The sequence below is a fragment of the Colossoma macropomum genome, unplaced genomic scaffold, assembly GCF_904425465.1.
Source record: "Colossoma macropomum unplaced genomic scaffold, Colossoma_macropomum, whole genome shotgun sequence".
Classification (NCBI taxonomy): Eukaryota; Metazoa; Chordata; class Actinopteri; order Characiformes; family Serrasalmidae; genus Colossoma; species Colossoma macropomum.
Genome location: NW_023494786.1, coordinates 21353529 through 21406746, shown reverse-complemented (window position 1 = coordinate 21406746; position 53218 = coordinate 21353529). Strand labels below are relative to the sequence as shown.

Sequence of the window (53218 nt, the reverse complement as noted above, 5' to 3'; positions counted from 1 at the left end):
GTCGTCCTCCTTTGCCGTTTTGGCGCAGTTTGTTCGTTACTGATTCTGGGTGTGTCTCTCTGCAGCACTGGGCCCACAGCCTGTCTGCCTATCTCTCTCACTCTCCCTCTCTCTTTCCACCCCTCCCTTGGCTGTGTCTGACTGCGCAGCTCTGTTTGACATGCAGAGTGTCTGCAGGGGCCGCCACACGGCTAAAGGGCACCGCGCCCAAACACACACTCACTGGCCAGACCTCGCATTCCCAGCAGTACCTGACCAGAGTTCATAAATGCAGAGGGTCTACAGCTGGATCCCCCTTAAAACCCCAACCATGTCTCAAGAGTCCATTCAGACCTCTCTCTGAAGCTTTGAGAACTCATCATGACACAGAAGCCCCAACCCATATTCACCTTCCTGATCAAGACAACTGTAGATCGTCATGCTCATTTCTGAGGACCGTGTGAGGCTTTTCTGAAGGAGAGGCCTTTAGGTCACTTCCACCATCTATCCATTATTGCCTGCACACACAGGCACGCGCCGTTCGCCTTTTTCTCCCCAACAACTCCAGCTCTTTAGTATGCAATTCCTCCAGTCGTCAAGAGGGAATGATCCTCACACTAATGAACTGGGGCCTGCCACTTGAATGTAAAACAGGACTTAACCCGTCTTCAATGTCAGAGCCCCTCCCTGGGGTTCCTTGAAACAACACAACACCGCTTGCCATGGCTTGCGCGCCTCGCGTTTCAATCACCCCGTCCGCCTTTTGTCTCAAGCCTGCAGCCCCTGCACGGCTATAACCGCGCGAGCTTCAAAGCCAAAGGGTGAGTTAGGAATCTGCATGCAGATTATGGCAGGAGCTCCTCAGATCGCTTTGGAGGAAGAGCTGACAAAGTAGACTGAGCTAGTTTATCACTTTAGTCAGTCCATACTAGATCACTTCCCTTTGCTATTTGGTTTGTTTTTGAAGAGGTTGTGGGAATTTCACTATCAGCACAAAACACACCACAATCCATCGCAAGAGAGGTATCCAAACCTACATTTTCACTCTACTAGAACTGTACATCCAAGCCAAGAACCATTTAGGAACCATTATTTTAAGAGCAGGAGCCTAATTTATAAAACATTTGCACTCACAGATTCTATCTTAACATTTTTGTATTCAAAAACTCACGTTCAAGTAGTGATTTCTAAAAAGCAAATTTGGCATGAAAATGCTCATAGACCTGGCGTATGAACGCCGGTCTGAGTGTGCTATGGGCATTAGGATACGTGGTTCATGAACAAATCAGTCGCATGCAAATGCTAAGAGCTTATCCTAAAAACAAATTTAAAATAAAATTTAAGTATATTTTATAAATGAGAACTTTTATAAGTGTCAGACTGAATTCCCTTCTGGTCACAGCTCTGCAGAGTTTAATGTTCTGCCTCACTAAACACATCAACTCATTGACTAATTAACAAGGCCTGAATTGTTAAAAGAGGGAAACTGCTCTGCAGAGCTGTGGCCTGGGAGAAGCCCAGTTAGATACCCCTGCTCTGGATGTATTGTAGTTGCAAAGTACTTTAATTTTTGATGATATGTAATACTTTGAAGGACTGTGCAGTGAAAGTTTCTTCAGGGAAACCAAAATGGTTCTTCTATGGCATCACTCCAAAGAACCTTTTTGGTTCCATTCAGAGCATTTATTTTAAAGAATGTATGAGTCATGCATGTACAAAAAAGTTGGTCCAGTAAGGATTTTAAGGACTCTTGAGGCACTGTGGGATGTTGTGCCATCATACACATTTTTTGTCCTCTAGTAGGGTCTGTCTACTCCTGATAGAAAGCTGTGGTGGTTCAGGTTTGCCAGAATATTGCAAAAGGTTCAAGTGTTGTGTAACATGTTTTTAACAATGTAATATTTTAAGCAACTGAAAAACATAGGTGTGATGTCTGCATCACCATTCCAACATGGAGAGGACAAAAAAGACACTCCACTACAGGAATAGAGTTTATTATCTCATCTGTATTATCGTTATAATAATCTTTGCAGATTTTAATTTTCATTTACCGTGATTGATGCCATTGTATTTTCACAAACATTTCAACATAAAAAGGTTAGATTCACAGTGATGGCGAAGGTTAAGAGACCACATCAATCTCATGAGTCATATTACACACTTGTGTGTATGCCCTCCCCCAGCCCCACCCCCCCAACACACACGCACACACACTCGCGCACACTCATTTGAACACATCACTCACATGTGCACTTAAAAGTAAAATACAAAGGGCTTAGCCTTTAGTCAGTGAAAACTGTTACGATCATTCACATTTTGAAATTCTTTTTTGGCATGGCCTACAGTTGTGCAGAGAGACTGCTATATTCAGTTCGTTTTGGAATACCATTATCTGAACAGTGTTCAATAACTTGCTTTTGTAACAACTTTCAATGTCCACTGAACTGTATGAAGACCAGTTCTGACCACTACAATGCTTTTAGCCACCATATCCTCACTGACTCCTTCAAGTTTTATGTACTGACTAGAGTTTATTAAGCCTTATTTCCCTTCACATTTTTCAAGTCATCAAAAAAAAAGGTTTTTTTTTGTTTTTTTTTTGTTTTTTTTTGACCAGTGCCATTCCACTACAGAATGTATTATACAGTGGAGCAAAACATTGTGTGGTCATGAAAGAAGTGCTATATGTTCAAAACCAAATGCCTTAAGTGCTTGGACATGAAGAACAATGAAAGACACACTTACCCACCCTCCCACCCAACTGACCCTAAATACCAATAAGAAAGTTAGTTCATGACATTATTTTGTTCACACGATCTGTATAGGGCTTTGGAGCCTTGCATGGAAGCAATCTTTAAATCCCAAATTTCTTAAATATGGCTGCATTTTCTGAACGGATCACTTCAGTGACTCTTTTTTTTAACCATAAGCTCAAAGACACGAGAATAAGAGACAAATATTGTATGTCTTTCTGTACAAAATAAAAAATACTACATTGTTTAAAGGATTTAAACCCGCGAAAGGGGCTTAACCGTGATCACTCCATGAAGGGACTGTGCTTTCTTATTATCTCAGACTAGAAACGTCTTTTTTTTGGCACTCAGCAAATGTCCAGAGCGTGATCGTGTCCTGATATGCCTTTGTCCCTTTCATTCCATTAATGGATGTATTCCCTTCTGGAGTTTTCCCCCCATGTACCAGTATATGTGGTTGCATGATGACCTCTGTTTATTCAGTATGGCTTTTCCTGCTTGTCCAGAGAGAGGAAGACCCATGCACACTCATGAGCTAGCCAGAGAGGATGCTGGGAAGACTGAGTGACGAACCTGCACTGCTTTCACATTTGCCTCACTCCTAGCAGTCTTTTTCAATATTGTGCCATCTTTGCTGTCAACTGACCTACCCATGCTCTGCCCACAAATGTGTTCTTTTTTAGCAAGTGTTGTCAAGTATTTGGGACAAGCTTTACAGAACGCTGGGAAAAATTCCATAATGAGAAACTAGCACACAAATTTATTTCAAATTCATTCCAAAATATATTTATTTTTATGGTATAGTTTTATGTGTGTGTGTTAGGATGTCTTGATTACTTGATTTAAAAAAATTCTTAAATTTAAAGTTCTTTATGAATTGGCTAAATAATTAGTTTGCAATTTGAATGACAAACAGTATAGGCTGGTCATAGCAACGCTATTTGGCAGGCTGAGGCGTCTCCACAAGGGGGAGCACTCAAACTTCTTTTGTAAGCATCACTGAAAAAGAGGAAACCCACACAGCAGGGTCTCACTAATGCATGCATGTTTGCAATTACAAATTGTATGACCGTGAAGTAAGATTAAATGTTTGCAGTTACAATTTGTATGTAAATTAAATAAAAATTTTCATTTTACTAGTTCTAGGCTGAATAGTGTGTCAGACAGCTAACAGTCTACTCCAATAATATTCAGTTAGGCTGTACCTACAAGTATAAAGTAAAGAATATGCTTGCATGACTGTTACAAGCTTTAAATGAATGTGTTTAAGCAGAGCTAAAGGGCCTATATACTACATTTTTCTTGTATTTTCCTCTTAGAGCATGTGGTTTTATGTACCACGAATGTTCATAATAAATTTTACATGACCATTTACCAACCTCTCTTTATCCTTCAGAATTAAATAGACTGTTTTTGTCACTGTGCCTTTAAGATCGATATATGTAAATGAACTCTGTTCTGATTGGCTGCCTCATTCAAAAAGCACTCTGAAACACTCCTTAGAACTTCAGTATGAATGTGCAGGGTTAAACTACTGTAGACTGATTAGGTGGATAAATGTAAATGAGTCAGTTCTCGTACAATCACAGAAACAATTAATACAAAACGGGCTGTTTTGGCAGCATAGTTTCCATGTATGGACTGTATGGACTGGGTAGTGAATGGCATGTTTTGAAACATTAGCATTGTTGTCATAGCACTTCCAACTAAGAGAAGATTTAGTTTTCCATTATATGGGCTTTTTAAACCCTGCTTGGTATGTGAACAACACCATTAGTTATTTGTATCATATTAAACTGGACATTTAACATTACGTAGTGATCCTAAAATAAAAAATAGCATTCCAACGTGAATAATTCGTCCTACAATTTCTCAATGGGCTGAACATTTCACCAGCATTCTGTAAAGCTTGTACAACCTCAAAACAGTAGTTAAAAAAGAATGCACCTGTGGGTGGAGCATGGATAAATCAATTCCTCTCATCTCTCTCTCTCCACCTCTCTATATCTGACCTCTCTTTCTCAGTCCTCCTCCGTTCCTGCTGCCCCTCTCAGTCCGTTCATGCAGAAGGGCAGCGATGGGGGAAATGGCGGTTCTGAGGGTGAGAAGCCGCTGAAGGGTGGCAGCCCAGCAATCCTCTGCAGGTGAGGGAAGAAAGCGGGCGATTTGGGGGTGTGATCAGTGCGGTGGCTGTCAGTGTGCGTCGTGGGCAGCTCAGGCGGTGCGTAGCGAATAGTGCTCGGGGCGTAAAGGCTCTGAGGCCCCTGAGGGCCGAGGGCCAATGGGTGGAAGAGGACTCGGCCAGCTGCCCCACCTGCAGCCAGTCTCTGGAGGAGCTCATAATCTGGGCCGCGAGCACTGTGAATTGGGCGCTCTTCTCTGGGCAGTGGCGAAGCCGGGATGGGTGAGGACAGGGTAGGAGACGGGGGACTGAAAAGGCCCTTGGCCGGAGCTTCTGTAGCGATCGGGTCTGGAGCTTGAGAAGGGGGGCTGCAGCCATTTATGCCACTGGTGGCATGGGCACTGGGGTGAGGGTGACCCCATCGCCCTCCGGTGGTTGAACGCTCAGTTTTAATGTTTGATCCAGCCGTGCTGGTCACTACGCTTTTCAGTTGCTGAATCACAGCGCGGCCATTATGGGCTTTATCCAGACCACTGACCCTGCCGGCCTGCTTGGGCACGCCCTCCTCACTCTTCACTCTCTTGCTGTTGCCATTATGGTCCCACTCACTCTCCTTGTCCTCCTCTTCTTCCTCCTCATCTGCATCACTGTCGCTGCCTGGATCTGAAGACCCAGAAGGACTGTCTTCTCTTTGCCGAAATGCTTCCATACGCCTCCTCGTTTCTGGGGGACCGTTTTCAGGGCTGGACCGATGAGGCCTCTTTCTCCTATCGTCTGACTGGTTAACAGTTGGGTGAGCGTATGATTCTCTTCCTTTACGCTCAGGTTCGTTCCGGCTTCCTCCACCCTTTCCTGGCTGAGTTCCGGTGGGGCCTGAAGAGCAGAAAGAAATGGGGTGTTTAAAACTACTAAATTACTTGCACAACAAATGCAATGTGTGTGTGTACCACTGGTCAAAAGTTCGTAATCAATGTTTTCAGTAATACAAAACCAGTCTGGTTACAGTTTTGGGGTTTGGTTACAGATTACACTACACTAGCACTCAAAAGTTTGTAATCACTGTTTTCAATAATATAAAACCAATTTGGTTACAGATACAGATGTATAAATTGATTCTAATACATTGCTAATGGTTTATAGGTTTCTGTGAAAAGCCTGGCTGCAAGCTTTTGAGCTGTGTAACAAGTATTTGAACCACCAAGAATGAAGTTAAAATAAAATGACCATCCAAAACTGTATATAGATACTTTTGTCTTGTATTGAATTATATGTCTCTAATGTGATCAAGAAGGTAGACCAAATGCTAGCTTACAAAAATGGTAAAATAATATCTGTATACCAAAATACTCTCTGGTGGGTCGCCTTCAAGCAAAAATCTAAAAAGGAGTGAAATATGTGCTGATTGCAATACATGTGTGCAGATTTCTCTCTTTCCTTAATTCTTCTAAAAAAACAACTAAAACACCATTTGGTTTTTAGTTTTGTATTTAAATCTATTGTAAAAATTATTATTGTATTTAAAATTAAATAAACTAACTAAAATCATTAATTCGACAGTTGTTTCAAATGTTTGAGCAGTGGCAAATTTGAATGCATGTGCTGATTCCAGGCCATACCATGTGCCTTTGGAGAGATGTCCCGAGGAGAGGAGTTTGCCCGTAGACGCTCGGCTCTCAGAGTTTCTGGGAGTTGTAGTAAATCCAGCGGTGTGTCTGGCAGTTCCGTCCGACTGAGAGAGCAATATGAAGACAGAGGTTATAATGATGTTTCAGTGATGATACCAGCTGAATGCTTTTAACCGGGGCTGAATGATAAATCGTTTTTACATCGAATTGCTATTTAAAACAGTGGAATTTTCAAATTGCAAGAGCTGCAATTTTATTTATGTGCTACGTTATTCAGTTTTGTCTTAAAATTATTAAGGTAGGATAACACAGAGTTTGTGAACTGGCAGTCTGGCCCAACACTTTCAGCATTAAGGCCAAATTATACCTCTGCATGTACACGCACATGAGGATGAACAGTTTTCAAACCAGAATGTACAGTCTTGCATTTTCTCTCTTTCTCTTTGTCCAAGAAACAATACTCACTTTATTGTTTTCACTGTATAATTTTATACGGCCCATCTTCAAAAATTTGCCATTTTCTCTGCCAACCAATCCATTTAGATTTTGTGCAAGGTCAGGTTTGGCTTATTTAGTGATGCCTGATAGCCAATCAACATTTGCTCAGATACAGACAGCAGTCTGTATAGAGTTGTGCCTGTGGGGCCTCTGCCCATGAATCGCTTTGCAAATGCGTTTACATCTTCGCATAAGTTTAAATCATCCTTAAAAAGTTGCAAGCCTGTAAACATGTGAACATGCTGGTCTTACACATTTAAATTGCAATACTAACCAGACAAAATTGTTCAGCTCTATTTGCACCCACTGGCAGTCAGTTTTGTATTCTCACTCTGTTAGAAGTTAATGCTTGTTCCACTGAGCTGACTTTGACACAGACTGGTCACACCATTTAAAGGTGCTGTTTAGTTCCCACTTGACTGAATGGGCTTAAATGACTCAACATGGCCAAGATCACTTTATTAGAAACATGTATTTTTCTCCCCAGTACAAGGGAGCGAGAGAGAAGGGTGACTCGTGTTATCCCCTACTTCTGTCTCTTTCATCCACAACACACACATACTGTACATGCACACACACCTCCTCTCCACACAGAAACACACTCAAAGCCCTTCTGTTAAGAGCGCTGCTCCAGCAGGGTGCTATAGAAGTTAATTAGCTCTCATAATTACAGCGTTAATTAACTAAAACACCATTCAGCCAGAAAATTTTGACATCCATTTGCTGTAATTATATATCACCAGTCCAATTATCATTGTAATTCAGCCTGCTCGTCTTGTTTTTGTCTGACTTTTCTTTATGCGTGTGTCTGTCTGTGTTTGTCTATCTCTGTCACACAAAGACACAAACACACACACACACACAGAGGGGGAATGACTAAGAGTTGTTGAGTGAGGTGGTTGAGCTTATTACCATAATTTTTACACATTCATGCATTCAAACACACACGCATACACATACACCCACAACGCAGAGAGGGCACTTGGTGACCCTCTCCTTAAATAAAATGAACACAGAGGCAGACGCAAATCACACAGCCATTAGAGAGCTGACCTCAGTATATAGTTGACCCAGATGACGTTGCGTTCGTGGGGGGCTTTGTGGTTGATAGACACAGTGGCGCATGACTGGACCCAGACGTAACCTCCTCTCCTCTGCAGCCAGCGATAGTAACCAGTCACAACTTGCCCTTTCCGCAGCACTGAGGAGAGATTAGGGATTAGATAGAGTTAGTCTCGATACGACACACACCAGCCCTCTCAAACAAGCCCCCTGTAGTGAACAGCATTAGCTTTAGTTATGATGTACACTTTGTGCTAATGGGATAATTTAACTTCCATTTCTTACTGCAAATGCAGTCAATCAGACACGACATGCTGCAGCTTTGCACAGGAGTTACAAGGTTAATCCAACATCTTTGCTTATGGTTACTGATTTCCACACAGGATATACAGTGAATATTGCTTACATACTTTGAATGTTCATATTTATGTTTGAAATCGCACCCTTTGTGGCTGTGATTTCCTAAAAAATACAGACACCCCTCAAAACTAGGCTTATTCTACAGCAGTAGTTGTATTTATGGATTTTGAGGTTAAGGTGATGTATATGAATTTGAAAACAGTCATATTGTACACCAAAAAAATGGTAAAAATTCTTTTGTATGTTTGTTTACCTTGCCAGTGTTAAAGCCAACAAAAACTGGAACTGGAATGCATTACATGATATTATTGGTTAATATTATTTTCCCCACCCACAGGTACATGGCAACATAATCAAAACTTAGAAGACATTTCAGAAGCGTGCAAAAGTCATTACACTTCGCAGGATGACAAGAATGTAAGTGGTATGGTATGATGACTAAAAATGTTAAAAATGTCCATTTTAATAACAGGTCAAATTTAACCTTTTCAATTAAGTATTTAACTCATTCTAACCCCAACTTTAACCTGAACCTACAACCTAAAACTAACCCTAAATATGATTCTAACTCTAACACTGTAGAGAAGCAATTGAGTTTCACCAGACAGCTTGTTAACAAGTATCTGTAGATAATCTATATTGGACTATCCAAATAAAGTGGAACCAGAGCTGAATTCATTGCTAAATACAGTTCCATCCAGCTTATCGTGGCTAGGGGGCGCTGTTGGCAAAAATAGCTGTTCTAGGCTTTTGAGCTTCTCTATCACATGGGCTGCACATGATGAGTGAGAGCATCTGTCCTTTTTATATCAAAACATCAGAGTTGTTTTTTCTTCTTCTGTTATCTGTCTTTACAGCTTTTCTGACCAGCTGTAATCACTTTCTTTTCCCATCTGTCAAATCCCTGCATTAAACCCCACAAAGGCTCTCACTGATCTCTGTGTGTTTTTACTTCTTACCCTTTATTTTCTCTGAAATATATTAGTTTCTTAAGAGAAAACAAGATGACTAGAAGACTGAGATGGACACTGCTGTGAGGAGAGAGAAAAAGAAAAGAGCAGAGAGAGAGAGAGGAGAGAGAGAGAGAGAGAGAGAGAAAAGTGGAGGAAATATAGAGACTGGCACACTGGCAGACAGAAAGAAAGAGAGTAAAAGATGTACAGTATACAGCAAGTAAAGAGAAAGAAAGACTCACAGTCTTCGTGGCTCTGACGGATCATGTCCAAATCCTCCACATGGATGAAGTGATAGCAAGTATGTCCCACCACTTCAGCTGGGCTCAGATCCATATACTCAGAGATCCTGCATCAAACACATTCATTAAATGGCCCACAATGAACACTTCACTTTATTTTATTTCTGTGGTTTTAAGTACCTGAAACAGTCATAATTTATTTTACATGACTATTTTTCAGCCTCTCTTTATTTATTCTTTATTTCAGAGACAAAAAAGCTGTCTGTGCTAAAAACACTCCTTATAACTTTAACATGAATGGGCAGAGTTAAACAGCTCTAAGCTGAGTATATGTACATGTGTAAATGTGTTTTAGTGACACCACGACCTCAGGCTGTTTTTGCAGTTTAGTTTCCATATTTGGACTGTATGAACTGGAGAGTGAACAGTACATTTTGAAACAAGGTTTACAAATTACATCATGCTCTTCTATTTCAAAACAGTTAGGAAAATTTGGTTTTCTATGACTGGTACCCTTTAAAACCCCATACGAGGAAAAATGCGAATCTGCAGTAATGCAATTTAGTTCTTACCCACAAAGCAAATTCTGGTCAGACCCATGCTGATTCACTGTTACTCAAGCATATATTATGGCATGATAAATGCATGTTGTGTTGCAAAACTAACTCTATAAATTTAATTTAGGCAGAAATAAAAAATTAGACATAAGTTAGAGTGAAGTATGAGAAAGTAGAAATAGAAGGTATTGCTCTAAGTGGTATGAGGTAGTTTACAACACAATGAGTATAAACTATAACTAAGAATAGCAGCATTTTTTGTCTGCCTAATTTATGTAAATTAATGTGCAGTTACATATCTTGCTACTGTAACACTACAACTTTCCAATGGGATCAATAAAGTTCTATCTATCTATCTATCTATCTATCTGTCTATCTATCTATCTATCTATCTATCTATCTATCTATCTATCTATCTATCTATCTATCTAATTTTCAAGACACTCTAGGCAAAGTAATTAGTTGAAGCTTGTGCAGAAATCAAAATATTCTATAAATATTTAACAAGTTTCCAATCAATAAGGAAATGCTACATTACATTACCTTCCATTAAAAGTTAGGAATGTAAACTTACTACTTGGAAGGTGACTAAATATAAGTATGGACATGATCTCAGGTAAACATACATTTTATAATACATCTGTATGCAGTATCTATAATGGAGACAGCAAGGAAAATTCAAACATCAGAGACAACATGTCCATTTATTATAAAATTGTATAAACAGTGAGAGGCTCTAGAGGCCTGTGGCTGTTCCACAGTGCTATGAAACAGTACCTGTTCTCACAGTAGGTGACCTGGAGGTCCATGTTAACACGGAAGACGAACATGTGACTCTCCATGCGCACTTCATTAAGAGTGGAGGGTGGGAGCGTGTGAGCAAGTGCGACCAGTCCCATTGGCCGATGGAGCGAGCGGGAGGAGCCTGGCACAAGGGCGGGGCGACAGCGAATCCGGCCAGTTACATGGATCACCTGACAGGAAGTTGGATAAACACCACCAAAGTTAATTATCAGGGTGAGATTAAAGAAGATAATACATAATCATTAGAAGTTGCAGTTATTGCCAATTAACAATAGCATGGTGTATTCAACATTAATGATTTCTTACTCATGGCTTGTTAAAACAAACCAAGACTTTCAATCAAAAGAACAGATTCTAAATTTTCAATTCACACCAAATTTTTGTTTGTAAGTAGAAGCGATATTGTGGAATGAAGAACCATCTTTTATATTTTTGCCATTTGCCAGACTCAAACCTGCTGATGTAGAGTGTAAATGGAATATAAATGTGATTCATTGCATGACTCACTATGTAAATAAAAATGTAATTATATCATTTGAATAATACACCAAAACAAAAGTAATGTCTGTCAAATTGTAATAACTCATTCTTTACCAGGTTAAGTGGAACAGTCATTGCTTGACTTTAAAACAAACAGAAAAAAAAATCAGAAGTATTGAAATCTGTTGATACAGAAGTTACATTCAGTGTAAATGTAGTTATTATGTAACTCACTATGTAATAAGCATGTAATTGTGTGATTACTTTTGAATAGTATAGCAAAAGGAAAAGTAATAACTCTCAGCTTCTAAGGGTTCATTAGCTTTCAAATAAAGCATTCACAAAGATCCCACAGCATGACATCCCCACTAACACAGAGTACATTTTCAAGTCCTTTGGCCTGTTAGTGTGGTTCTCCTACTCTCTTGCACACATCTAGTTTCTACCTACGATGTAAACTCTGGTTAGATCCATGCAGATTCAATGCTGCTCAAGCATATATTATAGCATGATAAATGCGTGTTGTGTGGCACATATCGATTAAAGTAATGACTGAAGTGAATTTGTAAAAATACAAACTCTATATATAATTTTCAGGACACTCTTATCAGAGTTTCACTAGAATAATTAGTTGAAAGTTGGGCAGAAATCTAAATGTTGTGTAATTATTTAACAAGATCCCAGTTCCAAGAGGGAAATTTCAATGCATTTTGGTCTAAATCATTTTCAGATTAGAGTATTTTGCATACAGTCACTGCTGGATCAAAATCTTGTATCTCCATTTTTTCACATTTGAAGACACCAGCTGCGCTTTACATGTTATGTAAATTTCAAGATGAATGGACCAATAGAATGGTCCAAAATTACTTAGAGTAAAAGCTCGTTACATTTCCTTCCATTAAAAGTAAGGAATGTTTCCTTCCCCTGTAAAGTTACCATTTTAGAGATACAAGGTTTTGTTCCAACAGCAACTATTTAAAACTTAGCACATGCTCTCAGGTTAATATATGACACTGGCGCAGTAGTTTGATTCTCCTGCTCTATTACACTCGACTCAGCTGAAGGAGGAACGGATGATTACCTGAGTCAGATCAGTTGTCTTAGGACCCTACAAACATGCACAATGTGCGGTGTTCCCAGTACTTTAATAACCATTGTGGTAGGGAGAGTAAAGTTGCGATGATCTTAACACTGCACGCCTTTGGATAACTGGGCCCTGAGCATTAATTGCCTGTATGAGGGCTTAGACTCACCTTATAACCGGAAGATTTGACATGGAGTCCGCGCTTAGTGAGGGTGGATTTCATCCGGATAAAGAAACCTCGCTCTGCCAGCTCATCCCCGGATGAGAGAGGACTAGAAGGGGCTACAGGCAGAGTGGCAGATGAGCACACACACACACATACACACACATGTAAATTTGTGCACACTGAGCCAGTGTCAGTAATTATTCTACATAACTCACAGTGTGACTGAGATAGTGACTACAATAATCTACTCGTAAATGCACAATATAATGTAAGAACATGCAAACAAACTGCAAGAGAAACAACAAAAGGACAACACACATGGAGAAAAGATTCAGCTAGAGAGGAAAATCAGTAAAGAACATGAAGGAAGGAACTATGCAGGATGGTGTTATAACAAAACCTCATACCTCCAAAATGGAAACTTTAGAGGAAAGGAAGATTTTGTTAAAGGGCCGGTATCATGCAAAACTGAATTTTCCCTTTTCTTTTAAAGTTTGACGTAGTATGTAAACATTGTTAAAGTTTCAAAATATGTGTGTCGGTACAATCCATATTTGGAAACTAAGCTGCAAAAACAGCCTGTTTTAAATTATTTGTTGTTGTGATGTCACAAAACTCATGTTAACATATATCTGCCCAATCAGCCTAAAACAGTTTAGCTCTGCTCATTCATGCCATAGTTATAAGAAGCATCTTAGCCTGGGCTGCTTTTTGAATGAGGCACAATACAGGGCAGCCAGTCAGATAAGAGCTCATTTTCATGCATCAGTCTTAAAGGCACAGTAACAAAAACAGCCTGTTTAATTCTGAATTGAATAGAAAAGAAGTAGAAAAGATTAGAGTAGAAATTATTTATGACTCTTTCTGTTTTTTCTTTTATTTCTATTGGTAAGGATAAGCGGTTTAGATGATGTGTGTTTGTGTATGTGTGTGTGTGTGTGTGTGTGTGTGTGTGTGTGTGTGTGTGTATGTGTGTGTGTGTGTGTGTGTGTTTATTTCTATTGGTCCATCATCATGAAAAATTCACACAATGTAATGGACAGCTGGGATTTTTGAATAAAAACAAAAAAAAAAGTAGTGTAAAAAAAAAAAGAAACAAAAAAGTAATTATGAGGTTTTGAAATTACATGACAACTGACAAACAGCTGAGCTGAACCCTACTGATATGTGTTTACCTGGTTCAGGTGTGCCAGCCAGAGAGGATGTGGAGGCGGAGCTTGAGATGCTTTCTTGAGCCACCTGACAGCCCGCCTCTGCGCGGAGGTGTGGCTTAATTCCAAGACGCTCTGCCATCTCCACATGGTCTGCAGGATGGATGTAGTCAAACACACTACTGCCAGTCAGCTCCACCTGAAAACACACACACACCCACCCACACACACAATTCAAACATCAAAACTTTAGACACTACTTTCTAAGATTTTTGTTGTAAGTTAAAAACTAAATGTAGATTTAGCTGTATCAGTCTGATTTCACCTCGTCCACCCATGAGCGTTTTTTTGGTGTGCTATAGCAGTAGCAGTGGTTTCTTAAACTGATCCTCAGGCCCCAGATGGTCCACATTTGTGTTCGATCCAAACTAGGCTTGGGCGATATCTCCAAATAATTAGTATCATGTTTTCTTGTTAAAAATTATTATTTTTTTTTTATTTGTAATAATCCATTGTTTTGACTGTTAATGAAATAACAAGTCACTGCTGTCCAAAAAATCCATTTTAGTTTTTGTTATCATTTAAACACAGCAGCTGTCATTCACTTTGTATTAAAAAATCCATGATGAATGAAACAATAGAAACGATTAAAGAATTAAGAATGTTTTTGTCTTTTCCTGTAAATTTACTATTTTGCAGAAACATGCTTTTTTGTTTATTTGTTTTTTTGGACAGCAATGATGTGTTCTCTGTCAGTTCTCTTTCCCAAAACGGCAATTATCCACTATTGAAACATCAATACTTGTCAATCATCGTTGATATCCGATTATATCTCCCTGTCGCCCAGGCCTCCAAACGCATAGGGACAGAGCAATCTTGGAGGGCCTGAGAACTTGTTTGAGAACCACTGTCTTATAGGCTGTGAACCATTATATTTACTTCTACAGAACACTGCAGAGGTTGAAATATCCAGCAGATTTGCAGATTTTGACTCCCTCAAGTGCTCACCTGACCAACACATGTGAAACCTATCATCATAGCCCATTCATAAGCACTTCAGTTTGTTCTCTTGCCCATCCTTCTTCATATGCACAATGTCTCAAGCCTAAAATATACTATAGCCTGTGTCCTTTTCATTCACACTGATTGAAGTGGATTTAACAGGTGAAATCAATAAGCCTATACTGTAACTTTCACTTCATTTTGCATGACCAGTGTACACATGCAGAAACAGAGTGCAGACCTGGGCATACTGTACAGTAAAATAAACAGTAATACATCACTACATCAGCCAGAGACCTTGGAAAACACTCACATTCACACACTCAGCACTCTCTCAAGCCGGCACACTCATACACACAAACACAAAAGTGCACATTTATGCTGGAGTTGCAACAAACATCAGAGAGAGATAAAAGCAAACTCGCACATAAAACATTAACTGTACCATAGCATGACCTCCATGTAATATTCTATTTGCTACATATTACAAATACAAAATGTATCAGAGAAAGTCAAGGCACAAAACATCTCAGAGTTATGATACACATCTGCCCTACATCTACAGCTTTACCCGAACAGTGCAGAACCTAAATCAATGGCATGGATACAAAAGTGGCACATAAAAATCTGCATTACCTCATTTTATCACACATTGTTTCAGTAGTTCAAGGGAGAATCCCAAAGAATTTTTTTTTTAATTCTGCATAATTCAATCATTGAGATGTAAACAAAGTTATTCAGAGTGGTTGGATGTGAAATGTTTTATTGAAGAGAAACTTACTGACTCAGATTTCTTTACAGTGGTTGTGATAAGAACCAGAGCTCAGAAAGTCTACAAATCAAATAGCCTTTGTATTTGCTATACAAAATCTTCAGTGAAACTACATGAGTCTGAGATTTTATACACAATGTTGATGATGGTAAAATAATGGCGAATCTATAAAAATAATTTTTCTTTTGAAACTTTTTTGCCTTATAATATCCTATATTTCATGTACCACTCTGTCATGAATGAATTAAAAAAATTTTTTTTAGACCAAAGGTAATGTCCCAGAGGTGTAAAAAGTTAAACAAGGTGGCTTTTACAAGTAATAAACACTCCAGATGACTGGTTCTTATCACCACCACTGTGAACAATTCTGACTAGAGTGGCACATTTTACATCAAACCACTCTGAATGACTTTGTTTACATATTAACAACTGAATTATGCAGAAATTTAGAAGAAAAAATTGGTGTTCCAGTTGCAAACACTGAGATGAAAAAAAAAAACCCATAACAGTAGTAATATCTCCAAACTCTTCATGTCTATTGCAAATTGCATTGTCACAGTAGTTTAAGACTAAGAAAAAAGTAGCGCTGTATGCCCCCCTCCTTTCCAGATCTATAAAAACCTAATCTGTGCGGGTCAGATTTCATTCCATCTTGATAAAAAGCCAGTTTCTCCCTCACACCCTTGTCTGCGGGACATACCCATTTATTATAGGATTAGATCCATTTACTGAAGGATTTTATAGGATTTTCCGCCGGCCTTCAAGGACACTAATGCGTACAAAAAAAGAAGCAGGTTGGGTGAAATCGGTCGGGGGAACAAAAAAAAAAAGAATGAGCGAGAGAGGTAGAGAGAATAAGAAAGAGAGAGACAGAGAGACAGACAGAGGTAGAGGAGGAGTCGGAACAGGAGAGGAACAGCGGTTGGGGAGTTTGGGGCCTATAAACACATGTTGGCTAATTGAGAGGTAAAATGTGGAGGTGCTTGGAGACAAAGACAGTTTCGATGGGGGACTTCAGCTTGGAGAACTTAATCTGGCCCCATAATACTTCAGAGGTGGATGTTTATGTTCTGAAAGGTTTTTTAGGCCATTTAATGAGATGGAGCACATGTGAAATGGAGTGATGGAGAATGGAAGAGAGAAAGAGGAAGATGGTGCCAACGGACACAGTAAGAAATAGAGGATGAGGGAAAAGTCTTTAGGTTAGTGTTAGAGGAATAAGAAGAGAAAAGGAAGAAAGTGGTGGGTTGGGGTGGGGGGTGAGGGGGGCGGGCAGAGACATGATATAAATAATAGCAGTGCCTTTAATATGTATGAGGCATCCGGGCAGTCGTCCACAACACACTCTCAGTCTGCCGCTGACTGATGGAGGAGAGAGGGAGAGCGAGAGAGATAGAGAGAGTGAGAGAGGAAAAGGAGAGGAGAGAAGGGGGAAGGTGCCGCATACTAACCAGGCTGGGATCAATTCCCCACCCTGTCCAGCCTGCCCCACCTCCTTGGCAGGCCTGTGAGGAGAAAAGAGCAGAGCACAGGCTCAGGCCCTGGACCTCCACCTCCACACCTCCTTCTCTGAGCTCCTCAGGGCCAGAGGAGCAGCCAAATTATCTCTGCAGGCAGCAGAGGACAAGGCCTGCAGCCGAAGGTGCCTGACCTGGCCTAATCCGCCTAAAGAACCCCACTGACCAGGGAAAAGCCAAGGAGGATTAGCCATGAGTAGGGTCAGTCTATAGGGACAGGCTATTCGGATTGGAGGGGGGAATGATCTCAGTAACAAGTAAAGTCTCCTGCTTACTGATGATCAATTTCAGTCTGTCTCCAACAGGGGTGGTCTACAAGATATACTAGATAGATAGATAGATAGATAGATAGATAGATAGATAGAACTTTGTTAAAATATGTAAGCAAAAAGGGATGATATATAAGGAAAAAAAACATTAACACAGTTCATGGAATTTGCAAAACTTACAATAAGCTCAACACCATCAGTAGATCTACAAATGTGTGCTCAAATGGAGGTGAATATTTATCAGCGTGGGACCCTCAGGGCCACCTGTGTCTTCAGAGAAAGCCTAATGATTTCTGTGAGCTAAAAAATATATATCTATAATTTTTAATTACTTTTTGTTACATAGAATCATCATGTTTGTTGTATTTAAACTCTGCAAGTGTAGTAACCCATTCCATTGTTAGGTTTTAGTTGGAAACAAAAGGGTTAAAATAGCAAAATGGAAAGTTATCCAAGCTGAATGTTTTTCTCTGCAGTATCTAGGTAAATTTAGCCAAGTGAGCTCTTCCATTGGGCAGAACTTTAGGAGCTGAACTGACACCCTTAGAGGTTAGATTACCTACCAACGTAATTAGGAACAGACAATGGAAATGTTCATGCTATGATTCTATTGAGTGGGACCAATTTTGTAACAAACAGCATCACTCTATGGCTTCTGAAAGCCTTAAACACATCACTCACTGTGAACACGAGGCATAGTCTAACCAGGTTTCAGTCAGTTGTAGAAAAGGAAAACAGTGTGGCAGCTCTATGTCAGGGCATGTTAATGTATAAAACATGGAATGTATTTTACAAGCTTCAGATATCTGTACTGACTTGAGAACAGCCTAAAAATGTTTATGTACACCAGTGTTAATTCACTGCTACCATATTATTAGAAATAATAAATTTAATAATAAAAATAACAAATAATAATGAAATAGTAGAAATTAGTTTTTATCACAGATTTGTTTTATTCATTAAGTCATTCTTAAGTTATTTTCAAGTTACAGAAGTATATAATTAATGTTTTGACCTATCGGTTGGTCCTGGTCACATGAGGAGTCAATAGATATTTTTATGGATTCAACCTATTTGTTTTGCCAATATTGATGTTATTATACCACCAAAGCAAACCTTATCCCCCCTCCACTTTTCTACTGTTCCCCTGCTGTGTCACCACTGCTGTTGAAATCAGACCCTAAACAGAATGGTCTGATCTCCCAGACTCCATCAAGATCTTGTTGTCTTTCATTTTGCTTCAACAAGAAATATCCTAATGTGTGAAGGCAAACAAATCAGTGAGGGTTCTTCATGTTTGTCAAGATTACTGCCATCATTTCAAGCCATCTGCACGTTTAATAGCGAAAAAAGCAAATTTATTCTGTGCATCCTGCTCTTGCAGATGTCCTGATCCACTGTGCTGAAAGAAGCAAACTACAGTGAAGTAAAGCGCTGAAACATCCGCCATGGAGCTAAAACACATTTGAGTGATGTCCTATAAACTGGGTGACCCACACACATTACTAAATCGAGAGCAGAACTCCAGCAAGGACAAAAGCCCAATCATCCAGCCATTCTTTCTTTACACCCACTCGATAAGTTCTCTCCGAGCAATCCCTTATTTTCTTTCTCCTCTTCTCTATTCAATCCCTCTTCCTAAACATATCTGTTTTCCTGCACTCGCTCCCCCTCCATTTCTCACTATCTGTCTCCTCATCCCCCTTGCAGACCATGTGTGTGTGTTTTTCATCACACAATCAATGCAGCTTTTAAGATGCCTATCGATTTGCTCCCGAGACAGACCCCAGCACGCTAGGGCGACACTTTGATTGCTGTGCGAGTAATTACTGTTATTATTTATGCATCTGGGCGAAATGGCAGGACTTAACATTCTCTGTACAAGAGGCCACAGGCAATCAACGGAGGTGAGCACCTGGTGAGAGAGCTGAGAGAGAGAGAGAGAGAGAAAAGGAAAGAGGCTGAGACAGAGAGATGGGAGAGAAAGAAAGAAGGAGAGTAGAACAGAAAAAGAGAGAGAGAGGAAAGACAGAAAGAAGAGAGAAAGAAAAGGAATGATGCTGAGACAGAGAGATGGGAAAGAGAGAGAAAGAAGGACAGAGAGAGAGAAAAAAGAAAGACAGGAGCTGAGAGAGAGAAAAAGAGGGGGGAGAAGTTGAGACAGAGAGATTGGAGAGAGAAATAAGGACAGAGAGAGAGAAATGTAGGAAGGTATGTGAGAAAGTAAGGAGAGTAAGAGTGGGAAGGTCAGAAAGAGAGAGAAAAGGGAGAAGAGTACGAAAAAAGAGTAAAAGGGAGAAGATAGAGAAAGAAAAAGAGAAAACAGAAAGAAAAAACTGAGTAGGAGAGTGAGAAAGAAAGAGGAGAGAGAGAAGGAAAGTGGAGACATGGAGAGAGAGAAAGGAAAGAGAAAGAGAGAGAGGCAGCAGATACATGGATATTCTCACTGGTTGTGTTAAAAAGTGTATGAGTCTGACCTGTGAGAGGCCCAGATAGATGGACACAGTCTCAGAGATGTACAGGAATCGGCCCTCTTGACTGACCACGAACACAAACCCATCCAGAGACTGTAAAAAGAATTAAAAACATACACAAAAGATTACAACATTGTAAGATTGTGTATTTGTCATAAATTCAGCTGATTTTCTCTTGTGAACTGAGCTTTAGAATTCAGTACAAAAACAGTTCTTTAGACACTTTTTTACTGCAACATTCAGTTTAATACCTGTCTGATCCAGCAGCTGTGCATTGACTTCTATTATAAGTGCATTTTGTCTAAACCTTTTCTCTGTTATTGACTAAATATTGGTAAATTATTATCTGTGGTAATTGACCACACACTACAGATGTGGCAGATCAAGGTTAGAGGTATCCCTTTAAGTCCAAAACTAAACTAAATATGTAGTGGAATCTGGACACTGGACACTGCAATCTATGTTAGGTCTAGGCTTTATCTGTGTTGAAAATGCCAGACCAAACCAGATGAGCGCACCTGAATTTTTACATCAAATAAATCTCTAGTTGTGCTGGATTCGAAAATGCTCCAAATGAAAAAATAAGACAATAATCAAAAACAGCAGAGGCGAAAACGTTGAGTCTATTTAACAGAAACAAAGACCCCCACCCCCCTGCAATCTGCTTTGTGAGTTGACCTCAGAGCAGTGGCAGTAGGTATGACAGTGTGTGATTCAAATGAAAACTGAAAGGTATACAGCCACCCCATTAAGAGACTCCTTCAAAGAATAATATTAATCGTAATAACAAGCATCCACAAGTGAGCAGCGGAGGTGGCCACTTTGTTGGAGAATGATTGCTGTTTTGGCGGCGGCTCTTAAAGTGGCGGTAATTTATGCAAGCGACACGTTCGGTATGCAAATGCGAGTGGCCGGGGATTGTGGGAGCGGCGAGCTGCCTGAAACGCATGGAAAAATAAAGAGCAATTATCTAGTTATTAGTGACAGAGGACACAGCGGAGAAAAGAATCTTACATTTTTTCCTCCCTGAAGCGTTAATTTGATTTCTAGGAGGGCTCTTCTTCCCTATATGTTGTTCCATAGCCTTTATGCTTTTGTTGTCTCATGACCCTCTCTTTCTGAGGTTCTTTAGGTTCTGAGAGGTTCTTTTTTCATCTTTCATAGAAATAATACATGGTGATTCCTACATACTTTTGTTATTTTTCACAGTGTTTCCAAATGAGTAGTGCTTTTTTGTGAAATGTGCTGTCTATAGTAAGATACAGCACAAAAATGACCTGCTTTACCTTAACCCAGGGGTGTCAAACTCAACCACTAAAAGGACCATATTAAAAAATCTTAACAAAGTCATGGGCCAGCTGTGCTGTTCTTTAATTTTTACTTAACATTTTGCCATGACCTGAACTGGTCATTGTTTATTCAAAATATGCCAAAACTACAAAAGCAAAATACTTGAACCATTCAAAAATGCTTGTAAATAAAAATAAATTGCTTTATATAAAACAATAGGCTACATTTGCTACAAATAGTTGTTAAACTTCTTTAAATTTCTGCAGGAGGTAGATTTTTAAAAGTTCCTATTTGCTAGAACTAAACACTAGGCATCTTTTCTGTTTGTGTGTTGGAGAAAGGGGGTTAGAACACAGAATATGCTGCAGTGCATGCTGGGGACTGTAGTGTAGCTCAGGGTTAAACAAGCTAATAATAATAGAAAATTAAAATAATTTCACAGGCCAAATAAGGTTGTGCCACGGACCTGACTTGGCCCACGGGCCTTGAGTTTGACACATGACACGCCTTAACCTAACAATCATATAAGATCTGGTAGACCACCAAAACTGTGACCATCAGATAAACAGGATGCAAAGCTTTCGTCTTTTAGAGATAGGAGAAAACCAAGCTACATTCTTGCTTCAGATCTGAAAAAAATCCACAAGTGTTTCTGTCTTTTCATCCTCTGTGAAAAGACAACTTAATGCTATGGGTCTGAAAGGATGTGTAGCTGTTAAGAGGATGTTACTGAGATAAGAAAATAGGCAAATCAAACAAAGCTGCTGGTGTTCTCAGAATGATGGACTGACCACCTCAGAGTCCACACCTCAACATCACTGAATGTGGTTGGGATTATTTGGATCATGAGATGCAGAAACCAGCTTCTAAGACTAAACTTTGGAAAAATATCCCTGCAGATTTCTTTAAAAAACTCCAAGCAAGTCCACTGAAAAATGGAAGCTATAATAAAGGTAAAGCGGCGACACACCGAATACTGAAAATGTATATCTTATATTTAGTTGTTGAGGCTTCTGTGTAATTTCCTGTTAAATATGTTTTCTGCTTTTTTCTGCTGTTTTTTGAACAGCTTGTACTTAATAGCCATTTTGATTGAGATATTTATAAATGATGGTTGGTCTCTGACTAAACATTTCTGGTATTATTTTAAATAAACATTTTGTTCTAAATGTTATTTTAAAGTGTAGGAGGTATCAAGCAAGTTCAGATGCCTGAGTTATCTGTCAGAAATGAAGTGGTAAGCCTATAACTGCTTTACAGTAATAATACATTCTTTAAAGAAGAGCAAAAACAAAGATTCATGAGAAATGAATTAGTGTAGTGGAATTCAACAGGTGGTGAATGATAAGTCAGAGTGCAGTGACAGAGATCAGATTACCTGTAGTAGATGTGCTCCCAGGTGCTGCTCAAATATGTCAGTTGCGAGTGAATGACTGCTTCTCCGCACTGCACAGCAAGATGAACACAAAAAACAGCAAGTTATTACTACAAAATGGACACAGGAATATCTTCTAACGCATCTAGTTTTATATTTGTATAATTGTCACAGTCAAAATGAAACAGTCTAACTTTGCTTCATTCAAGCTACATTGGGCAATTCATCATTACTAATATACTTTAACCCATCTAAAGTAGTACACAATACCTAGAATTCCTCATATATGCTCTCATACACTCTAAGAATATCCCAAAAAAAAGAGCAAAACAGTCACTGAACAGATAAAAATTACTCAAAAGTCTAGAAAGGCCTTATAGTATATTGTAGATAACAGTGCAATGCAATGACCATTGGGTATACAATGAATAAGAAAAAAACACATTATAAATTACATGTCCACAAAATCAGGCTATACAAGACAACATACAACAGGGCCTGTGTGTGTTTTACTAAGATGACTGAAACACATGCTAATTCAGTCTCTTGCAGCAGTGCCATGCTGAGGTGTCTGTCACTACAAAGCAAACAAATTTAAAAAATCAGACAAATAACATTTGCAGAGCATTTCAAACAAGCATGTCTCTTATTTACCAATTTGTTAGGACTGCTTTGATTTCTGTACTCACAGCAGTTAGTGTGATGGGGCATGTTTGTATGTGTCTTTATTCTGATGGGAGATTAACAGTGTGGTTTTACATATATATATATATATATATATATATATATATATATTATATATATATATATATATATACACTCTCTCAGTATGTGTGTGTGTGTTTGTGATTTTTCGTCACGTTTTAATGATGAGTGGACCAATAGAACTCTTAAGATAAAATATCCTCCCTTCTCTTGCAAAGTTACCTTTTTGTTCTGATGATATATGTATGCAAATATGTATATGTAATAATAATGTGCCATTCTTATTTTATTTTACACCAAACTGAAGTCAAATATTTACCTCAGTAACCAAAAACTAAAAAATAAAACATGAAACTTTTAAAGACCCTCCACCCCCCCAACACGCGCACACACATACACACACACACAAACACACAAATTCATACTCCTGAAGCCAGTGCAGGAGCAGTTGCGGGACAAAGCCGTTGTGCCACAGTGAGACTGGGGTCCCCCCTTCTCAGCTCAGAGCAGGAATATCAATGAGCCTGCCCATTCACAGCCTGAAAAGGAGCTTCACGCCCAGACCACGACAACCACTGTGTGTGTGTGTGTGTGTGTGTGTGGGTGTGCGTAGAGGGGTGTGTTACACAGAGCACTACTTGTTCCCCATGGGGCTCACACACATGCTGTCTACTAAAAGTGTAGGACCCTCCATATAAACACACAGAATTTTGGCTGTTGCTATAAGCAATACTATGAGCTCTTCTAGGGTTTAAAAATGCATTGACACACTTTAAAGGTTATAACTGATTATAAAAATATTTAATAAAGTATGCACTCCATTTGGGCTAAAATTCTGGGGTTGTTTTCAAATGTAAAAAAAAAAATAGCTTGGTGTATTGGTTTTGTAGTCTGTATGTCTTGACTACTAATCATGTATTAATTGCATAATGAAATACAATAAAGGAAAACAAGCATTTTCAAATTATGTGAAAAACTGAAAAACGACAAAAATGGAGACACAAGGTTTTGTTCCAACAGCAACAATATATACACTGATAATGACAGTGATAGATAGATAGATAGATAGATAGATAGATAGATAGATAGATAGATAGCCTTGACTATTTTTGCATAACCAATAAGTGCATTCAAACCATGCACTGTAAACTTACCATTGCTCTCATATTATATTAAATACACAAGACTTCTCTGACTTTTAATCACATTTTGGAAATGAAATCATAGAGCGAGTCTGTCTGCAATAATTGCAGCTTGACTCCTGGGTCAGCTTTAAAGGGCCTCGCTCATGTCATGGAGTGACAGAGAAAGAAATTAGTAGTAGAGTTTTCCTTTCTTCTGTTCCACATGCCTTCTCCTCCTCTCTCTCTCTCTCTCTCTCTCTCTCTCTCAAATCTCAGTTTATAAAAAGTAAACAGATCTGTTCAGAAAGTAAAATCAAAGTACAAAGAAAAGAACAATATAGAAGTCTTACAGTGCTACAGTGAAGATTATTGCACTTTGTTAGAGGGGGAGTTGATTTGTTGTCAGAGTTGACATTGTTTAAGGTGAATGATGAAACATGTTAAGGGTCACACTGACGAACAAAGTTTGTTGTGGTTCTTACGTTGACTGAATAAATATCTCTGTTAAAAATTCTCTCTCTCTCTCTCTCTCTCTCTCTCTCTCTCTCTCTCTCTCTCTCTCTCTCTCTCTCTCTCTCTCTCTCTCTCTCCTCTCTCTCTCTCTCTCTCTCTCTCTCTAACTCTCTCATTCGTCCTCTGTCCAGCAACCTTTTAACCAAGTTGGGAGGTTACTATGGGAACGGTGACGTTGGCCTTTTATTTTGTCTAAGTTTGCTCAATCTAGTCAGGCTGATGGGAATCGTAGGCTGATCTCCTGGCAACTTCTTTACAGACACCCTCCTAAACCCCCACCCATAGAGGCAGAAAGAGCCTGATAGATCGAGAAAGAGAGAGAAGGAGAAAGTGACTCTAGTCACAACGTCCTTCTCTGGGGCAATTATGCTTTCATTCAGCCCCCCCCCTCCCCTCTTTCTTTCTCTCTCTCTCTGTGACTCTCTCTCCCTCTCTCACTCTCTCTCCATCGTAAACTCACTCCTTGCGCGGTCGAACATAATTTGAGTGCAATTAACGTCCCTTAAAAGCCTTCGCCGCTTTAAACGCTGAGCATTAGGGGACAGACAGGCATCGAGAGCAGGCGGGAGGGAGACTGGAGAAGTACGGAGAAGGAGAAAAGACGAGAGAGTGAAAAGGAGAGAGGAGGAAGACAGAAAAGATGAAGGTCAAAAACAACATGAGGATTCACAGAGAGAAAATCCATTCAAGGAGCAAAAAGCAGACAAAACAATCAAACTCATGTTCCACATTAGGGGCAGTTTGAAGAACAGTCTGCACTGACTTCCTTTGTGTGGGTTCTTTACAGTGGAGGGATAAGGAGGCTGCAGAGCTTCCTGTAGAGCTACAGGTTAAAGAGGATATAGTGTTTGTAAGAATGTAGTGTGTAAGATGGTGTGTCCACCAAAGCCTCTGTGTGTGCTAATATATATGCATATATCATTGCATAATCTAAAGGGCTATAGGTCTGAACATCCTGTATGTAAGCTGTGTATGCGTCAGTTAGTCTATATTCATTTTCCACTGTGTGAACATTTTATGACAGAAAGCAAAAATGACTGGACATAAAATATTACTTCATTAATACATCAGTGTACATGAACATTAAGAACACTAACTGTGAAGTTAACGTTTGGAGATTTTGAAGGGGTATACTCCACTTACTTATACAAAAACCTCTATGTATATTCAAACTGTCCAAAGAAAAATAAGTAACTTTACAGGAGTAGGTAATAGATTGTTTACTTATAATGTTTTAATGTAAGTTAATGTAAAGAGAGATTCCAAGCACTGGATCATTTCTATTTTTCACACAACTTAAAGGGTGTAAAAAATTAAGGGATGCAGAAAAGTAAAAATCATAAAAATAGAAGTACTTGTTTTTTTTTTTGTTTGTTTTTTTTTTGGGACGGTGATTATATATCATTTTGCAAGAGAATGAAAGGGGAGATGCCATGTCCCAGTCAAAAAAGAGACCCATTGCCATAAATGCCATCCCCCCTAGCCTTTGTCCTACATTCCTTTGGAAAAAAAAATAAAATATAAAATGTGCCACAACATTTGCACAAGCCACCTTTTATTTATTTATTTTTTCAAAAATCATTGGACATTTTAATCATGTGCGTTAAAATGTGCAGACTTATGTTCAAATGAAAAAAAAAAAACATTAGAAACATAATGTTGTGCATCTTAAACAAATTATTTTTGTCTTATCCTCCTCATCCATCATGCCTCTTCTACTCTTTTCTCTCTCTCTTTCTCTCTCTCATGTTCTGTCTCACTCTAACTCTCTCTCTCTTTTCTTCTCACTCATTTTCTGTCTCACTCAACCCCTCTCTCTCTCTCTGTCTCTCTCTCCCTTCGTGTGAAGGTCATGCAATTGATTTTCCTCTGTCTATTCATTTTTCAAGACTGGCTTTGAAACGTGGGAAGCAGACAAAAGCCAGTCCTCCACTCCACCTCCCTCCCCTCTGCTCCGCTCTTTCTGCCCCCTCCCACCTCACCGGAGCGGGTGAGTGTACGTCTATGTGAGTGTGTGTGGAGGGGGGATACCACTCCACACACCCCCCTGAGGGGCTTCCAGGGCTGCCTCTGCCCAGAGAGCAGAAGCAGGGTCCAGTGGAATTACATCCATGCATCATGCCTGGCCCCCTTATGGCTCTGCTGCTCTATCAAGGCCCCCACTGAGAACAACTTGTGGCAGGTTAAAGAGGAAAGTCTAATTGTAGCAGTATAAGCTGGATTAAAGAAACACTTGCTCCCAAATCGCAGGAATAGCTAAAAATCATTTAAGGGACCATAACATGGCAAACTGAATTTTACTCACTTTTTAAATTAAAGAGTTTGGTGTAGTATGTAAACATTAATCTTTAAAATATACTGTTCTCTTCTCAGTGTATACACTACAAATTAAGTAGCAAATAGAGCCAGTTTTCAATTAATTGTTTTTCTGATGTAATGAAAACCAAAGTATTCACCACCTATTCACACACACCCACACCCACACACACACACACACACACACACACATTATCTAAGCTGCTTATCCTCCTGGGTCGCAGAGGGCGCTGGAGTCTATCTCAGCGCTAATTGGGCAGAAGGCAAGAAACACCCTGGACAGGTCACCAGTCCATCACAGGGCAGACACACGCATTCACTCACTCACTCACTCACTTACTGTCACACACACACACACACACACTCACACACACACCTGGGGCCACTTTAGCATCTCCAATTTGCCAATTTTCCAGTTTACTATTACAAGATTTATCATAATTGTTCTGTTTTCCATCATTTAATATTCAAAAAACAGCAATTTTGATACATTATTTTTAATATCCCACTACAGCCTCAACAGGCCCTCTGCAGCTCTACACCACTAATAGATTTTTCAAAAACGACATGATGTTTAGAGCTTAAATCCGAAATATTTCAGTGATCCACTACTGTGTAGAACTGGAAGAGTTTCTCTGTTTTTCTGCTAGTCCTAGAAGCTGCTAAAAGGCAGAGAGAAGCTTCATTCACCTGAAGTTAATAAAATGATTATAACGAGCATGCATGGCTATGGATAAAATGATATAAAAAGAAAATGAAAGTAGACAAAAAAGTGATTGACAGGTTAGGAGACATGAAGAAGATGAAATTTTAGTAGACACTGAGTTAACTGGACATTAATTAGACCTGTACTCTGGCCACTACTCTGGCCTCAGACATCAATGAGAGAGAATACTGATTCACTGCTGGAGCTGTAAATAAGAAGATGTTTTACTCATTGGGCATTTGAATGATCTAAATAAGGCAGGTTGCATTATTTGATGGCCTCCATGTTGCTGAAACTAGCATTGACTCATGAAGTTTTGACCCCCCATATTACATAAAACATATAATATAATATAATATTAATTTGAATTACAGTTACATAATATTCACATAACAATATAAGTATTAATATTATTATTTTATAATAATATTATAAACATGGCTATTTATTTTCATTACTCGAAAATGTAAATATTCTCAATATTCTCAATCACTCTTCCTGCTTGCACACAGATGGGCAGATAGACAGACAGACAGACACACCCCTATATCATAGTCTCCCACACTCACAGGCCCACAGGTGCTGTGTACCTCCATTCACACACTCAGACTCACTCTTTCACAAACACACACGCACACACATATGCAACCGCACAACTAATTGTAGCTGAGCTGTTTCCCCTCAGTAATAATAGCAATTAGGCAACCCTTGTAATTACACTCTGCTCGTTATATAGTTAATTTCTGTAATTACAAATCGCACAGACAATTTCCTCCTCCTTTTGTGTGCCTTCTCTTTCTCTCTGGTCAGACAGTTTGTAACATTTTTGAGTGAGAGACAGAGGGCTAGAGAGAAAGAGAGAGAGAGAGAGAGAGAGAGAGAGAGGGGGAGAGAGATGGGGGAGAAGAGAGGGAGAGCCAGAGAGAGAGGTAAAAGAGCAAGTAAGAGAGGAGAATAAAAGAGAAATAAAGAAAAGAATGAGAGAAAGAGAAAGAGAAAGACAGAGTGAAAGAGAGAGAAACAGAAGAAAAAGACAGCGAGGGAAAGAGAAGTAAAAGACAGAGAGGTGTCTAAGACAGACAGACAGAGAAGGGGTGAAAGAGGGAGGGAGGAGAGAGAGAGAGAGAGAGTAGCAGTGTGGAGGAGAAGAAATGCCCTACTATTTTAGCAGCAGTGAGGTGCTTTGATGCAGCAGATGTAATGAGGCTCACACACAGGCTAAAACACAGCCACTGCTCATAAATAGACTCCTCCGGTCCGGCCACTTGTTAACAAGCTTTGGCGAGGACTCTGCCTGTTTTGTCCAGCTCTGGCTGCTCACACAAAAATCCTCACACAGGAAGCAGCTAATTGGCTCTTAGATCTATTGTTCACTTTACAACTAAGACGAGCCTCACAGAGCATGAAACGAACAATGGGCTGAATCGGAGAAACCCATGCTGCCAATGGCCCTGGACTCAAATAGGTCCAAAATGACTCATCAAATACAGAAAAGACTAGAAAATTGTGGATATGCATTTAGATGACAACACAGTGGCTGCGATTTTGGCCCCCAAAAATCAATGTGATGGACTCAACTATATATATATATTTTTTGTGCCACTAAAAGTTGTGATTGAATCAGCAAATAGGTTATTTCAGATGAGCCATACTTAGCTCTGCATGACTGCAAGTGATTACTCCTGTGGTGCAATCTCAATTACTTTTCTCACTCTGTGTGGGCATGTATATGTGTATATCTGTGTGTGTGTGTGTGTGTGTGTGTGTGTGCGTGTGTGTGTGTGTGTGTGTGTTTGTGTGTGTGTGTGTGTGTGTGTGTGTGTGTGTGAACCCATCTCCTGCTCTTCTGCCCTGCAATTTTCAAAGTGAAAGTTTCCCCAGTGACATACACAGGCGACCTATAAGACAATAATAGACTATTCCATTTAAATTCATAATTTAAATTAATAACGCATTTGTATTCATCGACAGGCTGCCACTGTCATGTTAGAATTGAGTTTGGCCTGGGCTCGCTCTCAACCACCTCCTCTGTTAATAGCACTCTCATATGTGAATTGACTCTGTGATTGATGCTGATGTCAATAAGGGCCTCGTGCAAGTCACAATATCTCACAAAAATCTGCAAGTCCTCTTTGTTTACCTATAAGAATAACTGGGATGTTTTCCATCCTCCCTTAATACTTTCTATTTAAATGGTTACTTATCTTGTTGAACTTATCAGTTCTTTCTTTTTAATATTTTCATATTAGCCCATACACATTATTTAACAGTTTAGCTACAAAACTGGCTTACAGCTGGAAACTGACCTCCAAGGAAGGTGGATGGATGATGGAGTTTCTAACTGACAGGAAATCAGCTGTGGGGATGTCAATGGGTGAAATGCATCAAAGCATTACTTTAAATGGTTTGAGGATGTCTGCATTGAACATATTCTTAGTGAGGCAGTTGATTTGTACATTCTTTGCATTTGTTACTTTAATCGAACAAATAAACAAACAAAGTAATCTAACTGTTAATATAATATTAGTCCAGAGGTCGGCAACCTAAATGTTTAGAGGAGACATTTTGTCCTTTCAATAAAAATAAAACCACCTTGGGAGCCATAACATTTTATGTCCATTTTACCATCTTGGCTGTAAATATGTCTCAGTATGTGCTAATGTCCTAGTATAGGCTAAAAAATGTAATATAAACAAAAAAGCAGACTTACTTTGCTCTGCTTTAAGCTTTAGGTCCGCTATAGCCACTTTTCTCACATCTATGGCAGGAACATTTTCCACAAAAATAGAATAGTTTCTTGTAAAACGTCTCTTAACGTTTGAGTTTTGACGAAGCTAAAGTTCGAATTTTTCTATTGTACCTTAAATGGTACCAACTGCTGCACCATTTAAGGTGGAACGGGGAAATTCGAAGAAGAAGCAGGCGAACAAGAAGCTGCCTTCAGCTTTGTGACTTTTTAGTGTTTGACAGTTTCTGGTTGCAGATTAAACATAGATGTCGGCGTTGCTATGGTGACCAGCAGTCCAATCTTCAGGGTTAAGGGGTGAATTAGCAGTTATACATTAAATCCAATGTTTAAGACCACTTTATTGTCAGAACTATCTTAGAACTATTAGGTTTATTTTAGGTTAGAGGTTTATTTCAATGCAAAGGAGGATTATTTGTTTTTGCCTAAAAATCTAATTCTGCTGTGGAGCCGCAACAGGGCAGAAAAAGAGCCACATGCGGCTCTGGAGCCACATGTTGCTGACCCTGAACTAGACTAAAAATTTGATTAAAAATTAAAAAAAGATTAAAAAACTTTCTCCTCAATTTAGTCATTATTGACTTCAGCCTTATCACAAGATGCTCCCAGACTGGGAGAGTGAAGGCTAGCACATGAGTCCGCCAAGTCATGTGAAATGCCACCACATGTTTTCAAACTGCCCCTAACCCAACAACACTGGACAGCTCAACACGCTTGGAGGAGAACGCAAACTGATGTACTCTCTGTCAGCTAACAGAGGCCTGCATTGGCTGGCATCACACTGAATAAAGAGAGGGGAGGGAGGGCCATCCTACCCACTCAGAAAGAGCAAGACCAATTATACTCTGTTGGAGTCCCAGAAACGACTGGCTGTGGCATTGGCGGGGATCAAACTTCCGACCTCCCCATTAAAGGACTTAGACAGCTGCATCATTTCAAAGCCCGACACAAAATTAATTCTAACATTGGATGTTAGTGTGCTTGGTCATTTTTCTACATTTCATTCAATTGCCTCTGTTTAATTATAAATAAGAATTTCTGTCTCTATTCAGCTATGAATAATGAATAAGCTGAAGGAAGATGTGTTTAGATTATCCATATGGTTAGTTTACAAAAAAGCCATCAGAACTTTGATTTAAATAATAAAATCTTGAAAGTTTCTGTGATTTGAACCCAATCCAGAAATCATTTTAATGGACCCCTGTGCTTAATGAATGCTCACCCTTGTTGCAGTTGTTCTCCCCTTCCATCAGGGGGCTCCAGGGTGGGTCTCCCTGGCTGGCAAAGTGTCTCATGTGCAGGTAGCTGATGGTCAGTCTGATGACGGAGGCCTTGTCCAGCTGGCTGGTAATGGCGCCGGGGAGAGGAAGCATCTTGGCCAGCTCAAAAAACTCAAAGTTTTCTTTCCCACGACGAGATCGTGCTGCGTTTCGTGACTTCTCCTTACGCAGGTTTTGTAAGCTGGGAGGAAAAGGAGAGTGGAAAATATACAAATAGGGAGAGTGGATAAATATGATTAGTGCATGATATTAAAGCATAATGTCATTTGTTTTAGTACTGAACTCAAAAAGACTCTTCACATCTTTGTGGTTATTTCATATACTAATAGAAAAGCATCTTAAATTTGCAATATCCTTCTCATTTTCCACTACAGAAGAGTTGATTCCAGCTCAGTGGTATGTCATCCAAGAGCCAAAGTCTGAACGGCCGACTTTAAAAACACTATCCCCTGTGGACACATTACATTGAGAGTGTGGTGACAGGTTTAAATTCTGTCCAATTGTTCAACCATATCTTGTGCACTTGCTGTTATAAATGTTCTTTCGATGATTCCTTATTTCAAAATCACTTCAGGATGCCACAGACAGATAAAAGAAAACAAAAAAAACAGAAAAGGTATCAAAATGTACACCTCTAATACTTTCCCAGACGTTCCAGACTTCTTCTGCTTTCCATGTTTTGAAAGAAGCTTACACCCCCACAATTCCTCTGAGCTAAGTGGCACTCTGACCTGCATTCCCCTGCCTAGCAGGGCCATGGCGGGGGGGATCAATGCTGTGAGAGCACAGCTAAGCTTCAGTGGCAGAAAGGGAATGATCAGCCTGTTCACTGCCTCTTTCCATCAGCTGTGCAGTGCTCCAGCCTTGCAGGCAGGCAGTACAGGCCTGAGATTACTTTAGCATGTTAGCATTTCCTGGCATTAGATCAGGAGATGACAGGAGAGACTGATCTGGGAGAACTTCCGCTAGGCTCGACATTCCCAGCCCAGCTCCTGTAGAACTACTTTCTCACTAGGGATGTAAAAATGCAGCATCAAAATCAAACAAACAAACACAAAGTTTAATTAAAATGTTCCCCCATTCATGTTTGTGTATTGACTTTTTTTTTACAATTAAGCAGTAAGTCATATCAAATTTCAGGTTTTTCTAAAGAATCAAAATCTAATCAAATTATTGAAAGGTCAAACATTTTTGACTTTGGAAATAAATTCCAAGGTAATAAAAATTCATTCTATTCAGGTGTGTCTCAAGGTTTGGGTTCTGGGAGAATGTTTTGTGGTAGACTAGTGATCAAGAAAAACATTCTGTGAACGGCTAATGTTGGGTGCTGGGCTAATATTCTGGGAGAATATTTGCCATATTGATTCTTCAGGGACAATATCATATTCTAGACTAATGTTCTGAAGGAATGTTCCATGCTAGGTAAAGTTCTGTGAGAATGTTCTATGCTGTGCCATTGCTCTGGGAGAATGGTTTTGTGCTAAGATAATGTTCTGAGAGAATGTCAGATGGCCGGCTAATATTCTGGGAGAATTTTCTGTGCTAAGATCGGAGAATATTCTATGCTATGCTAGTGCTCCAGGACAATGTTCTGTGCTATGCTAAAGTTCTGGGAGAATGTTCTAGTGTACCGGGAGGATGTTGTGCTGGGCTAATGCCCTGAGAGAATTTTCTGTGCTAAGCTAATGTCTGGAGAGACTGATCTATGCTAGGCTGAGGCTCTGCTGGAATATTCTGTGCTTGGCTAATACTCTTGAAGAAGTTTCTGTGCTTGGCTAATGTCCTGTGAGATTGTTCTATGCTAAGTTAATGTTCTGGGAGAATGTTTGCCATATTGATTCTTCAAGGACAATGACATATGCTAGGCTAATGTTCTGAAGGAATGTTCCATGCTGGGCAAAAGTTCTGTGAGGATGTTCTATGCTATGCCATTGCTCTGGGTGAGTGTTTTTGTGCTAATATATTGTTCTGAGAGAATGTCAGATGGTAGGATAATATTCTGGGAGAATTTTCTGTGCTAAGCTTATGTTCCAGAGGAATGTTCTGTGCTAAGCTGGGAGAATATTCTATGGTATGCTAGTGTTCCGGGACAATGTTCTGTGCTATGCTAAAGTTCTTTGAGAATGTTTTAGTGTTCTGGGAGAATGTTGTGCTGGGCTAATGCTTTAAGGAAATTTTCTATGCCATGCTAATATCTTGGGAGACATGATCTGTGCTGGGCTGATGCTAGGCTGGAATATTTTGCGCTTGGCTAATGCTCTTGAAGAATTTTCTGTACTAGGCTAATATCCTGGGAAACCATTCTATGCTAAGCTAATGTTCTGGGAGAAAACAGAGGTTGAGCTCTTCACAGCTCTCCCTCTTGGCCTCCAGTCTTGATTGAGGGATCAATGGGGGGAAGGGAGAGCCTGAGAGTTGGGCCAGGTAGCCTGTCGCTCTGATTGGGTATCGACTCGCCCTCAATGGGGCCTGAGTGGTGGAATTATGTTGTCACGGCGACTCCACAATTTGTGTCTATGCTGGAAGAAAGAGCCGACGTCAAGCCCCCGCCCCCCCACCCGTGTCTGTGACATTGATTCTCCTTCCGGGGGGCTGCAGACATGTAACAGCAAAGAGGGAGGGGAGGAATTCAGAGAAGATGATTGTGTGTGTGCGAATAAGAGAGAGAGAGAGAGAGAGAGAGAGATGGAAAGGGTGTGTGTAAATGTGTGAATGTGTATATAGACAAGGAAAGAAAAATGAAATTGCCTAAAAGCCTTCTATAAAAAAGCCTGTTCCTCAAACTGAAAAAAATCCTGGTTTATTTATTTAAACCGGCCTGGGCATGTTTTAAAATAGAAATGACAGTGGGAAAGCCATGTGTATGAAGGATGCCGAAGTGTATGTGTCCATGTGAGTGTATGTGTCCATGTGTGTCTATTAGACCATGTATGATTCCCTTGATCGGTGCTCTGTCTGTTGTCCCATGTTTTCTCACCGCCTGTAAAGCAGTGTTCCGTGTGAGAGAGCCTTTTAGAACATCTCATTATTATACTGGAACGACCCTGGAGAGGCACAATCAATACAGTGCCATTGATTCTGCTTAGTTTTATATCCACCTACAGATGAGCAGACATTAATAATTCCACTGAAATTTAGTTAATCTTCCACTAATGGAACCAAACACACAGTCTGGAGAGTACGCAGAACAATTCGTCCAGGGACGTGCATTCACAATCAGACACACACACACAGATATGTACAAATACACTCTTATGTGACTGTGTTTTTCAGCATCTTTATGTTGTTAGTTCTGTGGGTGTTTATGTACCCTTAAGTATTTGTGTTGAAGGGCCCATATTTTTCTTGTATTTATTAATTATTCTTGTAATTTAACTTTACATGACCATTTACCTCTCTTTATCCCTTAGAATTAAACAGGCTGTTTTTTCCCTGTGGCTTTAAGTATGATATATACAAATGTCCTCTGTTCTGATTGGCTGCCATGTATTATGCCTAATTTGAAAAGCATTAGACATCGAAACACCCCTTATAACTTCAGTGCGAATGGGCGGGGCTAAACTGTACTGCTGCAGGCTGAATAGGTGAATATGTGTGTAAAAGTGTTTTTGTGATCTCACAGAAACAGTGAATTCCAAACAAGCTGCTTTTCGAACTTATTTTCCATATATGGATTATATGGAGTAACTTTAACACTTAGTGTATTATATGAAACTTTTTTATGTAAGAAAAATGGGTCTTTAAAACATGTTCATGGTTTGATGTATTTTGGCACGTGAATGTAATGTATGGAGTGTAGCCTATTGTGTAAGTGTGTGTGTGTATTCTCCACAGCCACACCAGTGTTCTTTTGTAGTTTTTTGTAATAATTTCTTTTCTCCCACATAGAGGGCTACTTTGATCAAAGCTCCTTGTTTAATTCTGTGCAGTTTTAATGAGGCGCCACTTTTTGTTATTATGTCTGTTATTAATGTGATTATGCTCAAAAGCTGCAGGACAAGCTTCCAGTTAGGTGAGTAAACCCTGAGCATCCATTAGCAGCATCCTGAGAGCAGTTATTGTCAGACTCATCAAGCTTTCTCATGAAAGACTTGCAGGGTTTTGAAAAGTTTTTTTAAACTTTAGTTTAATGTGAATTCTTTTCCTCAGCACTGGCTGTAATTCAGGTATAGCCTGTGTTGTGTATTTCCACTGTTTTCCTGTTGATGTTGCTGTAACAATTAATTATTTCTCATTCATAGCCAGGGGCTCACATGAGCCAAGCACCCCATGACAATACAATTTAGATATGCTAAATGTTAAATAATGTTGATGTTAAATAATTTTTATCCATTTAAAAAATAACTGTTATTTGTGATTGTAGCAGCCATTTCAATACAGCCCCGCTCATGGTTATAATGGATTACTCCATGTTGTTACCTGATGATAAAATTGCATAAAGACAAATTGGTTTAAACAAGGCAATTCAGCTATGAACTACATTATGGAGAGGAGGTTCTTCTGTGTGACTTTCTGAGTGTTGAGAAGGAAAATCAAATAAAGTCATCCAAGCTCGGCAGAGAAAGGCCAGAATAGGAAAGCAAAAAGTTTGTTGCTTCACTCCCAAAGTTAATTTAATTTTTTTCAGTCAGAACAGAGTGCTGCACAGGCTCAGCAGACTGTACATAATGTTAGCATTATGTACGGTTGGGGTAATTCCTCAAAAAAGTGTTGGGGTAATTCCTCAAAAAAGTAATCTATTATAAGTTACTAATTACTTCTCTCTATATGTACTGCAATTATGTTACTTATTATTTCCTGGAAAATGTAATCTCATTACTCAGTATTTTACTTCTACATTACTCTGTACCAAATTATCTCACAGTATTAGCAGATAATCAGCAATGTTTCTCAAAACAGGCAAAATTATCTGCCAATATAGTAAGATCACTTAATTAAACATTTCTAGAAACAAGTTATATAGTCTTATTATATAGTCCACCCCTGATGGTAGCTCATTGACTCAAGTGGAAAAATGGAAAGTGCAGATTCTAAACTTTCAGTCCATAAAAAAACATTTGTGTTTGTAGAGGAGAAACTTTATTATAATTTTCAATGTGATGAAGAGTGATTGTTGTGCATAAAGAAAGTGCATCTTTTACATCTTTGCCATGTGTTTGTTGACACTGAAACAAATGGAAGAAAGTCAGAAATGCAGACTCAAACCTGATACAGAATGTAAATTGACTGTGGATGTAATTCATTATGTATAGCATATTCCACCCCTCTCCTCTTCTGCCCTAGGCTTGTCTCCTGTTCTTCATAGCTCCACCCCCTGGTTAATCTGTTCACCTGTGTCTTGTGTATGTATATCGTGTTTAGCTTCTTGACTAGCTCTGGTCTTTTTCCTGCATTCTGCTAGTCTGTGTTTTCATTAGTGTTATTATCATTCCTACAATTTGAATACGTTCATACCTCTTTTGAATATTTCTACCAGGTTTTCTGACCTTTCACAATGACTCTAATACTTTGATTCCCCACAATAAAGCTTTCTCACACATGCATCATGCTTTTTCATGTGTAATTGCATTTAAATCTACACTCTTGATCTATGAGGGTTAAACTGCAAGATAATTGTTTTGTGTTTAATTTTAGCACTTGTTATTCAGGAACTACTGGAAATGGTTCAGTAATTAATATCAAAGTAAATATTATCACTATAATAAAAATAATAAAAAATATTTATAAATTTACAGGAGAAGCCAAAAACATTCTTTTAATATGAGTTAATGTGAAAAGATTTTTTATTCCAATCAATTTTGGACCATTTAAATTGGTGCATTCATCATGAAATGATCAAATGTGTTTAAATGATAAATAAATATTTTTTTTTGGACAACAACAAGATGCAAATGAAAAGAGTAGTAGTTAGGAACGGGCCCCTACACAGGCCCTTATAGTTTAAGACGTCAAACTGAAGTAAAGAGCAAGCATCTCTTTTCAAATATGTCCTATAAGCATGAGTATTTGTAATATATATGTGATGAAATTATACATAAACAAATAAGCTTGTTTGGAGATCTCTGTGTTTGTCAGTATGTGTGTGAGAACTCACCAGGGCAGGGTGGGTGGTTTGGCGAGGAGTCCTTGCAGGAAGTCCCACTCCACACTCACACACTTCCCCTCAGTGACAAACGGCATGGCTGCCATGGCGCTCCTGCGCGTGTGGCCGCCTCAAACGCAGGCTGCGACTGGCCGAGGCTATGTCAGACCCAGACCTCCCGCAGAGGGGCTTTGCAGATGAGAAGAGGAGGAGAAAAGAGAAAAATGTTAGCCAATCAAATCAGTACTACTCTATGTCCCATTTTTGGCTCATTGAGAATGTGAATTTGAATTGAATTTGATTTTGTGTGTCCTTGAGTCATACAACTTCCAAATAAATATGTAAAAAGAAACTACACTACCTGGGCTGACAGGTGTGTGTTGATTTCTATTCCTCGGTTTTGTTTTCATACTAAAAAGCTCACCTTTCAAATGAAAGCAACTCATTATGGTGATTTTTATGATAAAATGTGAACCTTAAATCAGTGAACAGTATCCTAAACTTTTAGAAATCCACAAGAATTTTAGGAATAATACTGGGGTCTAGGGGATTGAGCATTCGGATACTAATGTTATTATATATTATGTTGTTGTCATTTTACATCATTTACAGTTAGCTTCATTATTTTGGACATTGTAACAGTTTTTAAAATGTTCACAACTTTCTACAATATATTTGAAACCTAAGAAGTTTTAGAACTTTTTAGTGTACCTTCAGAGCATCACAATACATATATTTTCTATATTTATCTTTATACACATATATCTTTGTACACATACACACACACACACACTCTTCTCTTTTCTCCTCCTCTTCTCTTCGCACACACAAACACACACACACACACACACTAATCTGTTTCAGTTCCCAGTGTTTCCATTGCCATTTGGCTGGAATCCCCAGTGTTTGGCCGCTCTGTCCCTTTGACATTTAAAGGGCCGGCGTGCCCTCCAGCAGCCTGGTGTTGCCCCCTCCAGCCCCTGCTGCCCTCTGGCCAGCCCTCAGCGCCACTCAGCACTATCGTTGATCTAAACCACTCTGGCACTGTGCCCTACACTTACATCACCCCTCTGACCTTACCTGGCACACCACACACACAAACACATGCTTAGACATCCACAATGACCTCAGTGTGAGTCGATGCCACCTATGACCTGACATTCAACCCAGATAAAGCAGCTGCTTAACCTTGGACTATCAGCTTCATCATAACTCACTATGGCTTAGGCTCTAAGTGAGAGAGTAATGTGGATCCATATCATCTGCTTTAGCACAATATCAAATGTACAGTTTCTGATACTGAATGATTTACTGTTTATTGCTAACAGTATGTCATACAGTGTCATAAAACACATAAACAAGTCCATAAGAGATTACATAACAGCTCCACACTGTTTAAGGCAAGTGAGTGATGACACGTAGGTGTGCAGTTTACAGCTATAAGCTTCCATTACTGTTAGCTACATTAGCCTCATGGCTCCAGTGCAAAACTAAAGAGGCAGGCTCTGGACACTAGTGTGCTTCTTTAGTTTGACTATATTACATACACAAGGAAAATTTTAAAGTGGAATTACAGTACTGTGCAAAAGTCAGGAACCAGCCCTCGTTTAAGTAATTTCCAGTCAAATGACCTTTAAGTAATTTATTTTTCAGGAGTTGATTCTGATAAGATTAGCCATATAAAATAATCCACTTGCATAAAGAAGGAGGAAGTTAAAGAAAAATAAGTGAAAAAAAACATGGGTTTCCAAAAGTGGAGTTCCAAAAAACGATTAAAAGATACAGAAAAAATGGACTCCTTACAACTGCCAAGACCTGGTAGACCACCAAATCTCTTCCCATCAGATAAACAGTACTTAAAGCTTTTAACTTTAAGAGACCAAAAATCAAGCTCCACTCTTGCTTCAGATCTGAAAAAATCCACAGGTGTGTTTGTCCATCCTTCCACTGTGAGAAGACAAGTAAAGAAGCCAGCACTGGGAAAAGGAAATAGACAAAAAATAAATAAATAAATAAACAAAAAATCAAATGAAGGAGTTGCTGGTGTCCTCAGAACAGTGGACTGTCTGCCCCAGAGTCCAGACCATCTTTGAATAAATGTGATTATTTGGATTGTGAGAAGTACAAAATGCCACCAATTTCTAAGACTGAACTTTAAAAGCGTGGGAAAATATGTCAGCAGTTTTGTTTGAAAAACTAAAATTAAGTCTCCTGAAAAGAATGGAAGCTGTAATCAAGGCTAAATACTGAAAAATATGTCTCATTGTTGAGTCAATTTTCTGTTAATGTATTTTTTTCCTTTTTCCTACATTTGCACAGTACTGTATGACAGCAGCTTATACTGTGCCTGCAGAGTCGGTGTAACTTCTCCAGCACATGTTGTGTAAAAACTGGATTTACTCCTCTTTAACAAACTCTCAACAGAGAGACAAACATACACTCTTAAAAATAAAGGCACCAAAAGGATTCTTTGTGTGATTCCACAGAGGACCCACTTTTAGTTCCCTAAAAAAGGGTTTTTATAGAACCATTTTTAGTATTTTAAATGAGTTATGTATGCAAGGGTTCTTTTAACCTGTAAAAGGTTATTCACACTCGGGAACCAAAAGCTGTTCTTCCGTGGCATTGCTCAGAGAACATTTTGTGAGTTTTCAAAGAATGTAGGACCAAAGGCACAAATGAGCAACCTTAAACTCTCTCTCTCTCTCACCCCTCTATCAGTCCTGACTGGTATTTAGCCTATCTCGTCTCATCTAATCAGGTAGGATCTCTCTCCCCACCCTCACTATCTCTCCAGATATAATGGAGGTACCTTCCACCATAATTGTTCAATTAACTTTATAACCTTGTAGCAGGTTATGTACGTATTCACTATCTCCTCAGATGGACATAAGTGGGCATGGAAGGACTTGACCATCTTCCATAAATAAAAATCCATGCCAAAAAGTCAATTCTGTACTAACACTGGGGAAAAAAGCATATATTCAGCAGTCATGACGGCAAAACGTTAAGGAATGTGATGATGTGGAACAAATTGAAGTAAAATAAAATAAAATACAATATCATAAAATATAATATTCTAAACCTTATATGTTGCAGTTATTGTCAGAGATTATAAAAGAATATAGTGATTCTATGTGAAATATTGCTCATTACATCTCTTCAAAGAGAATAATGTTGAAGCTGTAAATTTAAACTTTCAATTTATGCTACATTTGTAGAAAAGGAATTCAAAGACAAGATAATTTATTGCAATTTAAATGAAATAGAAAACTGCGCATAAAAGCCTGTTTTGCAAAAAGAAAAAAACATCCTTTGTATGCTTTTATTATTTCTTGACATCAAAACAAGCAAGAGACTCAAACCTGTTGGTAAAGAAAGGAAATCTAATGTAAATGTGATGCTTTATGTAACAAGCTATGTACTGATGTAAGTATGTAACATTAATGTAATTACATTGAAATAGTATATTAATAATACCTCCAGATTTCTAAGATTTCTAAATTTTGGCTCATTTATACTGCAGTCTGGCAGAGAGTACAGAAAACATCCTTCTGCTCTGTAATGTACCTCTTTGCATCTGCTTGCTAAGTATCGTAAAAATTAAATTCTTTTTTTTCTTACTTTTTAAACAAGGCAAGTCTAAAGTACCCCATGTTAGGTACAATAAAAAAGTAGTGGACTGAATTTAATTGACTCAAGTGTGTACATAATTTCCATATTAATGAATTAATGAATCAACACAGTTATTTCGAAAAGTAAGTGAACTGTAAGACAAAACTGTGTTGATGTGATATATTTTATTCATACGGAAATTATGCACACATTTAAATCAAGTAAATACAGGGAATCATGCCTCGTCTTGCTGACTATTGTAAGTACTGTGTTTTCCAGCTAGCATTTTTAGGTTTTGTTGATTTTCTTTTTCATTTAAAGGAAATCTTCAGCTCCCCCCGCCCCAATTTTTGCTCACTTTGGGCAGTAATGACAGGTTCAGGGGGCCGGTGGGTGCGGGCTCTGGCTGGAGTGCAATGTTGGGGCTGGGGTGGGGGGTGTGTTTGGCAGAGCTGGAGCTGTTTGTTTTCAGAGGGGATGCTTAATTAGGGCCTCCAGCTGTCAGAGCTTCGTTAGCATGCTCCGCCCATCCCCACGGACAGGCCAAACAGGGAAATGAACACATTTAAGCCATTCCACACGCAGACAATGCACCAGGACAGTTTCACACACACACATACACACGCAAATCCCACTGTTCTTCATCCCATTTTTACAGGCCAGACGTTACGCTGCCATTCTGCTTTAAATGTCAAGCGCACTAGTATGAAGATGACCGTTGGATTCCTGGTCAACTGTGGAAGCATTTGCTTTTTTTCTTGACCTTGACCTTCAGCTGGCCATTCTGCTCTTAGCTGGTTGAACACAGACTGACCATGAGGAATAAAACAAAGCTTTGTATAGGCTCAACACTAAGCTCCGTCATGAGTAACCGTGCCCAGCAGTACAGAATTTAAAAGGTATGCTGCCCTTTACAGTGATGGTAGAGGTTAGAAACACATTTTGATGAAAACACTGAAGAACAAACTACATTATGATGAGACTGATCCTGACAAGAACCTGTCAACTTCAATGTGTCGTACCAAACTGTTAGTTTTTTAGAAAGTTGGGATTCTTCAAAGCAAAGCTGAAGAGTCCATTCTATTACAGCATAGTGTAATAGCAAATATTTGCTCTCAAAATGTTGAGTATTGAATATGTTTGCAATGTGAATAGCTCAGCAACATTACAGTATACAGTACATACGGTATATATAATGCATGCGGTTTTATGTCAATAGAGTTGTGATCTATGAATACTAATCACTCTCCTCATCTTAAGCATGGCATTAAGAAGTCAGAAGTAGTCTCATTTCCTCCAACTGCTGATCAGCACTACCCATCTCTCTCTCTCTCTCCCTCTCCCTCTCTCTCTCTCTCTTTCTAAAGTGGACTGTACTCTCGTCTATCAGAGCAGAAGCTTTCTGTGGTTTCTCTCTCTCGTCCTTGGCAGTTCCTCATCACTTCCCTCTCCAAGGTTTCCCTCAGCTCTCCTGGGCTGCAGCTCGCGCCTCTGCCTCCTACTGCCCCATTAATTATCTAATGGAATCAATACACAGTTTGATTAGATCAGAATGACCCTGCCCCGCCCCTGACCAGACACAGATATGAAGAGACCAAAGCGACGGACAGCCAGCTGGACCAATCAGCACTTATAGCCCGTGATCTTGACCCTTCTGATTTTCTCCTGCTTTGGACAAGGAGAAAAGCGGCTGTAACTGGGACATTTTCATTGCCGAGTGAGTGTGAGTGTGTATGAACATGTGTGTGTGTTGTTTTTGTACATTTTCAGGACTAAAACCTGACTATATAGGAAAACTAGAAGAAAACAGAAGTATTCTACCTTGACAGAAGCAACAAAGTGGTCCTGACTATGTAAAGTGCTGTTTACAAAAGCTACATGGTTCATTGTTTAAAAGTGAAAGTGCAAAACCATTTGTTTTAGGTCGCTGGCGTTAAGATTAGGGTTAGGTTTACAGCTACACTCTTAAAATAAATAAAAAGGTGCTAAGGGTTCTCTGAGCGTTGCCACTGGACAAGGGTGTCAGATTTTATTCTGCAGGTTTTCACTCCAACAAAGCTTCTGTTGGTTTGGAACGAAAACTTGCAGCCACACCAGCTCTTTGTGGACAAGGCTGGACACCTCTGCCACAGAAGAACCACTTCTGGTTCTTAAAAGAATCATGTCTAAAAAAGAGATTTTTGAGTGTGCAGAACCATCTAAAGTAGGGCAATATAGCTAAAATGTAACATTACAATACATCTAGACATTTTCACAATGCATGATTTGCATAACTTTTCTGAGATCTTCTACGTTGGAACAGACAAAAAGATGCAGTAGTTCCACACTGAAAAAGCATCATCAAATTTTAATGAAACATGCAGGTGTTTAGTGTTCTTTAGGTACTGCCATTATCCACAATATACTCAGACAAGAGTATTGTGACGTATTGTGACATAATCCATCATGATAATGTTTAATCTAAAGAACCTTCAATTGAAAGCTTTAGGCAATCCTAAGTGGCTTTTCTAACATTGTGCAAAGAACCCTTTTCGGCACCTTTATGTTTAACAGTACAGACATAGAAATGCCTTATTACATAGAAGTATTTACATAAATGCAATACAACGTACATAAACAAGAGTGTCTGTGCTCCAGAGAGAGAACAACAGAGAGAAGAGCATGTATGTGTTCTTTTAAACTTTACCCATCAATACTTCTATTTAATTAGCTTCTCTTCAAGCCCTTTTGTAATTCAACTGAAACTCTATGACTATGAAGCATTAGTGACTAGTATATTGTTTTGAGGCAAAGTGCATTCATAAATAGGCCTATTAATTAAACACAGCGCCAGACTATAAGCTTAATTTAAATAAGCATTATTAAAATTAGTGCTGGCATTAATAGAAACAAAAGAACAGAAAGAGGTCTGCAGATGCAGGTTGCTGATGGTTTACACACACAGTAGTTCCCCCCTCAGGCAGGACACCAGTCAGAGGTTTTACTCCAACACGCAGGGTCAAATAGCTGCACATTAGCATGCAGCTAATGTCAAAGTGCAGTCCAGCAACCTCTCTTACCCAACCACACCAGGCCACTGTGTGTAGGTGTGTGCATTTCATACCACAGTATTACTACATCTATACTGTAACATCTACTGTACTGTGCCTAGAAAGCATCTGAATCTGTAGGCATGATTTGTTCCATTGCAAAGTGATGTTAATATTTATGTCTTTCTATATACTTATATAATCACTGTTGTCCTTTAGATTTCCTACTGTAAAGTACATGATTTCAAAAGATATTCATGTTATTGACTATGTTATGTATTTATAATCACTACTGCCTGAAATTTTGCATTGCTGGATTTTGAAAAGGTATTTACTGTTTATATTTGTATAATCAATATTGTCTGGGAACATCTTACTGTAAAGTACTTGATTTTCAACAACATTTATAGGTTGTTTATAAGTATATACAAAAACACTATTGCTAGAGATTTCCTGCTATATATATATATATATATATATATATATATATATATATATATATATATATATATATATCACTGTTGTCTGACCTTGTGTGTCCAAAATGATAACTTTACAGGAAAAGGACAAAAACCTTTAATATAAGTCAATGGAACCAGCCTTTTTGCCAAGTCATGTTGGGATGTTTCTTTTGGTCTATTTCTTCATGAAATTTACACACAGTGTAAAGGGCAACAGGCATTTTCAAATTATGTCAAAAACCGAGAAATGACAAAAATGGAGATACAAGGTTTTCTTCTGACAGCAGCAATAGATGTATATGTGCACATTTTTGTACTTTGTCTCATCAAACTCAACTGATTTAACTATGAACTAATGAACAAGCTCCTCCTGGGCTGAGTCAAATGTGAGTAGAGAAAACAGGAAAATATGTGGAGCATGGTGTTGCTAGGACTGAGATTGGGAAACAGTGTCATATATAATTTAAATAAATGCAAATAAACATAAAGAACAAACATTAAACATTAAAGTAACATCAAAAGAACAAGAATAAGAACAATTTCTTATTTTCTGAGAGGTAGTTGATATGAGCTGGAGGGAGAACAAAGTTTGGTTCCAGATTTCTCCAGGATGCTCTAAGCCATCGCATGGATTTGTTAATTCCATCACCAGCATCACCAGCAAACTTGATTTAACATGAAGAAGGACTGAATAGCCAATCCTGGTACTGCATGGTAACTACAAATAAGAGGTTTAAATATTGTTAAATGAACTACTGACATGCATAAAATCATTACTTATTGTTTTTAGAGTGATTTGTATTTTTGGTAATATTAGTGTTTGTCTGAGATAAATAGCTTTTTAAGTTTTATATCTAAATATAGTCACTGCCACCCTGAGATTTTTAAGCACATGATTTCCAAAGATATTTGTCATAGTTGTTTTATATGTGTATATAATTACTATTGCCCCATTTTCAATTTCACAGATATTTATTGGTTGTTTGCATGTAAACCACTAATATTCTTTTATTTTACTAATATTCTGTTAATCTCAGAATTTCTGAAAAGATATGTGTAACACATACATGCATACAGCACACAGGCCAGCATTTAACTGAGTGCCGTGAGTCTAATGGACTTCAGGCACCACAGCATGCGCTCTGCCCGGTGTTGCACATCTCTCAGGTGCAGAACTGAGAGTTTTGTTTTTAAAGAAGCTCTGTAGGTTTGTGTGTATGTGTGTATTTGTGTGTATGGTGAAGTAGGAGTGTGTATATGGAGTATATAAATATCTGTGTGTCCCTGCAGAGTGGTGTGTGAGTGGCAGGAGGGGTTATGTAAGGGGCCACAGCGGGGCTACAGTGGACAGGCTGACCACAGATCAGGTCAACCGAGTGTGACACCAACAGCCTCTTCCTGACACACCGCTGACACTGTCTGTCACCAGGCCTGTCTGCACCACTGTGTGTGTGTGCCGCACTTCAAACAGTCCTGTTGCTCTCTCACTCAAACTGAATGTGTGTGTGCTCATAACAACACTCTAACAAACTTCTTCATATGCATGCATTAGCCCGTCCGCTTTACTAACTTTCTCTCTGTGCTTCTGTTGTTGGTGGATATTGGGATATTTACCCCTTTTCTCCAGCTTGCAAACTTCCAAATTGCTTTCCACCACTCTTTCATTCAGTTTGAGAGAGAGCTGTGGGCCAATGTCAATATTAAATACAAAAATGTACACAAAATTTAGAAGTTGAGACTAAATCCACCTCGATTAGCATTATAGAAAATTGTAATGCGTATTTGTAGAAGATTACCAATGAGTAAAATGCAGATATTTTAGCACAGTAACCCAGCGTCATCTAAACATTCTGCTCTTACAGAGTACAGTGAGTACATCATCATGTATTGCTTTGAAATATACCTCAAATCTAAACATCTGTCCGATGCTGGTTCTTTATTTCGACAAATATCTGATACTGATACATCATTAACATTATCTAAATCTACAATGTAGCACACCCTCGCTGGATGGAAAAGCATGGAAATGTAAAGCGACTTATAACGACCATAGTCTAACAGCAATCTTTACCCTTTAAATGTCCAGGGCCCACCAACAGGCCCAAAGTTTTATCACACACTTTTTTAACCTAAGAATAGCTCAATCAGTTTGTATTAAAGTACCTGTAGTTACTGAATAATACGCCTTAGTATGTAATATGCCTGGGATTTTAAGGGGTTAATATTTTACAAGAAAAATGGCAGATAATAGAAATTAACAAAAAAGATTCCATAATGAATCTTGGTAAATTACAGTAAATTACATACTCTAGCTGTAGCAGTGGCTTTTCCATGTGAACCTGCAATGAGGCCGTCAATGTACTTTCCGCTACTCTTGACTCAGTTTGCACTTTCAGGAAAGCAGCACATCTACACCTATGTTTTACCACATCCTCACTACATGGAAAAGCATAGAAAACAGGAAAGAAACATGTCGGCCATAAGCAAACATATGGATCAGAAATAAAGTTCATCAGCAAGGAAGAAACAAATGCAAAATAATACAAATTAGGAAAACTCAAATTCCTCAGTGATTTAAGCCACGTTTTATCAGCAACAGGTAGATTTTTGGGGAGATGCTGCCCTGATTTTTTTTAAATAAAATGCTTGAAAGGGGAAATTCTGAGGAGCTAACACTGTAGTTAATGACTTAAGCAACAGCAAAAAGAGGGAAACCAGGGGCATATCCTCTGACACAGCTACAGATCAGTGAGCTCTTTAATCTCAGCAGAACGGCTTCTGTCCCTTTAGCTTCTACTGACACTGAACTGCTCTACTGCTTTATACTAAACCTTACACTTAATCTCAGACACAGCACTACATTTCCAGCAGCGCAGGCATAAAAACAGATGTTATGGATGTTTTTTGCCATATATGTGATATTCATACATACCAAACAGCCCTGATCACCGAACAACAGGATTAATTTGATAATTAAGCAAGCATTTATTTAGTAAACACATATTAAGGGGACCAGAATCCCAAGAAATGGGTTCAAAGCAGAACCAAGAGGTTTTAGTGTATTTGATACATAAATGTATTATTATTATTATTATTATTATTATTATTATTATTACAGTGGCAATGTTTATTCCTATGAGTCATCACTGTGTCTGAACATTATGTTCTCCAGTGAAAAGGCTTCTCTCATTATCAAGGTTAGGGTCAGTTTCAACAGCAGCAAAGACTGAATATGAATGAGTTAGTTTGTTGAAAATGCAGAAAACCCTCTGAGCTCAGTGCTGTCCTGCTCACTGTCTCCAGTCGCCGGTATCAGGCATCTGTTCACACGCTTCTCAGCTTTATCAGCAACAACAAATGTTTGCGTTTGTTAGACACAGGCAGTTAAGATTTTCGATACAGTTCGCGTTTAAGCGAAGTTATTAGATCTGAAAGCGTCGGATAACAAAACAGCCTCATATCTGCTCTCCCTCTCAGTAAGAAGCTTACAGAGAAAGAAGCGCCGTAAAAGCGCTAATCCAACAAAATCCACTAATTAAGAGAGACATAATGTAGAATAGCCCGTCAGCAGAGGCAGGCTGCGCTTCTACAGCCCAGCACACTCCTCCCTCTCTCCCTCTTTCTCTCTCTCTGCCTCCAGCACCACGAAAAATAGAGAAACACAGCCGGTGCGCTCGGAGAAGTGCCGATACAGTCCAGCTCTCTCTTCCAGAAACTTTCCCACAGCACAGAGCTGACAGGCACTTGGCTAATAACAGGTGCGGATCGACCGAAGTGACCAAAACAAAGCGTACGATCGGACTTTTTACGTTACCAACGCCACGTAGCCTTGAACTACGTAGCAAGTGCTAAATGAGTATGATTTCCATCTCAGGAACAGTGAAAGACAGCTGTAGGAGGTAGACGAACCTCCAGAGGACCCTGAGGACCATTACAGCGCTAAACAAACACGAAGGTGATGCAGAGGCGAACATGTGAAAATGCCTGTGTTTCAGAATATGTGTAAACCACTAAAGAGGAAAAAAAATATCGAGTTACAAGAAGCTAAGCTATATTTTTGGGCATTTTAGTGCCTGTTTGGCTCTTCATTAGCCTGGCTAACACTGGCAGAGTTTCCTTCATAGCAGGCTAGCTGGATGCTAACGTAAATAAACAGAAAAGTAGAAACATGCACGCTGGGTATTGAAGTGTAGTAAAGGCTAATATGAATAGATGATCAGCCTTCTGCTGAGAAAACCGGTTGTGCCTGAGAAGTTATTTTGGAAATAGGTTTTTAAAAGTGTACCAGAAGGATATGAGAAGTGGAAATGTGCAAGAAATATTAAGTTTACCGAAGTCTAATATGCATAGATATTTGATAGCCTTTTGCTAAGAAAACTGCATCTGCTTACAGTTTGTTTTTGGCAAAGGTTAGCGAAGGCTAATATGAATATTGCTACACCAGTTTCTTGCTAAGAAAATTGTCCTGAGAATGTATTTTGGCATGGTTTTTTTAAAGCATACCAGGAGGTTATTAGAAATGGCGGAAAAGTTGAATGAAGGCTAATATGAACAGATATGGACAGATGTTAGCCTTTTGCTAAGAAAACTGCATCTACCACAGTAGAGTTTGTTTTGGCACATAGGTTAAAAAACAATAAATATATAAAAAGGAACCAGAGGTTATAGGAAGTGGCAATACACAAGAAAACTGAAGTTGGTAGAAAATAATAGCATGTAAAAATGTACATATGTGGATGTACTGGTCCACTTAGTGCCCCGATGTAAACAGTGCTCAGAGCAGAGGGAAGTTGTCGGTAGCTGAAAGTGGACTGACCTGATGTGCATGTCCAGTGTTGAGCAGCTGTGCCAGGACACACTCCTCCTCTTCTTCAGACGCCCCCTTGACTCGGACAGACCCCCTAAGCAAGACCTCCGCGTTCCAGGACCCTCACACACGCAGACACAGGCTCACACACACATGCCTAAACACACTCTGGGGGGGTGACAGGGGGTCAGACTGGACGCAGAACAATCCTGCTCACACAAAAGAGCGTCCGCCGTGAGTCTGAGCGTGAGAGAGAGAGAGTGAGCATGGACGTGGAGAGACCTAAGCTTCGTTCTCTCGCTCGCTCCCTTTCTCGCTCTCTCCTTCTCTTACACGCACACTTTCCTACCATCCGACTCTTCTCAGATATGACTTGAGTGAGAAGATACACTTGCTCCCTCTCTCTCTCTCTCTCACACTCTCTTTCAGTCTCTATCTCTCTCTCTTGCCTTGCAGAGCCTTTTTCTTTTCATTTCCTCTTGGGAAAGCTACGCACACTGCTTGTATCTTCACCCTCTCTCTCTCTTTCTCTCTCTCTTTCCGTCTCTCCGGCTCTCTCCTCCTCAATTGCTAGTAAATATAAAAGGCATGCTTGTATAGCCCCTGCCTCTCTCTCTCTCTCTCTCTCTCTCTCTCTCCCCCTCTCTCTCTCTCTCTCTCTCTTCCAGTCTCACTCAATCTTCCTCTCTCGCTCGCTCTCTCGCTCGCTCTCTCACTCACTCTCAGTCTCTCCCTCACTTTCATTTACCCTCCCTCCTCCTCCTCACTGGCCCTTACTTTCTTTCTCACTGTCAAAGCTGCCTTTCAAATGCTGATTAGCACCCAGAGTAAAAGAGCGAGAGAGAGAGAGTAAGGGAGAAAGAGAGAGAGAGAGAGAGAGAGAGAGGAGGGGGATGTCTAAGAAGGGGAAGATTCCATCACATCTAAACAGCGTAAACCTTTTCCTCTTCCTTCACTCAGACATCACACAAACAAGTGAGCATCCACACACAGCATCCATCAGAGAATCATACATGCACACACTCACACACACACACACACACACACACACACATACACAGTCACACACACTTGCACATATAAGCAAATAATCCCACTTGGTAGTTTTTTCTTGCTCTCTCTCTCTTTCTCTCTTTCTCTCTCTCTTTCTCTCTCTCTCCTCCCCTGTTCGTTCCCCTTGCCCTCAAACACTACTCAGAATATTGATACATCACCCCCTCCTTTTTTCCCCTTTCTCTCTCTCTCTCTCTCTCTCTCTCTCTCTCTCTCTCTTCTCTCCCCCCTCTCTCGCCATCACTCACTTTCTCCGCTGAATACTGATAGGCCGTCTACTCCGTGGTCTGGGTTTCAAATTTTGTCGCTCTCCTTTTCTTTCTCTCTCTCTCTCTCTCTCTCTCTCTCTGCTCACTCTCTCTCGATCTTGCTCTCTCTCTGCACTCATGAAAAAGCCCAAAGAAACATAAGGCACAAGCCGAAGTTAATGCACTGAGCTCAACATAAATTCAGTTAAGTACCATTTCAGATTATGTCCAGCTAAAATAGGCTTAAGCAAATGGGAGGGGTGTGTGTGGAGAGAGGAACACGCTCCTCTCCTCCTCACAGGTGGGGGGACACTTGTTCAGCTAAAATAAAAAGGGAAAAAAAAGAAGTGGGTGGGAAGTTGCAGAAAATTAAGACATACAGATATTTTGCCTGTCAGCTTTTCCATGGTAGCAGATTGGGATATTCTGTGACAACTTGGGGGGAAAAAACACACTCAGTTAATCAGATCTTGCTACCTGTTTCCACTTTGAGCTTTTAAAAATGAAGGTGCCAAAGGGGGTTCTTTGGAGTGGTGCCATGGAAGAACCACTTTGATTACTTAAATAACCTTTAGCTTGAAGAACCATTTTTGTAAATAAATTAAAATAATGTCTGTCCATGTTCTGCCTACAAAGGCATACTTTCATAGCAACTTTTGCGAAGTTGGACAAGCTTTATTGGCATTCGCATATTGGCAAAAATTACTCTACAGTTTCATATATGAATATAAAGAAAAATTTATACTCCAACCTTTTTATAGCACAAGTTAATTATTATTCAGTTATTAGTTCAATTATTAATCAGTTCCGTTCTACTCTAAATTAGTCTCAGCCTCAGTTGCTCCACCAACTTGTAAATGGAGTGTCTGATATCTAATGAACTCCATGCTGGCCAGAGCTACCAGAATTTGGTTAGTTACATTCTGAATGGCTATCTGCATGGCTGTGTGTTCAGTCTGAAAAATAACCTTTTGCAGTTACCTGCTCTGCGAGCTGTGGATGAGCAAGATATAGTTGGTGGCTTGGAAAAAAGTTTGTGAAGTTCATGGCATTGTGTCTTTAAAGGAAGTTCAAGCATTTTCTTTGAAGCATTTAGCAGCTTTAAGTATGGTCCCCTCATGTGTTTTCTGACTTGTTTACTGTGGGTTAGTTTTTCTTGTAGCCCCTACACATCGCACAAAAGCAACGGTCTATGATTGGCTATTTTGCGTGTTAGTCAAATGGCCTTTTCCTGACAAAGTAGGCAGGTCTTGGCCATGTTAAGGGACAAAAATGCACCAGACTCTCTGGCAGAAATCTGGCCTTTGAGACTAGAATACGTCAGATTTAATTTATTTTGTTGTTTGGTAATGAAGCTAGCATTAGTTAACTCTCAGAAAAAAATGTACGAAACTGTCACTGGGGCAGTACCCCTCTTGTCCCTGAGGTGGTACCCTCAAGAGTGCAACTGGGTACCTTCAGTCAGGGAATATAATTGTACCATAATCCATTGAAGTAGTATTTTCTAAGTTGTACTGACTCTGTGAGAGACACAGTCTGTCTCATCTCCAGGCTTTTTATTTTATTGTTCCATTTTAAAACAGAAGGTTGTGAAGAGATACAAAAGCATACTTTTCCACTAGGAAAATATATTTAAGGTACATAATTGAACCTTAAAACTGCTGTTCTATCTTTGAGGGTACATTTACATTGTTTGTACCTTGATGAATGAAAAATGTACCTGCGCAGTACATGGTGGCAAATTTGTTGGTGGCAAATTTGTTGTCCTTTTGATCATCTACAACAACATACTCCAGCTCAGTAGCATTACATTTTAAACTGGAAATTCATTGGGTCTCATTCACCAATCGTTCTTAAAAAGAAATTTCTTCTTGAAACTGACCTATACAGTTTTCATGAAGATTCTGACATTCACCAATGTTTTCTTCTTTGGGATTTGTTCTTGGTTAAGAACAGAATCTGCGCACACTCAAGAGCACAAAGGTGCGAACAATTCTG

The 53218-nt window shown here is 39.3% G+C and overlaps 1 protein-coding gene across 1 annotated transcript; it reads right to left on the bottom strand.

Annotated features, from left to right (window-relative positions):
* Window positions 1-4150: 4150 nt before the first annotated feature.
* On the bottom strand, window positions 4151-50568 carry npas1 (neuronal PAS domain protein 1). The gene is made up of 12 exons (XM_036563725.1): window positions 49929-50568; window positions 38020-38196; window positions 31868-32106; window positions 22539-22606; window positions 19874-19963; window positions 13861-14035; window positions 12689-12801; window positions 10929-11125; window positions 9595-9701; window positions 8031-8178; window positions 6471-6583; window positions 4151-5727 (listed from the first exon to the last, which is right to left on the bottom strand). The coding sequence occupies exons 2-12, from the start codon at window positions 38112-38114 to the stop codon at window positions 4754-4756; spliced, it is 2319 nt and encodes a 772-aa protein (XP_036419618.1). The 5' UTR covers window positions 38115-38196; window positions 49929-50568; the 3' UTR covers window positions 4151-4753.
* Between the last annotated feature and the right edge of the window lie 2650 nt (window positions 50569-53218).

Excerpts from the sequence above, each read along its gene's own strand:
- npas1 (XM_036563725.1), bottom strand. The coding sequence starts at position 38,114 with ATGGCAGCCATGCCGTTTGTCACTGAGGGGAAGTGTGTGAGTGTGGAG. Across the intron at positions 8,179-9,594 it reads CCGTCAGAGCCACGAAGACT|TGCTGCGGAAAGGGCAAGTT; the intron begins GTGAGTCTTTCT and ends ATCTCTCCTCAG. Across the intron at positions 6,584-8,030 it reads TGGGTCAACTATATACTGAG|TCGGACGGAACTGCCAGACA; the intron begins GTCAGCTCTCTA and ends TTGCTCTCTCAG.